The 58,167-nt window shown below is 42.6% G+C and overlaps 2 protein-coding genes across 4 annotated transcripts; one reads left to right on the forward strand and one right to left on the reverse strand.

Annotated features, from left to right (window-relative positions):
* Positions 1-702: 702 nt before the first annotated feature.
* On the forward strand, positions 703-21,878 carry Esco2 (establishment of sister chromatid cohesion N-acetyltransferase 2). The gene is made up of 11 exons (XM_037208445.1): positions 703-852; positions 2,118-2,195; positions 3,333-4,134; positions 5,508-5,598; positions 7,014-7,071; positions 8,523-8,649; positions 9,905-10,036; positions 13,613-13,702; positions 15,150-15,290; positions 17,778-17,938; positions 20,760-21,878. The coding sequence occupies exons 2-11, from the start codon at positions 2,131-2,133 to the stop codon at positions 20,890-20,892; spliced, it is 1,800 nt and encodes a 599-aa protein (XP_037064340.1). The 5' UTR covers positions 703-852; positions 2,118-2,130; the 3' UTR covers positions 20,893-21,878.
* A 1,865-nt stretch (positions 21,879-23,743) lies between these two features.
* Positions 23,744-37,635, reverse strand: Pbk (PDZ binding kinase). 3 transcript variants are annotated; one of them, XM_037208446.1, is made up of 8 exons: positions 37,345-37,635; positions 33,806-33,883; positions 30,841-30,934; positions 29,869-30,011; positions 28,955-29,124; positions 27,467-27,596; positions 25,096-25,273; positions 23,744-24,642 (listed from the first exon to the last, which is right to left on the reverse strand). In XM_037208446.1, the coding sequence occupies exons 2-8, from the start codon at positions 33,861-33,863 to the stop codon at positions 24,441-24,443; spliced, it is 975 nt and encodes a 324-aa protein (XP_037064341.1). In that variant the 5' UTR covers positions 33,864-33,883; positions 37,345-37,635; the 3' UTR covers positions 23,744-24,440. The 3 variants fall into 3 exon arrangements, with proteins under 3 accessions (XP_037064341.1, XP_028745855.1, XP_037064342.1); XM_028890022.2 differs by having other exon boundaries at positions 23,744-24,640; positions 25,091-25,273; XM_037208447.1 differs by lacking the exon at positions 33,806-33,883 and having other exon boundaries at positions 24,297-24,640; positions 25,091-25,273.
* Positions 37,636-58,167: the final 20,532 nt, after the last annotated feature.

Below are 58,167 nucleotides of genomic sequence, written 5' to 3' on the forward strand. Positions count from 1 at the left end.
AGCTGGAGATATTTTTTGGGCTCAGCTATTCAGAACACATACTACTACTCTTGAAGAGTACCTGAGTGCAATTCCCAATGCCCACATTGAATGGCCTACAACTGTCTAAAACTTGATCCAGGGAATCCAACTCCTCTGGCTTCTGCTGGTACCTGCACTTATATGCACATACCCACTCGCAGACATGAGAATAATTAAAAATAATAAAATCTTTTTAAAAACATGTCAAGTATCTAACACTTAAGAATTTAGTGATTGTTCATGCCATAATTTGAAGAATAAAATAATGAAATGGAAACCTAAAATACTATTAATTTTTTAAAAAGCAAAACCAATCATCAGACTTCAAATATGAAAAGTGAGAGCCTCCAGTATCTTGGAGATATATCACTTTATGTAAACTACTTAAACCAACCACCTCAGAATTTTACTTCCGACTCAGCTGAACCATAAACTACAATTCCCATAATGCACGTTCACCGGCCTGTAGTCTGGAGCGGGAGGTTGTTGCAGGATTTTTTTTTTTTTTTTTTTTTTTGAGGAGGCGTGGCTTCCTTGACCCGGGTCGGCTTTGCCTCAGCAGGGCGGGAGAATCTTGGAGGCCACCACCCCGGAGGCGGGGCAAGGACTGGCGAGCAACCAATCACGGCTCAGGCCCTCGGAAGCGCTGAGCAGCGACGAATCGGAATGCAGCGGCGTTGGTCTCAAGTGGCGCGCGTGAATTTGAACGCCCTGGCAGAGCGCCGGGCTCCTGCGAGGAGAGTGGTGGGGTCGCCGAGGTGCGGAGAGCTCTCAGCGTGGGGTCCCCGGCCGGAGTGGACGCCGAGCCAGCGAGAGACCTGAGGAACGCGGGTAACGTCACGGGGCAGGGGACTTGGCTGTGGGCGGACGCCGCCTGCTCCTCAACGCGGGGCCGGTGCCCCCGGTGCCGGCTTCTCACGCCACCCGGGTGGGTCGTCCCTGAACCCCGCAGACTTTTCCATTTGCCTTAGAGGTCGCGCTTGTGGGATTCTGTGGGACTGACATGCCGGATCCGAAGGGAGGAAAGAACGTTCTAGGGTTTTCTCCCAGTGGGCAGAGGCTTGTCCGCTGCATCTCCTCAGCAGCTGCCGGACGCGGTCCGCGTCCTTGATAAATAAGGAAGCTCCTGCGAGGGAGCCCGGCGGCGACCTGTGGGGGGCGATTGTCCTCCCCCCCATTCCCTTGCTCAGAGTTCCAGGAAGGGTCCGCAGAGGCTCTGCGGTCACTGAACGTGCAGGCTGGGGAGATGGTTCGCCCAGAATGTGTGTATGTCAAGTGGAGTGTGGAAGAGGCAGAGGGTGCGAGGAAAGCTGGGGACAAGAGCGTCCATCCGTGGGCATTCTGGAAGGAGGGCTCAAACTTGATGGGGTTGGTTTACTTCAAGGGAAGTGTGCCCCTAATGAGGGTCCACCTGGTCTTGTTAGTGGGCTCACCTTGCTGCTCTGATGCCGAGGTGCGTGCGGTATTTCCCCAGCCTACCCTCCTTCCCTTCCTTCTGTCACTGTTTTAAGTCTCAAAGTAATCGACTGCTTTACTTCTCTTTTTGCAACCCCTGTGACCGAGGCTGGCCTCAAACTCGGGATCCTTTTGCCTCAGCCTCCTATTAGCACCCTCACCCCTGACTAGTTTGCATAAATAAATAAATAAATAAATAAATAAATAAATAAATAAATAATCTGTTATTTGGAGACAGGCATGCTAGCTCAGTCTATAATCCCAGCCCTGGAAAGCTCAAAAAGTTCTCTAAGTTCATCTTTGGCTACAAAGTGAGCTTACATTTGAGGCCAGCCTTGGCTATGTGAGGCACTATTTCTTTCAGTATTTATTTGCAATCATTTATTTGGAATCCCAACTCCCCAACCTTCCCCTCAGACAAAGTTTCCCTGTGTAGCCCCTACTGTCCTGGAACTCCCACTGTAGACCAGGCTGGCCTTGAACTCAGAGATCCACCTGCCTCTGCCTCCCAAGTGCTGGGATTAAAGACGTGTTCCACCACTGCCCGGCTGGAATTAAGATTTTTGAAATACAATTTTGGCATAGTGCCTTTTCTATCTATTTGATGACTTTATTATTACCGACCTATTTATTGCTTTTAGGAATTCAGTTAAAATGATGGCAGCTTTTACTCCAAGGAAGAGGAAACGACATAATCTGAATGCTGATAATGGCGATAGGTAAATCTTAACCTATACATATGAACTCTTTTGTTTGTTTGTTTGTTTGATTGTTTTTCCCTGAGACAGGGTTTCCCTGTGTAGCCCCTGCTTTTTCCTAGAACTCCCTCTGTAGACCAGGCTGGCCTCAAAATCACAGAGATCCTCCTGCCTCTGCCTCTCGAGTGCTGGGATTAAAGAGGTAGGCCACCACCACCAGGCTACATATGAACTCATATGAACTGGAAAAATCCAGTCATGCCAGAGATACAAAAAGGCCTCAAAGAGACAGTTTATTACAGAAAATTTAACATATTTAAATACCATAGGGTATTTAAATAGCTAGTTGGGAGCAATACATGGAGAATAACTTGTAAGTTTTTAAAAAAATATTTAATTCATGGAGGTGCTTTGTCTGTATTTATGTCTGTGTACCCCATGGATAGTTCCCATAGATGGACTGAAGCTACAGATGGTTTGTGAAGCACTATGTGTGGGGACTCAGACCTGGGTCCTCCGGCAGAGCAGCCAGTGCCCCCAGCAGCTGAGCCATCCCTCTAGCCCTTTGGCCTTTTGTTTTTTATTTGAGACAGTCTTAACCATGTAGACCAGGCTAGCCTCAGACTCGTTAAGATCTGCCTGCCTTTGCCTCCTGAGTGCTGGGATTAAATAAATGTAAGTGCTGCTGTGCCCAGAGCCAGTGGAGGACAGAGAAATAGACTGTGAAATACAAATACATGTATGTATAGCAAAGCTTCTTTGTAAACACCGTTTGCTTTTAGGAATGTTATCTTTCTGTTTTGTTTTTGTTTTCTTTGAGAAAGGGTCTTTATATAGTCTTGGCTGTTCTGAAACTCCATATGTAGATCAGGCTGCTTTTAAACTCAGAGATCTGCCTGCCTCTATCTTTGAGTGCTGGGATCAAAGGTGTGTGCCACCAAGCCTGGCTTCTGAAAGTTATCTTTAGAAATATATTTAAATACTTGATTTAATAAAGACAGAATTTGAGGGTTCTGTTAAACTAATAGGTAATATGAATATGTCAAACAATGGAGAGGGATTTTCATGTGACTAGCCAGGAGAAGTTTATTAGTAGATCTAAATAAATTTTGAAGAAAAATGCTGAACTTACAGATGAACTTTTTTTTCTTTTCATAGCCTATTAACAGATATTTCATCAAACAAAGTAAGCTTTTCTGAATTTTCTGAAAGTCTGTATCCATCACCTAATAAAAAACAAACTTGTCAAAGCAGTGACCAAAAGGAAGAAAAGTCATGCTCCTACCAAGGCCATTTCACTTCAAGTCCTCTCAAAACACCAGAAGACAATAGGTTGTCTTTTGCAAACTACAGTTCACTATTTAAATCTGCAGTGTCTACTGTATCTTTCTACAATAAAAATAAGCAATACCTCAATCCACTTGAGAGGAAGTTGATAAGAGAATGTAGATCTATTTGTCTAGCAACTAAAGATGAAGATAAATCTTTTTCCAGTGTGACAGAAAAAATGCAGAGAAAACCCATCTGTACCAAGAAGAACAAAAAACCACAGAAGAGTTTAACTGCTAAATATCAACCAAATTATAAGCGCATCAAGTCTCTATCAAGAAACCCTAAAAACTCCAAGCCAAATCAAATGATCTATAAGCCAGTTGTGGATAAAGAGAATAGTTGTTATCCAGCAGAAAACCATCCAAATACTCCGCCTCGGGTTCTAAGCCAGAAAATAAAACCACAAGTTACACTCCAGGGTGGAGCAGCATTTTTTGTTAGAAAAAGAAACTCCATTAAAAGATCATCCTTGGAAGATAAGCCATTACCACACTTACAGAAAAATGGACCAGAGGTGACTGAAGATGCTGTCCCAGAGGCAAAGCAAGTGCCAAAGTCCTTGTTAGTGAAAGAGAAATTGAATATTGACCTACTGGATGCAAGAAGTAAAACTGAGAAACTAAGAAAGGTAAAGTTAAATGTATCATTTAAGAACAGCTGGCAATTTAATAAAACTTAGATATAAATTAGGTATATAATTATGTAGCTCACATGAGTAAATGAAATTTGATTTTCTTTACAGTTTGGAGGACCACCTGTATAAAATGAGAAAATAAAGACTGGTAGAAAAATGACACCTCTAGGCTTTAGGTAGTATTTTCTGAAATGTAAGCAGGACTTTCTCTACCTTGCTTTTTGTTGTTCTCTGCTACTATTAAAAAGTAGGAATTATGGGCAAAACTCCCTCTAATGATTCCAGAATGTGGTTGCTATTATTGTGTGTATACCTGCATGCACACACATTGGAAGTGAGAGGCCAATGACAAGTGTTTCTCAGGTGCCATCTACTTGGGAGATTTATTTATTTATTTATTTATTTATTTATATTTATTTATTTATTTATTTATTTATTTATTTATTTATTGAGACTGGATCTCTTCGTTGGCCCAGGATCCAATTATGTTGCCTGTCTGTGCTTCCCTGGCCTGGGGATTACAAGCACCACCAGATGCTGGAATCTAACTCAGGTCCTCATACTGCAAAGCAAGCAACCAACCTACCTGTCTCTCCAGCCTTGGTTATTGTTTTTTTTTTTTTTTTTCTTCGAGACAGGGTTTCTCTGTGTAGCTTTGCGCCTTTCCAGGAACTCGCTTTGGAGACCAGACTGACCTCGAACTCACAGAGATCCGCCTGCCTCTGCCTCCCGAGTGCTGGGATTAAAGGCGTGTGCCACCACCGCCCGGCTTGGTTATTGTTTTTTAAAGTCCGTAATGAGAATTATCCCTTTCTAGTTTGAGAAAGTTTATTTTTCCATTTTCACTAACTTTTAAAAGTTAATTTCATTATTGTGAAAAGAATGGTCTATAATTTTCATTCTGCCATCTATATCGGGAAGTATACTTTTTTAAAAAGATTTATTATTTTTAATATGTATGAGTGTTTTGCTTGTATGTAGGTATGTGCATGTGTGTATAGTGTCTTCAGGCCAAAGGAGGGAATTGAATTCCCTGGAACTGGAGCTACAGACTAGAACCACCATGTGAGTGCTGAGAAGGAAGCCTGGGTCCTCAGGAAGAGCAGCCAGAGCTCTTAACCACTGCACCATCTCTCCAGTCCTTCAAGCGTGCATTTTTATAAACATGGCAGTCTATGTCTATGCTCTGATGGTTAAAAAAAAGGTGATCCATATTCAATGAATGCAAAGGAAATTCTCCTTAAAAATAGATTGAAAATTGATGACTCATGTTCTGAAGTATTATGCATGATCAGTCTGTTGAGATCCGTTCACTCAAGGGAAGACAACTAAGAATTAGGACTTCCTAACCTGTTCATTATTTTCAGAATTCCTCAGGTGCTGAATTTTCTTCAGAAGAATGTAAACTTGATGAACATAGTTTTCCTTCAGAGAATGCACTTGGTGAGAACAAGACAAGTAAGTAAGAAAATCTGCATTATTCAGCCTAGCAACTTGTAACAAGCTTTACTGTGCATATCAATTTGAAATTTTATATATACTAATTTTTTCTGGGCCTTTAAAAAATGACTGTGCCTGTATTAATTTCTATTTATCTCTAGGAACTATTACCTCTGGTAAAGCAGAGCAGTAAGTTTTGAAAAGCAGGAAAGGAGATTTTTAGGTTAAAACATCAGACAGGAAAAAAAACAAATTTATCCTTAAGTAACTCTGGCTATTTCTAAGTTTCCCAAGCTCTCTATTTATTACTATTGTCCATGCAAGTATAGGTGCCCTTATGGCATGATGCATGTGTGTGGGTCAGAGGATAGCTTTCTGGAGTGGGTTCTCTGTTTCCACCTTGTTTAGTCAGGGGCTCTTGTTTCTGTTTTCATACCCGGCTAACTGGCCTGTAAGCTGCCTTGATGATTCTCCTCTGACTCCATCTCCCCGTAGGAGTACTGGGATTACAGGCACCAAACTCTGCATCTGTTTGCTTTTTATTCCGTGTGTTGAACTTGGGATCAGTCCTCCACCTCAGGCGACTTATCTACTGAGTTATCTTATCAGCCCTACCTAAGCTTCTAAGAAGTTAAATGTTTTCAGATTTATCTTTTTATTTATTCCCTCATTTAAATAAACAAATAAGCTCATGGATATGTGTCATTATGGATAAGTGAACGTTTATTTTACATTTCGGGTTTAAATCCAATATATTTTTATTACTCAAATTGTTCTGTTTTGACCATGAGGGTTGTTTTTCAGGTTAGTTCTCTTGGGCATGTCTCATCTTGTTTTTTTGAGTGCTGTCTTAGTTCCTGATTTCTACATGTTGCTATGGGCTCATTCTGTATTTTCCTTGCTCCAGCCCTAGAATCTACAATTTCTCCACAGAACTTTGACTCCTTTTATTGGAGGATGGTATGTAGAAATCAAGATATGGGCTCTGAGTGTGTTACTAGAGTGCTGTTGCTGAGAGGCCTTCTCTCCAGACAGGACTGGAGAACACACACATTTGTTTCTGTGGGTCTTCATCTTCATGTTTTAGCATGAGTTCCTATTGATGTCTCTAATCCAGTGACACAGGTTTAGCCTATACTTTCATGATTTACATTTTGATTGGTGACCCATTTTGAATGAGTGCCCAATTGTTCTAGCACCATCTGTGAAAGACTACCTTTGACTCTGCCAAAAAATCATTGATTTATTTGTGTAGGGCAATTTCTGATCTGCTTTGTTCCATTGATCTGCCTGTCTACTTTTGGCAATTTATACTATCTTGATTATGGTTGACTCTTGAATGTAATGTTTTGTTCTTACTAACTTTCAAAGGCTTATGAGTGAGCTTAGATTTTCTTTGGTAATGCAACTATTGCTGGTTTTCCCCCTAACAGTTTCTCCCGAGTCTGTCGTCTTTCCCATCTTCAGTGTTTCTACAGTGAGTACAAAAAGGTAGGAATTATTTTTTGCTCTCTCATCCTAATTTTATTAATTAGATAGGCTTCCTTTTCTCTTATAAAGCTACTTCATTTTTTTTTCTGTATCACTAAGGAGAAATAAGGATATTGAAATAGAAGATTAATTTTTTTTCATAGAGATGGAATAGATCTTCATGGACTTGAGTAATAACTGTCATTTATTATATAGTACCAGGCTTGTAGAATTAGTTTATTATTTCACTTACCGATCCTCAGGACAATCTAGAAGGTAAGTACTATTGGTATTGTTACGATTACATCTCAGCTGAGGAATCTAAGTAACTTAGCCACCACTGCACAGCTAGTGGGTGACAGTGCTAGGCCCAGGAATAGATTCACATTTGAATCAAAAGCTCATTGGGCTATATTGCTTTCCCTAGGTGACAATATGTTAATGATAACTAAATTTTAATGAACATTTATAATCATAGATACTTGTAGTTTGCATTTTACAGATGGGAAAAATTGTGACCAGAGAAGTAAATAATTAATAGTAGTTTAATGCTATTATAAGTCATGGCTGAAGCTAAATACTGTGATGGGGAGGTGGTATAGATAGTTAGAACATGACAAGTAGAAGATCCAAGGTTTTTTTTTTTTTATTTTTTTATATTTATTTTATTTTTTTTTTTTGGTTTTTCGAGACAGGGTTTCTCTGTGTAGCTTTGCGCCTTTCCTGGAACTCACTTGGTAGCCCAGGCTGGCCTCGAACTCACAGAGATCCGCCTGGCCGTGCCTCCTGAGTGCTGGGATTAAAGGTGTGCGCCACCACCGCCCAGCCCAAGTTTTATATTGTCTAAACATCATGCTAAAAAAACATTGTTTTTCCACCCATTTAGTGTTCAATGATTAGGTATTCAGCAAAGAAATTTTGGCCAAGTTCTCTCCTCTCTGTCTGTCTCTCACTCTCTTCCTCTCTCTCGGGGTTTCCCCTATTCCTTTGTGTGTGTGTGTGTGTGTGTGTATTGTACACATGTGCACACATGCCTGTGGAAGTCCAAGGTCAACCTTGGATGACATTCCTAAGGAACTGTCCACCTGATTTTCTGAGACAGGGTTTCTCACTGGCACTCAAGTGCCCACCAAGTAAAAAGTTGCCAGATCCTAATATGCTGGTGGCTCTATGGTTGCCTTGGGTCTGTGAGATTCAATGTGAACTACCTAGGAATTTCTTTATTTAAATGGGTAAATCTTTTCCTAAGATCTGACAGCAAAGAAAAGTCCATTTTTAGAGTGAAGTTAGCTTCCAAAGTAATTCTATATATGTGTACCTGGTACTACAGAGGAAAGTTTTTGGATGTAAGTCAGATCTGGATTTGAGTCTTGACACTGAATTTACTCATGTTTCTTTGAGGAATGATTATTTCTGGGTGGACCTCAGGTTTGCCACTGTTCAGTGATATTTACCAACTTTCTCTTTCAAAGGTCTCCACCTGAAGAGCAGTCTTCCCTGGGATCCACTGCTTGTGCTAACTTCTTGCAGCAGACAATTGTGCAGAAAAATCTGAATTCCAGAGATACAAATAAAGGAGGAAAAGACCAGCTCATCATTGTGAGTAAATTTAAAATAAACCCTTTCCACATGTAGAACATGCAGTCAGCCTTCTAGCATGGTTATCTTGGGTTGTAGATTTTCAGGTTTGTAATTGCCAGTTTTGTTGTGGTAGCATTCAAAGCTAGCCAGTACTTGGGAGCTGTGGTGCCAGAATTTGAGTAGGATGCTATGAATGGTTTGTTCCCCCGTAAGAAAATCATTCATCAACAAAAGATGCAATGGAAGTAGCAACCTTAAACCAGAACTAAGTTTAACAATTTAACATGGCCACGGACTGTATCCAGTTCTAGAATCTGTGAGCTGAAAATGGTAGTTAACATTTTTATATGTTTTTGTTTGTTTATGGTTCTAGGAATTAAGCCTGTTGGTTTCCTTCATGGATAGTCAAGGCTCTGCCACTAAGCTACACTGTACCCCCAAGGCTTTTTATTTGGGGACAGAATTTTATTAAGTTGTACAAGCCAGCCTTGAACTTAGAGTCGTCCTACCTCAGCCTCTGCGGTAGCTCTTATAAGTCTGTGCCTCCAAGCTCAGGCTTCCAGAAGTTTTAAAGCAAAGAGAATATATGACTGTATTAGTTACTTTTCTGTTGCTATGATAAAATATACCGTGGCTCGTAGAAGAGTGTTTTTGGCTTCTGGTTCCAAAGGGCAGTCCCAATGATGAGGAAGACAAAACTACAGGCAGCCAGGGTAGACAGCTGGCTGGCCCCATTTCAGCCTCACACAGGAAGCAGAGACAACAGCAAGAAATGGGACAAGCCTGCCCGCTAAATGACTGTACTTCCTCCAGCAAGGCTGTACCTCCTAAAGGTTCCAGAACCTTCCCAAACAGCTCCAACCAACCAGGAACCAAGTGTTCAAATAAGTCATATTCAAACACAACAGTGACAAACCACACATGGTCTGAAAAGCCTAAAGTATTTACTTCCACCTTTTCACAGAAAAAACTGCCAATCCCTATCTTAAATAATTCAGGATCTAGTATTTTCAGTGTCGTTAAAAACAATGCTTTATGAGAATGGAATTTGTAGAACTTTATCAATTCTTGATAATTGAGGCAAAGAGTTTTGACATCTAGGATAAAGAATTTAACACTCTAAATGACTTAAGATGAAGCAATGATTAATACAGAAGCCTCAGAAATGAGACTTTGCCTTTTTCTTGGTCTTTCGTGTCCTTCCTAAAGAAGGTCCATTGTTCATCCAATTCTTGGGGTTTATGCTTTTGTTTGTTTGCTTGCTTGCTCTTAGGATGCAGGTCAGAAACATTTTGGGACGACTATGTGTAAGTCTTGTGGTATGATCTACACTGCTTCCAACCCTGAAGACGAAATGCAGCACCTCCAGTATCACCACAGGTTTCTGGAGGGCATTAAATATGTGGTGAGTCAAGAAGTCTCTCAGTTTGTTCTAAATAAAACTATGGAAGGAGGCATTTTGTGCCCTAATTGTTGACGGAGCTATATATCCATAAATATTTCACTACTTGCAATAGAAGTTAGCTGGGTATGTTAGCTCCCACCTGGGATCCCAGAACTTCGGAAGAGGTTGAGACAGGAGGATCATTGTGAGTTTGAATTTAGTCTTTGGCACATAGTTAGTTTCAGGCCAGTCTGTCAGTTTGAGCTATAAGAATGAGATCCTGTCTTAAGAAAACAAACACATCAGGCTGGGGAAATAGCTTAGAGTAGTGGTTCTCAACCTATGGGCCGCAACCTTTTTAAGACCATCAGAAATATCAGATACTTATGTTCATAAAATTAGCAAGATTACAGTTCGAAGTAGCAACAAAAATAATTTTAAGGTTGGGGGTCACCACAGCATGAGGAACTACTAAGGGGTTGCAGCATCGAGAAGGTTGAGAACTGCTGGCTTAGAGGGTAAAAGTGGTTGATACACCAGATGGGGTAGCATAGGAGTCTAGAACCCCAGAGCTGTAAGGAGGAGTGTGGGAAAGGATTTCTGGGCTCTCTTAGGTGCCTGCATAGTTACAGTTTCAGTGAGGACCCTGTCTTACAGAAGTAAGAGAATGAAAGAGCAGGACACATAATGTCTTCTTCCGGTTGGCACCTACACAACCCTGAAAAATACAAATAGATGAGGTTGATGATATTAAAAAGTTATCTTTGCGCCGGGCGGTGGTGGCGCACGCCTTTAATCCCAGCACTCGGGAGGCAGAGACAGGCGGATCTCTGTGAGTTCGAGGCCAGCCTGGGCTACAGAGTGAGTTCCAGGAAAGGCACAAAGCTACACAGAGAAACCCTGTCTCAAAAAACCAAAAAAAAAAAAAAAGTTATCTTTCAGTGCTGGGCCTCAAACTCAGGTCCTTGCATATATGAGGCAAATATGACTGGAGCTATGCCTAATCTAAAGGTTAAGTTGTTACATATCGGGGACTAGGGGGGTCCAGCTCCTCGAGAGCCCCCTCCCAGGGCCTGGGAAGAATCTACAACCAGCTGATAATTAATTTTTGAAGAAAAGAAATGAGTCTATGTACACGAAATTTCTTAGTCCATACACTTTATTATTCTATCAGTTCTCTCTCGACAAGCTTATACTCTGCTCTCATTTTTAGCTCCTTTCTTGCCCAATTTCTCTTTACATTTATCTGTTGTCCCCTCCAGGTTCTATCTTAATTCCTTCATCTAGTTCTGCCCCTCCTAGGTTCTCATCCATCTACTTCTTTCCCATATCAGCTCCTCTCCCACCTCCTCCTTCCTCATCTTGTTCTTCCCCATCTGGCTCTTCCTCATCTTCCATCTCGTTCCTCTAATACTCTCTTCTAGCCCTCAGTCTTATTCCCCATCTCAGTTTGTCCCTCAAGTTCTTACCCATCTAGTTCTTCCATTCTCTTTTCTCCGTCTCCCTGTGCCCTGCAAGTCCTGGTATATATGCACTTACAAGGAGTAATCCCTTGGCAGTGCAAAGGGAGGTTCCAGGGTCAAATGGAGGGGTGGTAAGAATCACATAGAGAGGCAATAACCATTAATTATCATTTGCAACCCCAAAGGGAAGTGACCAATGGGGAAATGAATTACCTAAAGGCTAAACTCGGGTAACATCTAAGAAGAGGGATCTTATGTGCTCAACTTTAGTCTTAAACGTGATTAATAGAAAATGTTGAGAATCTATAAGTTACTAGGTCAATGGGAGAAAACAAAACTGCCTTCTTTTTTCATGTAGTTCCTATCTGTCCAAGCTATCTGCTGTTTTTCTGCAGGGTGGGGGAAAGTATGCTCGGTTGCTAGGCAACCTGTGCACAGCTAGATGCCTCTGGTGATAGTTAAAGGGAGATCTGGAACTAGAGATAAGATTTGGGATAGGAGGAAGTTAAGCTTAAGTCTGTTCTTAGAGAGTACAGAGGTATCTCTGATGAGGTACTTTCTTCCTTCTGGGGATGGACCTGGCCGGATGCTGCCAATGATAATTACAGGAAGGCTTGAACTAGGGTTCCAGCTATCATAGCTGTCAGCGTACCAGGTTATCTAAATATTCCTTTAGTAGAGGGGAAATGGTACCCAATAAATGATGGAAAAGCTACAGTAGCACACAAGAAACTCACAGCAGGAAACGGCTGATAATCCAAAGCCAAATATCACCATGGCTCCTTGAGCCTCAGCTTGACCTCTGGAAGGCCCTTGGTTACTTCCAGGTATTAGGTTTGTCATAATCAACTGAATTCCTACTTTGTGTGTTTTTGTGGCTTGTAGCAGTTACATAATGCTGTCTCAGATTTCGCAACCCCACTGTACTAGACTAAGTAAACCCTGCCCTCTGCAGGATGTCAGGATCAGAGTGGTAAAACCACGAACATGTGCTCTTTTCAAGTATGGGGCAAAAATGGAAGGACATTGCCAGTGCGTGCATGTCACATACGCACATGCGTAGAGAGGTTCGCTGACAGAAACTGGAAGTAGAGAAGTGACTTAGCACAGAACTAGGCTCGTGAGAACTGGATCCCTGTAAGGTTCTACACACTTGGAGGCATGTGGGCAGAAACACTGAAGGGAATGTGTGAACGAGAGCTTCCGCATTCCTTTGTGCAGAACTAATTACTTTTTTCCCTACTGTGACAAAATACTTGGCAGGAATTAATTTAAAGAGGGAAGGGTTTATTCTGGGTTATGGTTGAAGGGGACCATCCCACTATCCTGAAGACATAGCTTCTGGCATGGTTACAGAAGGAGGCGGCTAGCCAGTCACATTGTTATCCATGGTCAGGAAGCAGAGAGTGAACAGAAAATGGAACCCAACTATAAAACCTCCAGGCCTACTCTGCAGTAGCCCACTTCCTCCAGTGAGCTCCATTTCCTGAAGGCTTCTCAAACAGCGCTACCAGCAGGGGGCAAGTATGCAAACACCGCACAGGGTCAGACCTGTGCCGAGTTGCTGAAAGGAGAAAGCATTTGGGCCTCAGCATGACCTGGGTTTCTCTCTCTTTAGTCCATTGTGTCCTCTTTTTGTGATCTTCCACTTCTTGGAACTCAGCTTGTTTGCCGCCCACCTGCCTCCCTCGGGTAATTCAGCAGATCTTACTCGGGTCCAGTGTGGGCTACAGCTGCTGTGAGTTCAGAATTGCAATGGCTGTGTCATGCAATTGCAATTTGATGCAAAAAGATGGCACTTTACAGCCCTTCTCTTTGTCTTCTGGCTCTTTCTATTGTTTCTTCTGTGATGTTCTGAGTCTTAGAGGGAATGGCATACATGTCCTATTAGGGCTAAACATTTGTTCTCAGCACCCTGAATAGCCATGAATATTTTCCACCACTCACTACAGAGAGAATTGTCTCTGATGAAGGCTAAGTAGCCTTTGTCTGCATGGTGGGTGGTTAGGGCCAGAGCCTCCCTCTGTCTCGCCTCTCCTGTCACTCATTGTTTGACCACCAGTCCTCCCCAGACCGAAGTGTTTTATGTCTTTTGTTTGTAACTTAACAATTTCCCCCTCTCCCACTTTGGCAGGGCTGGAAAAGAGAACGGGTAGTAGCAGAGTTTTGGGATGGGAAGATTGTGCTGGTCCTGCCACAGGATCCAAGTTATGCCATCAAAAAGGTATGGGGTTGTTTTTCTCGTTCTCTCCTCAAGAAGCCCACTAGTAAAGTGTGAACTAGTGTGCCAACAACTTCCTTGTTGATAGACCTAAGCGTTTATAGTTCATAGTGGTTATAGTGCCCGGATTGGATGTGTTAGTTCTCCTGAGTTGAATGTCGCCAACAGGAATAATAAAACTAAAGCAAAACCACCTGGTGCCTCTGAACCCTCTCTCCTAGGATTGTCTGAGTGTCTTAAAAAGCGTTCTTTAAAGCAGGTTCTTAAGTCCATTTCCCTAGGTACCAGGTGCTGCGGGCCGCAGGAATATATCATAAGAACTCAGCTGGTTCAGCTCAAAGTCACTACCTGGAGGAATCAGGGAATTCCTCCAGAGGAAGCCAAATCCCAAGAAGTTTTTGGTGTTACTTGGCTTGTTATATATCAGCTGTATTCTGTTACGAAAATCATGTGTGCCTTCATAGTTTTCCCAATTGACTTTTCCCTAAGAAGGGCTAACAGTGTGGACACTTTCTAGACATACACATTCCAGGTATTTGGAGAACAGCCTCAGGAAAGGCTTTCTCTGGTATCAGATTATCTCCCTTAGCCACTTTCAAGGACTACAGGAAACACCACCCAGGTGGGCGCCCATTGTTAGTCCCAGGTGGACTGACAATAACAGCCCACATGCAAGTCTCCTGACTTATGATAAATTCCACAAGGAGACGCCGCCTAGGAGAGATGGATGTTAAGTAATAGCTTTACACAGTTTAGCTTGGACCCTCCCTTTTATATACCGGGACTTCCAGGGCACAAGAGAGAAGAGAAAAGAGAATGGAAGAACTAGATGGGTAAGAATTTGAGAGGAACAAACTGAGATGGGGAAGAACTAGATTGAAGGGCTAAAAGAGGACTAGAGGAACGAGATGGAAGATGAGGAAGAGCCAGATGGGGAAGAACAAGATGAGGAAGAACCAGATGAGTGAGAAGGAGATGGGAGAGGAGCTGATAGGGGAAAGAACTAGATAGATGAGAACCTAGAAGGGACAGAACTAGATGAAGTAATTAAGATAGAACCTAGAGGGGACAGTAGATAAATATAGAGAAATTAGACAAGAAAGGAGCTAGACATGAGAACAGAACTGAAGGTGTGTATAAAGGATGTTATGCCAGAGGAATTAAAGCAAGTGGACTATAGAACTGGTGAGCTGAGATTCTATTTCCTGAAAATAGTCCTCACCGTTAGTAGTTCTCTCTCCTGAGCCCCTGGGATGTATAATATTGAGGCTGGTTCCCCAAATATACAAGAACCAGGTGTGTACATCAATTCTGAAATAAGTTTGAGTGTATTTAAATTTGGGAAATAGAAATAAAAGAAGCTAAAAGATGGTGATCATGTTTTGTGAGTATACACAAATTTAGTTTTGTTGTAATTTTTAAAACAAATTTACCTTGTTTTTTAACTCAGGTAGAAGACGTCCAAGAACTTGTGGATCTGGAATTGGGCTTCCATCAGGTTGTTCCCATGTGTCCAAACAAAACCAAAACTTTCCTCTTTATTGATGAAAAAAGAGTAGTGGGATGTTTAATAGCAGAGCCCATCAAACAGGTATGCTGTATGTCTCAGGTTACTAAGCTATCTTTGACTGTAACTAAATCCACTTATTTACATTGTATTTAGTATTCTGTCTTAAGCAGAATAAGTCTGTTTTCATGTAGCTGTTTCCCTACCTGGGAGTATAAAAATGCAGTGATTTTTATATAAGAATCTGTAGACCTAAGTTATTACACAGCAGCTTCGTGGATGTATTTAACAAAATAGTCATTACTTATTCCTCACTTAGAATATACTTTTTTTAAGGCAGGAGGATCTCTGTAGCTATGGCTGGTCTAGAATGGAACACATAGAGAGCCTCCTGCCTCTGCCTCCCAAGTCTGGGATTAAAGGTGTGCACCACTATGCCCAACTAGAATCTATTTTAGACACTAATTAACAGTGATCTAAAAGAAACAGTTATCTTGTTATTATAAAGTAGAGAAAAGGAACTTGTTTGTATTATCAATAAGACCAAATATGCATTAATTGCCAGTTATACCTTAATAAAGTTGGTTCTGGGAAAGAAGGCAAAGAAACAACTTTTGCTTACAACAAAGAACCAAAGGAGAGGGGTCTGCAGGTCAGCAGTAGAGCATTCCAGTAGCATGCACAAGGCTCTAGGTCGATTTCAGTACCACTTTGTGTTTGTGCACGTGTGCATACCTGCTTGAAAATTACTGAAATTGCCAAGCGATGGTGGCACACGGCTTTGATCCCAGCACTCGGGAGGCAGAGGCAGGTGGATCTCTGTGAGTTCAAGGCCAGCCTGGTCTACAGAGCAAGATCCAGGACAGGCACCAAAACTACACAGAGAACCCCTGTCTTGAAAAAAAACAAAAGATAATTGTTAACATCTTCAGTGTTTTCCTCACAGGAAAGTAAGTGTGGTGATAAAAATGATAACTGCCTTGATATACTTAGTTAACTCATAATATCACCATAGATTAGAATACCAGGTTGAACTTTCTGAAAGAAATTCTCTGCAAGTTGATAAGGTGGACCTTGAAGTTGTGATCTTCTTCCTTAGCCTCCTGTGTTTCAGGCCTGTGCCACCGGGTCTGGCTTAACTGTATCTTAACTATACTGGACATACCCTATACATGCATGCATGTGTACATTAAAACATTCAAACATTCAGAGGCCTCCAGAATTTACTAAATGAAGCATTGACAAACATTCCCCAGTACCTCCCCTCACTGTCTTCTAGTTCTTGCTAATAGCCATTTTACTCTCTGCTTCTATGAGTCCAACTTTTAGATTCTCTATTTGTTAGGTTGTGTAAGATCTGCCATTTTGTGATTGCTAATTGTGCTTAGCATGTCCTATGGGTCCATCCATTTTCCCCAAATGGATGTTATAGTTGAATGGGATTTCCTTGACTGTTTTATTTCTTCATTGACAGACATTTAAGTTGATTCTATACCCGGGATTTTGTGTGTGATGCTGCAGTGAACCTGAGAGGCATCTTCAACCTCCTATTTTTTCTTTTGTAGACATACCCTGAAGTCGGATAGTTTTTGTTTCTACTACTGATTATTACACTCCTACCAGCTGCATATATGGGTTCCCTTTGTTCCCTTCTTGGCCAAGACTTTTTTATGTAACCATTCTAACAGATACGATGTGATACCTCCTTGTTCTAATTTGCATTTCTTTGATTATAGTAGTATTGAGCATTTCTTTAAACACCTGTGAACCATTTATAGGTCTTTTTCAAAAGGGGTAGTCAGGCCATTGTCCCACTTCTTAAATTTTATTTTATTTTGATAGTGTACATGAGGTATGGGTGTGTGGCACATAAGGAGTTGGTTCTCTCCTTCCACTGTGAGCTCTAGGAAATAAACCTCAGGTTGTCAATTTTGTACAGCAAATGCTTTTCCTATTGAGCCATCTTACCAGGCCCTTGTTTCCTTTTAAAATTTGAGTTATTTTCTTACTATTAACTTGAGTTCCTTGTATATTTTGGACTTAAACTCCTTACAATGTGTATGATTTGTAGATGTTTTCTCATAAGTTGTCTTTCACCATCTTGTGTCCTTTCCTATGCAGAAGCTTTGTAGTTTAATGTCAACCTGTGGTTCATAGTCTGACCTCTGCAGACATTAGGCACACAAGTGCACATGCATACAGGCAGAAAGAACACTCATACACAGAAGTATAAGAATTTAAGGAAGAACAGAGAATATTATTTTTTGGAGATTGATTAACTATAGATAGGTTTTAAAGTTTGCATTTTTTTTTTTTTTTTTTTTTTTGGTTTTTCGAGACAGGGTTTCTCTGTGTAGCTTTGCGCCTTTCCTGGAGCTCACTTGGTAGCCCAGGCTGGCCTCGAACTCACAGAGATCCGCCTGGCTCTGCCTCCCGAGTGCTGGGATTAAAGGCATGCGCCACCAACGCCCGGCTGCATTTTGATTTTTAAAGTTCAAAGTTTGATTTTTGTTTGCTTTTTAAAAGAAAAGTCTTAGTTTTAACTGTAGACATTACTGTGTGTCATTGCAGGCCTTTCGTGTCCTGTCGGAACCAAATGCCACTAAAGAATGTTCTAGAGCTTGGAGGTGTTCAGATGTACCAGAACCTGCAGTCTGTGGGATAAGTAGAATCTGGGTCTACAGACTGAAAAGAAGAAAACGCATTGCAAGACGACTGGTAGACACTGTCAGGTAAGGAGACAGAACAGCTCTAGACCTTGCACAATGACTTATTAGCTTTCCCAGAACCTTCCTTGGCTCATGAGCCAAACAAAAGAATTTTGCTAAAACATTTCTGTATAAATACTGTTAAAGTCAGACTAAGGCAAATGTCGACATTAGAAGGGAATAACTCAATATGTATTTAATGCCAAAGCTTAAGAGTAATTCTTTTTCCTTCCCTTCTTTCTTGCATTTTTTTTTTTCTTTTTCAGATGGGTTTTATGGTTGAGATAGAGTCTCATTGTTAGCCCTGGCTTGTCTTGAAGTAGTGATTCTTCTGCTTCAAGTATGGGATTATGAACATGCACCACCACGCACACCTCATTTTGTCTTTTATTTTTAAAATTTATTGTTTTTATGTTTGTGTGTGTGTGTGTGTGTGTGTGTGTGTGTGTGTGTGTGTGTGTGTGTGTAAGCCATGTGAGTAAGCCATGTGAGTGCAGTGTCTTTGGAGGCCAAAAGAGATCAGATCCTGGTCTATCAGAGCTGGATAGAGTTACAGATAGTTGTGAGCCACCCAATATGGGTACTGGAAACCAAACTCAGGTCCTCTGTTTTAGTTACTTGTCTATTACTGTGACAAAACAGTATAACTAAGGCAACTTAGAAAAGAAAGTATTTAATTTGGGGACTCATGGTTCCAGGGTGACCATCAGTAGGCAGGCAGGAAGGCATGGTCCTAGAGCAGAACCTGAGAGCTCACATCTCATCCACAAGCATGAGGCAGAGAAAGCTAACTAGGAATGGCGTGAGCTTTTGAAATATCAAAACCCATCCCCAATGACACACCTAATCCTACTTAAACAGTTCTACCAACTAGGAACCAAGTATTCAAATATATGAGCCTTTAGGGCCATTCTCTTTCATTTCTACAAGTATATATGTACTCCCAACACTCAGCCATCTCTTCAGCCCCCAGTTTATTTTCCTTTTTTTGTTTTTGTTCTTCAATATAGGGTTTCTCTGTATAGTCTTGGTGCCTGTCCTAGATCTTACTCTGTAGACCAAGCTGGCCTTGGACTCACAGAGACCCGCCTGGCTCTGCCTCCGAGCGCTGGGATTAATGGTGTGCGCTACCGCCACCCAGCCTAGTTTACTTTCCTTAACAATAAGAATATTTATGTTCTTATATAACCACAGAACAGTCAAATTCAAAAAACAGTACCAATATCTTTATCTAGTTGATAGTTCAGGTTTCATTATCATGACTTAATCTCAAATGCTTTTTACTGGTCTTTTTCCCCTATGCAAGGTCACGTTGTGTAGTGGTTGTGTTTCTATAGATCAGCGGTTCTCAACCTATAGATTAACCATTGGAAAACACTTATTTCCAAAGGTCTTAGGAACTGAGACACTGCTCCTCTATAAAATTACAGTTATGAAGTAGCAACAAAGGTAATTTTATGGTTGGGGGTCACCACAACATGAGGAAGTGTATTAAAGGGTTGTGGCATTGGGAAGGTTGAGAACCACTGCTTTAGATGGCTTGTTTGTTTGTTTGTTTGTTTGTTTGTTTTATCCTGTTTGACACTCCCTGTGTAGCTCAGGCTGTCCTTGAGCTAATGATGTTTCTGCCACAGCCTGCCAGGTGCTGGAATCACCAGTGTTTGGCACCATGTTCCGGTTTGGTTAGACTTTATCTCCATTAACCTGGGACATTTCTTAGCCCATCTGGTTTTTACCACATTGAAGAGTTTGAAGTGCTTTACCTTTTTGTGGCTGTGACAGGGTGCTTGACCTGATTTAAAGTAGGGATGATTAAGTTTGACTTAGTGTTTCAGAAGTGTCAGTCCATCATGGCAGGGAGGGCACTGATGAGCAGAACAACTTACCTCATGGCCCACAGCAGACAAAGGGAAATACAGGAAAAAGCAGGTGCAAGATGGAGCACCTAAGAACATGTCTGAGCAACCTCTTTCCTCTAACTAGGCATCACCTCCTAGAAGTGCCATAGCATGAACCTATTATTAAGGATAAATCGGTTAGGTCAGAACCTCATGATCAAATTGTATATGCAGATGCATTTAGACACATCTGGAGGTGTGCTCTACCAGATCATCTATGTCTTAATTCAATCAAATTGACAAAACCAGCTATCATAGAGTATAACTAGTTATTTTACAGAATCCCCTGGAGGGTTTTTTAACATTTATTTACTTATTTTGTATGTAGGGGAGGGCAGGGGAGATAACACATGTGTCATAGCATGTGTATAGAGGACAGCTTGCAGGATAGTTCTCTCCTACCACCATATGGATCCAGGAGTTTGAACTCAGGTCATCAGACTTGGCAGTAAGTTCCCTTAAGTCACTGAGCCGTTTCACCAACCTTGAACCCCTTTTAACTACTTCATTTCCAGTACTTTTAATTACAGTTGAAGAAGATCAAGGAAATTTTAGTTTTAGCCTTCTCAAACATCTGTATTTGGTTGGAGAAAAATAAGTTTTTATTTTTCTTTGGTGGTGGTATGTTTATCATTTGTTTTGTGTGTGGTGTGGACATGCCGTGGTATACTTTTGGAAGTCAGAAGTCATGTTGAGGAAATTAGTTTTCATTCTCTTTCCAGTCTGTGGACCTTTGAGTTTCTGATATGAGATGATGCCATGGGACATCCATCTCTAAATCCAAGGCATTCTGGTACCAAAAACAGTAGTAGTTTTGACCGATTACTTATATTGTTTAATGTATATAATTGTTTATGTTTAATCGAAATCTAAAATTTTAGTTGATAAATGGTTTTCTCTCTTTTTTTTTTTTTTTTTTTTTTTATTTTATTTTTTTTATTTTGTAGGAATTGCTTCATGTTTGGCTGTTTTCTCAGCACTAATGAAATTGCATTTTCTGACCCAACACCAGATGGTAAATTATTTGCAACCAAGTACTGCAACACCCCTAATTTCCTTGTATATAATTTTCATAGCTAAAGCCATTTGCAGCCACAAAACTGGTACTGTATGGAATTCAGCTAGATAACTCATTAGTATCAGAATGAAAATTATAAGACTTGTACACATGTGCATACCAATTTTATTTCTTATATGTTAGAGAGATAATTTGTTGGTTTGAGATTCAGAGAAAAAAATCATCTTTGGATACACTGAGTTCTTAATTTTGAAAACTTTTACAGCAAGTTGGCTCCTGCAGAAACTTGACTACTTTATAAAGGAACACGTGAACACACTTAGACCATGATTGTCTCATGCTTCATCAGTAGAAGCAAATCTCAACACAGACAATAAGATCATTTCAGAATTCCTTATGTAGCGTTCTCATTTTATAAGCATACTGTAGCAGCTAAGTTGAAAATACTTAGAAAGTATTTTGAATTTCCTATGTGGAATAAGATACCAGGAATCATTATCTCATATCCATTTATATGAAATAATTCTATAATTTTGTATTTTAATCCCTTAGGATATTAATAAAAGCACACATCATAAAATTTAACTAAGACTGTATTGGGCACTGTTGTCTTCTGAGGTTTTTATTGCGTGAAAATGCTGGTAGGTAATTGAAGTCATAAACCAAACAAGTGGACCTAGGAACACAATGACCTTATGGAATACTCTACACCCAAGGGCACTCAATTTTCTAGTATAATTTGAATACTCATTTGTAAAGCAAAAAATTACTCAGGTTGTTTTAATTCTTAAAGGTTGTTTAATTGATATCTGGCATGAGACAGAAGTTTTTGTTTCTAGGTTATATTGTTCATTGTAAAAATCGGTTCATCTTTAAGTCTTATTTGCTTGTAATACTTCCAAAAAGAATGTGTAAGTGTTAAAATTATCTGTAATTATGAAAACATTTTAATGCTATTTTCTCTTTAAATGTTTTATTATAAAGTTTATTAATATTATTTCATTGTTCAATGATTTGTGAGAAATCAATTATAATTTTTTATAATTATCATTAGTGTGTTTGCCTATGCATGTGTGCATTTCACGGTGCCTACATGGAGGCCAGAGAACAACTCTTGGGAGTCAGTTCTTTCTCTGCCATGGGTTCCAAAGATGTAAGTCAGGTGGTCAGGATTATGCAAGCACTTTTATTTACTGAGCCGTCTCACTAGCCCAGAATTCATAACATCCTGTTAATACTCTGATAAATTATTCTTTATCATAAATATCTTGAAAACAAAACTATAGAGATATTAGGGAAATAGTATGCTGAAAGAAAGTTTCCCGGCACACCTTTAATCCCAGCACTTGGGAGGCACAGGCAGGTAGATCTCTGTGAGTTCGAGGCCAGCCTGGTCTACAGAGTGAGTTCCAGGAAAGGCGCAAAGCTACACAGAGAAACCCTGTCTCGAAAAACCAAAAAAAAAAGGTATAGTATCCCTAATCCTACTTTGGGTGTAGATACGTTGCTTCCAATGAGTTCTACAGCTCAATTCACTTGGTGTCTTAGGATTTAAATGTACACTGGGTTGTATTGACACCGTTGCTCTATTTACAGTTTGGTTTCACACACACACAAGTCTCGGTATTTAATAACAGCAACGAGTACATGGAGCACTTAGATATTGTTTATAATAACCTTTCTCAAAAAAAAAAAATCTGGAGTTGCTGGGTCAGAGATTATACAGAATGAGCCTAGATCTTGCTATATCAAAAAGTTTAAAAAGGGCTGGGCAGTGGTGGCGCACGCCTTTAATCCCAGCACTCAGGAGGCAGAGCCAGGCGGATCTCTGTGAGTTCGAGGCCAGCCTGGTCTACAGAGCGAGATCCAGGAAAGGCGCAAAGCTACACAGAGAAACCCTGTCTCGAAAAACCAAAAAAAAAAGTTTAAAAAGGAAAGCCACATCTTCTGGTGCATGTCAAAGGAACACTGGAGCCCACTGAAAGAGCCCCCAGCAGAGACATTGTGACAAGCTGATCTGAATAGCAGCATCAAGTCGTGTAATATGAGTCCATACTGAGACGTGAATTATGAGAACATTCAATCCACATGTTCCAAGACAGACTGCACAGAAATGAGTACGGTACTAGCTGACACTGCCAATAGTGACAGCTCAGTTAACAGTCAATGTCACCATGATACTCGATGGTTTGCTGTATGAGAAGTGTATTTATTTACCTTTCTCAGGTCTTGTCCCATGTGAACATGAAATCAACATCAGACAACTCCCAGTTAAGGTCTATCAATCAAATTCCTAAACCACCACACTCTGAAATTTAGTGGTCAAGGGGTTGTGGCATCCCCAAGTATGGCATTTGAATGGGATCTTGGAACAGAAAAAGTAGTTACTAAACAAATCCAAATAAAATGTGGACTTGAATTGCATGCCAGTACTGGTTTATTGTGACAAGTATAGTTATATAAAATGATATGTGGGAAATGGAGTGTCTATAGGAACTGGGAATAAATCTCAAAGTGCAAATTTTATGTATTAGAGCCAATTCATGCTTTGTGGTCTGTGAGCAGGTCACTTGGGCAAACCTACTAAAAATGATATATCAGAAAAAGGGTTGGTAAGACTACTGAATCTGTGTGCACATTTACATAATTTTTCTATGAGTAAACTTTCAATTTGCTATCACTTTCCTACTGTTTAGATGGACAGCATGCTAATTAGTGATCTGTTGCTGAATATCTGTAGCCCAAGTCTGAGTATACCACCTGGTTTCACCAATTCAGTTAATTATGGTAATTCCAAAGAGCTGTGATTCAAACAACTGATCCAATTTAACCTCACTTTAAACATAAGGTTTCAAGAAAACCCACATTGACTCTACAAGTCCAATGGCAACACAATAAAAGATAATGCTGAGGTGGCTGGTACCAAAACTGTCCTTTATTATTTATTCTTACATCACAACTTTAAAAGACAGGATACAATCAGTAAAAACAAAATATATTAGCATAAAAATATATTCAATAAGTTAGACACTAAGATGTGAAGAGATGCAAGACAGCTGTAACCAGGGTCTGAAAACCCTAGGAGTGACTCTTCTGAACCATGTTCTTCTCAAGCTCCAGGGAACATTTAATAAGCACATGGGCCAACAGGCCAGCTAATGGTGGACACTTTATGAGCAGATGCAAATTAACTTTGTACTGTATAAAGTGACATTTTTAACCCATTAAAGAGAATATCTGAAAAGATCTTTAGTAAAGCAATGGTCCCTCATTCTAAGTCCTCTCCAGACAGGGTGACTAGTGTTTTAAATCAGTAGGGGCAGCATCTAGGTACATGAAGAGTTAGTATCCAGTACAGTAAGTGCGTGTAAGAAATAACATGTCAGAAAATTATGCAAATATTAACTATATACAGTGCTCCTAAAATAAGCCACTTATTTATAAGAAATAACATTTCAGAAAATTATGCAAATATTAACTATGTGCAGTGGTCCTAAAATAAGCCACTTCCAGAGTCTAGCCACTGCAGGTCATAGTAACTAAATAAATGCATCTGAGTTAACAGTTCACATACAAGCTGTGCTTCATGCTTAGACCACCACAAACAGCATCACTGGATATCTAGTTCCAAAGCTTCAACAATGTGTGCAGCAGAAGGACGATCTTTAGGATCCTCATTAGTACACACAGAGAAAAGTTCAATGACCTTCTGGTAGGACTCATCCAGTTCTTCCATGTTGATAGATGGCCTGGTCCCCAGAGCTGCATAGTATGCTTCATCATCGAAGTCACTCTCATCAAAGGTTGTATCTGCACATGAGGGAGGTAGAGATGGAAATAAGCAAAATCATGTAGGTTATGGAATAGCTCAACAGCTACCCCCTTGCAACAAAACAGTTATCCAGCAAGTGTTCCCCTATACCACAGGCAGTCTGTTCAGCTCTCCTGCCACAGAGATTAGCTATTTTCTCTCCAGCAAGAAGTTAAGGAAACTTCCAACTAGATACTCCACCTACCCATCCAGCAAATGTAAATTTATTAAAGAAAAATGAGAACCCATGGGTGAAGGAGTTACAAGGGAGGAATACCCCTATGTCCCTATTCTCAATCTATATCTCATTTGTATGAGAGTAAATCTAGCCAAATTAATCACAGTATTACTATCTTAACTTGCTGTTTGAATTTTAATGGAAAGACAACTTATGTACTAGTTACCAGAAAAAAACTCAGATTTACATTAAAACTTATTTGTATTTATACCTTCATCATCATCATCATCATCATCTGGAAGATTGATATGTGGAATACATAAAGTCATCATTTCCCACAGAGTAAGACCAAAAGCAAACATATCTGCCTTGTCAGTAATAATGCCATTTTCCTCCAATGCTTCTTTGGGTTTCCATGGCTCAGTGCCAATGTAACAGGCCTCAGGATCAGTCACTGAGACACAAAAAAATACAAGTAGAACAGTCATAAGAACAGGCATTAAAGATCATGGAGAAAGACAAAGCAACCAACAAAACAACACAAGCAAAACTCTTTTATATGGGGAGTTCAGAAGTTAACCACTGTATTCAACCTCACTATAGAGATCTGTCCCTTATCAAACTAGTAAGTATTAAAACCTCATCAGTTGATGGGAATGTAAGAAAACAGTTCTCATAGGTGACAGGAATTTAAAGTATAGATAGATGTCAAAATTCCAGACTCAAGCCAGACCACCTTGCTTAGCTTTAAAGACATGCAAGCTGTGTGACACAGCAGACAGCTCCATGTCTAGGTCTTGGGTTTTCTCTAAGCTCTGAAGTCACAGAGGAAAGCCACATGAAACCACAGGGCTTCCATGACTGCTAAGTCAGGAGAACCAGAGGGATAATCAACCGCACACTGGCCTTTAAAGCATCTGCCCAGGAGTAGCGCATGCCACTCACAGTCCCTTACAGTCTAAAGTCATTTTGTCAATTTCAATAGAAAAGCAAAAACAAAAACAAACAAAAAACAGCAAAAATTAATTTGGAAAGAATGGACTCCTTAGATCAATTTGCAAAGAATTAACATCTCAATAATATCAAGTCTTCTAATACACAGATCTTTCTCTATCTGGGTCCATCTCAGTGATTCTTTATGGCTTCCAGATTAGAGGCTTAGACTTAGTAGATTTATTCATTTTTTTTCTTCTTAGACTTTTAAATATCTTGGGGTTTTATCAGTTATAAATGGACTTTTTAACTTTCCATTTTCTTGTTATTTACTAGTATATAGGATACAATGGATAGCCGTTCATCCTAGTATCTCTTCTTAAATCAACCATGAGATTTTTTTGTAGGAATGCTTCTTTACTAGTTATCTTTGGATTTCCTAGTTCTTATATCAATTTTGATAACTGCATTTTTTTCAAGGAAATTGTCATTTTCATATAAGCAGTCATATTTGGTGAAATACAGCTGCCTGTAATAGTCCTTACACATGTGTAGAATGTGTAGCTGTGACCATCTTCATGTCTGACATTGGTGGTTACGTTCTCTCTTTTCGCAATCTTGGTGAGAACTTTTATTTTTCCATACATCCAGCTTTTGGCTTTATTAACATTTCCCAGAGACTTCAGTTCCTATCTGTCTTATTCCTCCCATGGACTGTGCTCTTCTATCCTGGCTGACAAGGAAGTGAGCCAACAGGGGTGAGTTTTGTCATTTTTAACATAATCACTAATAGCTACAAGTTTCCATGGGAAACTAGTGACTTTACAAGTTGTTTCACTTTATAAATCAGTTCAAAAGAGTTTCCAAAACTGTGGCCAGTGACTCCCCAATAGTTATGTAAATTTGCATTGCTAAACTCCCAAAACTCAAGGCTCTCCTAGATATTTTTGTTAGTAGTCTCTAATTTAATTCCTTTGTCCACTATTCTATGACATCGTCCTGAAGGCAAAATTTCCTTTACCTGTTTAAAACTCAATTTCTCTAAGATAAATCAAATTCACTGAACAGTGTTAAAGTATATTACACTAAAAATATAATTTTTCAGTAATTTCGTTACTATAATCTCCATTTTACAAATAAGGCTAGAATTGAAAACACTATGCTTATACCTAACTTCTAAATAATGGGAGAGAAAAACAAGCAGCTTGTTTAATCAAAGAAGCTTCTCTTCAAAATTCTGCTTTGAGGTTCTCAATGAATTGACAAGTAGAGAAAGAAACATTTGAAGAGAAAAGGGAAGACATAATAGTCAACCCTGATCAGCATGATTGGATTAGAATGCCCAGAAGCTGGGGAAGCTCTACTCTGGTGGGTGAGTCTTTCCAAAATTATTCGAAAATCCATGCTAGTAAGGGCCAGTGTGGGCACACACTTAAGACTGTGGGTGGACTGTGAGCCTGAGGCCATCCTAAACTGATCAACAAGTCAAACTAAGACAAAAAATACACAGACACACTACCAAAAGGTCATTAACTGTGCATGTAGCAAGGGAAGGAGCTGGGAGCTCAGAGGAAGCAAAACAAAAGCCACGCAAAAGACACTGTATTATACACTTACCATAAACAGTTCATTTGAAACCATGTGGTTTATTATGTTTTATAATGCTGGAATTAGGAGTTCAAAAACTGTAGAAGTTTACAACAACGGTACTTACCAGTCATATTTTCATCCAATGGCAGAGAGACTCCTACATCACAGATTTTAATTGTTTCAAAATCACCCTTAATTACAACATTTGATGACTTTATGTCTCCATGAAGCAGCTTCTTTTCTTGATGCAGATACTAAAATTGTAAAAACAATCAAATACATAAGCAGAAAAAAAAACTAATAAAAATTCTTTCAATAAAACAATGACTTGAACCAGGCTGTGGTGGCGCATGTCTAGGGAGGCAGAAGCAGGAGGATCTCTGAGTTTGAGGACAGCCTGGTCTACAGAGCAAGTTCCAGAGCAGCAGGAGCTACACAGAGAAAGCCTATCTCAAAAAACAAAACATATTTAAAAAAAACATCAATGACTTATAAACTGAACTTATTTATCTATTTCAAAGTACTTGAAGCTAGGAAGGGAACATGCCTGGTCATTTAAAATTTTTCTTAAAGATGTCTGAATTCTCAAAGCCCATATAGTTTTCTATCAGATTTCAAAACACTCCAATTTCACTTGAGGCCAATAGTTTTAAATTTTGAAATCTTCACCATAAAGCAAACATCTCAAATTGTGATGTAATGCAAGAAGAGCAGGTGACATGGGGCCACTATAATTCACGAGCAGAAGCAGAGATGTACTCCAAAGCTATATTATGTTTTATGCATCAACTCCTTTTGGGTTTGTATGTAATTACAGTCACATTTTGAACAATGCTGCAAAATAGCTGTTCATTTGTCAGCACCTGAGCATTATACTATGTGCCCAGCTTAGAAAGGAGAGGCCATGACCTGCTCTTCCACAGGAGCTTCCTATGCTTATTTCAAATGCAGCCCAGCATGTGGTCAATAGGCCTCAACATGGTTATATTATTAATTTCATTATACATACATACTTAGAGCCATCAGTCAGTAATTCAGATGTTTCTATCCTTTGTGTTTTTGTTTTTCGAGATGGGCTTTCTCTATGTAGCCCTGGCTATCCTGGACCTCACTCTACAGACCAGGCTGGTCTTGAACTCAGAGATCCACCTGCCTCTGCCTCTCTGGAATTAAAGGTGTGCACCATCAAGCCCAGCTCTATCCTATTTAAAGTTATCTTATCTATAAATGTACTAAATGGTACTAATTGTATTTACAATGCTTTTTTCTCAATCTGCTCCATAAACCAATTTCATAAACCTTAGCATGTAACCCTGACATCACTATCATCATTACACTGTGAGTCATCAGTAGTTTCCCAGAGTCACTATTACTAGTACTTAATTATTATATACATTTCTTTTCTTTCCTTGTGTTGTATCCATTGAAAAACACAGCACCATAGGTTAACCCACGTTTAATTTCTTTCTAGTTCACCAAAGCTATGTAAATAGAATGGCACAGTTACCTTTAGCCCTTAGGTTGTGTCTATCGAAACACAGCACCACAGGTGTAACCCATGTTTACTTTCTTCCTCGTCCACCAAAGCTAGGTAAGATAGAATGGCAGTTACCTTTAGCCCTCTCGCCATGTGCAGAGCAACTCTGAGAATCACAGCTGCTGGAAAAGGACTTCCGCTGTCTTTGTTGCGTTCTTCTATTAAGTCATTCAGAGACTTCTCACCTCCATACTCCATAGCGAGACACAGACTGCCGTCACTGGCTTCAGTAAAGGCACGATACCCTTAAGAAAGTGCAACAGTTTTCTATTAGACTCTGGAAACCAGGGCTTCTTCCGTAATGTAACTTGGACCAAAACTAATACAATGAGACAGCTGTCATTTTAAAAATTAACCCACAGGTATAATTTAAATGACCTCAAGTGTAGCACCACAGATCAAAACAGTTTTCCTATGCTTTCATCAATAGAATGATTCCCCCAGCTGCATTAGTACTAAACATGCAAAGGGAAAACAATGCAAGAACCCATCCATATACACGTAAGTAATCTAAATGAAGACCAGTCTAAGTCCTGAGATCCTCACAGCACCTGCACCAGACGACTGCACCTCAATCCCTGAGGGTTACACATCTAAAATATGTGGATTTTCAATGTTTTCTTTTTAGATTTCTCTTATGTGTATAAATATTTTGCCTGCATGTAGATATGTGCACCACATGTGTGCCTGGTACCAGTGCAAGTCAAGACACTGGATCCCCCGTGGATGGTTGTGAGCCACCACGTGGGTGCCAAGAACTGAATCTGGGTCCTCTGCAACTGTGCCAAGTCCTCTTAACTGCTGGTCTATCTCTCCATCTCCTTATGTGAATTTTTACTTTAGACAATTCACATTAACTTCATGTCCAATAACATCCAGGCCCAACTTGATTTTTATTAGCAAGACCATTTCAGAGTGTATCTATAGTGTTTCCAGATGCACAGAACATTGCTCCAACACACACTACCACCAAGTCAGCCTCTACTTACCTATGATGTTTGGATGATTGAGGTTTTTTAAAATCTTAGCTTCATCACTCAGTCTCTTCTGATACACAGTTCGATAATGATCATTACATAAAGGATTGATCTTTTTGACGGCCCAAGGAGAATGAGACAACCCTCGTGGAGATCTAAAATATACATGTGTAAATTTAAAGGTACAAAATGAGTAAAAACTAACAATATCCTCAAACTGACTCCATAGAAACATGTATTTAAAAATATATAAATTCTGTAGATCATTAACACGTTACATGTCTGTTCTGACCAAGTCAGTGTCTTGATGCACTGTTATCTAAGCTCTGGGAAGGAATTAAAGGAGAAAGATAAAGATGGAATGTTACAATTTATAAGAGTACAATTAAACTTGAAAACTGCTAACATGTCAGTCTACTATTTTATCAAACATTTTACCTATATGTAGCAGAGATGAGTTACAAGATTCTATAATTAATATTAAAGAAATTTAACTTAAACAGTCTATGTATAATGGTATTCCCTCTTTTACTCTTCTGTCCCACCACCCCCTAACTTCATGTGCTCTTTATTCCTTAAGCCCACTGAGTCCCCTTAGTGCCTGGGTACAAGAGCATCTCCTGGAGTGCAGGTAGCCTCTGACGGGCTGCATCCCTAAAGAGAACCGACTCTCCCCTCCCTATAGCCATTAACTGCCAATAGTTCCCCACCCCTGACACGCTCTTCTTCACCAACAGCATTTCATCTCCACACAGAATAATTCTCCAAGGATCTTTCTACCACTTCCCCTTCTTAGAGAAGCCAGAAAAGCATTAAGCTACTTCCCTTTTAATAATCCACCAGGAGGAATCCAGGAGTAAAGTACTTGGGGCAGAGCTCTGGCAGTTATCAAGATCCTGAGAACTGGAATGTAGCCTTCAGGTGTGATGAGGAACTTACCCAGTTCAGGCACATGGACCTAAGTTCCACAAATCCTGCACTCACCTTTTCATTAGGTAAACGTTGACCCCAGTGCCGAAGCCAAGCTTCTGCATAAATGGAGAGGCCGGAATATTTATACATGGAGTCGAACACAATACTAAAAATCAAAAACAAAAGCAAGAACTTAGCACTTGAAAACAGCAGTACAGAAGAATCCTCACAGTCTGGAAACACTGGGAAGATTAGTAATAGCATTTTTTACAGAGTACGTGAGTACCCTTTGATCACACTAACACTAATGTAAATGGCCTGTTTGTATGGCATACAAGGTAAAAACTTAAAAAATCGATGTAATTATTATTGTGTGTCTGTATACCCGGTATGTGTTTGCAGTTGTGTATGTGTAGACGTGAATGCCACGGCACATATGTGGAGGTCAGAGGACAGCTTTTGAACTGTTTGGGCAGATTACACTCGGTCAACCTAGTGAGCCATCTCCCTGGCCCTTCGTTACATTCTTAAAGGGCTATTTACAAATAAAGAATTGAGAGGCTGGTGAGATGGCTCAGCGGTCAAGAGCACTTGCTGCTCCTCCAGAGGACCAGAGTTTGATTTCCAGCACCCACATCAGGCAGCTTACAACCAGCTGTAACTCCAACTTCCAGAGAATCCAATGCCTTCTACTGGCCTCCGAGGGCACCCACATGCATGTGGCATGCACACATACACACATACAGTCATTGATAAAAACATATCTTAAAGAAAAAATAGAGAGATAAAAGAAGAAAAGCACACAAGCAAGCATAAGGAAGTCTCGTTGTGGCCCTCAAGGTCTACCAGGAATGTCACCGTGTGTCATTGAGACACGCTGTCACCTGCAAAGACCATGCCCAGAAACAGCACTCTGTTTACAAAAACCAAAACAGAAAATTGCAAGAAAATTTTGTAGTGTTTTAAGTACTTTTATGATTCTGTGCTGGGACACATTCATAGCATCCCGAGGTACATATGACCTGTGTGTCACAGGCTGGACATGCCTGGAACTATGTGTGTACAACCTGGCCTTTTATGTACAACCTGGCCTTTTACATAAAGTTTCCTGATCCCATGACATGTGCCCAAGGAGATCTCTCTCTCTCTTTCTCTCATACACACACACACACACACACACACACACACACACCATGGACACATATGTTTGAATACTAGAATTTGCTCGGGCCTCTGCAAAAACAAAACAAATCTAAACAATTCAGAGCATTCTGTAATTATTACAAAGATGAGGCAGGTCTGCTTCTGGTCAGGAATCACTGCTCTTGGAACTGCTCTCTCTGTGAACGGGAAAACCTGCCCAATACAGTTTCCAGATGTGTGACAAGAGGCAGAGCAGAGATGTGACCCCTGAGCAAAGACGAACTGACGAAGCAAGCCCCATCATTGCCCCATGGCACTGAAAGGCAGTCCCAGACTCAAGCACCGAGGAAAAACCCAAGAGTACTGTTAAACCAGACACAGAGAGCAGAGTCCAAGAAGGACTAGGTAGCTGGAAGCTTCAGAGCAGAACACAGGAGGGAGCTAAAAGAAAGAAAATGGACACCAGAAAAGATTTCCCGTAGAGTGCTTGGCTAGTACTTAACTTCACACATAATGGGTAGTATCCCCCCAACCAAGAAAGCAATGGAAGCCTAGGGGTAAGATCACTTTACCATCATCAGCCAAACCAGGAGGCACTATAGCAGACTGTTAAGTGAAGCCCTTGAAAGGGTAACAACTCAGCACTACTGCTAACTTTTAGCTTAAGCAAAGTCTGTAAGAAAGCTTACAGGCCAGTCTCAAAAGGAGCAGGCTCACCATCATCCAACCAAATAAGCTTTGGGGCTTCATAAAACCACACACCCTGTAGAGTAACAAAATCCAGCACTCGAAGACATAAAACACCTACCACCTAATCAAAAATTACCAGGTATGACAGAAGCAGAAACCAGGGTTCACGCCAGAAGAAAAAGAAACCAATCGAAACATACCACTAAAGGACAGGGATGGCAGAGTAACAAATCATAAAAACAGACACAATCTCAGAAAGATGCTCACTGATGTAAAGGATAGTCTGAGGACTAAACAGATGTTCTTACAGGTCCTTATGGGCTGGGTGTGGGAGCACAAGCTATAATCTCAGGATTCAGAGGCTAGAGAAAGGCTGGAGCCTGATAAATACATCTGTGAACAGCTACATCAATATACATCGGGAACAACACAAATATGCACACTAGTACCTCTATTCAAAAGCACACTAAGCCAGTGTAACAAGGTAATTTTTTTAAAAAGTTATAGAGCTTGGAGTGGGAAAAAAATTGTTAAAATGTTGGTTAATCTATACATGACCAACTACTTAAGATATCCTGGCCGGGCGGTGGTGGCGCACACCTTTAATCCCAGCACTTGGGAGGCAGAGGCAGGCGGATCTCTGTGAGTTCAAGGCCAGCCTGGTCTCCAAAGCGAGCTCCAGGAAAGGCGCAAAGCTACACAGAGAAACCCTGTCTCGATAAACAAACAAACAAACAAAAGATATCCTAAACAAGCCAGGCGGTGGTTTAATCCCAACACTCAAGAAGTAGAGGCAGGTTGATCTCTGAATTCAAGGCCAGCCTGGTCTACAGAGTGAGTTCCAGGACAGTCAGGGCGACACAGAAACCTTGTCTCAAAAACCAAACAAACAAAACAGACATCCTAAACAATCTTCAAGACACATCGACAGGCGAAAGTGTTTGCTATGCAAGCCTGATGCTGAATCTCCTCCTAGGAGAGAACCAACCCCTGTTAACATCTGGTTCCAGCCAGAAGACCATCACCAGGAAGAACCTAAAATCCCGAACGACCATGTCAGCCGACAGAAAGTCTGGCCTGCACTCCATTATGGTTAGCATGGTTGTAATAACCAATGCTACGACTGTTCACAGACAATGACTATGAGCAAACTCTAAAACTTCTCCAGTAGAAACAGCAACAAGTCTTACTTCTGCAAGCTTACCAGATTTCCTTTTTTCAGATAATTTGTTTGGTGTCTTGAAATTATTGACTCCTTCCATTGTAGCAAGCACTTTAGGTCCTATGATGAAAACAAGCTAAGTTATAATGCAGCTATAAAGAATAACACTGTGAGAAGAATCCCATAACATCATTTTATCATAGAAATACACAATCTGAGAACTGAAAAAGACCTTAGCAAATACTTTGTCCAGTTTTATTTACAATGGTAAAACTGAAAGACAGAGATATGATTACTTACTCGCGGTCATACTATCAGAGGTCAGGGGTTGTAGTTTTAACTATGAAATGTATACTTAGCAGCTAGAGATAGAGCTCAGAAGGTAAAGGCACTTGCTGCCAAGCCTGCCAACTTGAGTTCAATTCCTGGAACCCATAGAGTTGAGAGAACCAACTTCCACAAGTTGTCTTCTGACCTCCACACACACTGGCACACAACTGCCCACACACTTACACCATACACACACACACACACACAAATAAATGTAATTTAAAAAGAAAACTTAAAAATATAAACTTGAATAAAAAAAATACCTAGTTCAAAAAAGTAAGCAGGAGCTGGGAATGTAGCTCAGTGGTAGAATGTTAGCCTAGCATGCACATGGCCATGAGTTCGATCCCCAATGCCAAAACATAAAGGTAAACAGTGTGTCTCCCTCTCATACTTCCCAGGAGAAGTCACAAACAGGTCTCGTTTTCCTTTAAGACAAGCCTATATGCATGCCTGTAATTCCAGCACTTGGAGGCTAGGACCAACCTGGGCAACAGTGAGACCCTGCCTCAAACAACAAAAACGAAAACTGTATATAAGCAGCAATTCCCCTAACAGTCCAAACAGACAAGAGAAGTAGCCCTTAGATGCTGAATAAGGAGCACAGTGTGAGATCTGCATACAAAGTAACCAAGTATTGCTATGGACAATACAAGTGATCCAGGAAAACAGGCTAAATGAACAGAACCAGATACAGAAAGTCACACGTATGACTCCATTGATGGCACATGTCTAGGGCTATCCAGAAATGTCCAGAAAATGCCTTGATTTCCTGATGGCTTAACTGTGGCCAGGAAGAAAAAAGTTAAAATAAAAGGGGGTGGGAGGCTTTCTACATTGAACAAATGAAAAAAAAATGAGGGTATCGGAGATTGGGAGCTCATTTTTGGATGCTTTATTAGATCTTGGTGGAAAGGTCAAACAGGCAGCCAGATTAAATAGACGGCCAAATATAAATCTGGAACAAAGCTGAAGACATGATTTTGTGTGCCGGGCGGTGGTGGCGCACACCTTTAATCCCAGCACTCGGGAGGCAGAGCCAGGCGGATCTCTGTGAGTTCGAGACCAGCCTGGGCTACCAAGTGAGTTCCAGGAAAGGCGCAAAGCTACACAGAGAAACCCTGTCTCAAAAAACCAAAAGAAAAAAAAAAAAAAAAAAAAAAAGACATGATTTTGTGGGCTTCTCAATCGAGATGGGGTTAACTCTGAGATGCTAGGTGAGAACGGGTGCCACCCTCAGTACCCAGTTTGGGACATGGAGGGAACAAATCAGCCTGAAGAATGCAAGCCGTGTGCAAAATGCTTGGCAAAGAGTGGCGTGGAGAATGTCCATGTCCCTGCAGCTTGAGGACTGGAGACACAGACACAGCGATTTAAAAAGATTAAAACCCCTAGGTCTAAATGCTTCAACATTCCCTTATATTCCGGACACTCAAAACTGCCTTACCTTCCACTGAATGCTATTTGTATCAAAATATGCTATGCCCCACCCATTTCAGGTGTCTAGTGGTATTTTTCTTTCCTGGCTGAATTTGAGCCTTAGTCTATATACTACCTTAGGTCTGTATATACTTTCCATAGGCATTAACTGTTAAATAACTAACTTTAAACCACATCACCTTTAGGCTTAGGGTTCAAAGGCACATTTGATGGAGCTGGTGGCGCTACTGATGGGCTTGCTAAATCCTTGGTCATGTTTTCTTCTGTTGAGTCTGGGTCTCACCAGAGCTTAACTGGCCTTCAACTGTCTGTGTACACCCAGCTGATATCCACTGTTCCATCCCCCTGCTTCAGTTCCCAAGGACTAAGATTACAAGTGTACAGCCAGCTTGGTTAATCTGATCATTGCTTTTAAGGTTTTATTTTTCATTACATAGGTGTGGGTGGCAGGGAGTGGGTGGCATGCACGGCAATACAGGTGCCTGAGGTGAAGGATGGAATTACAGGCAACTGTGAGCCACTCCAGGCCCTGCAAGAGCAGAGCAGACGCCAACCACTGAATCAACTCTCCAGCGCCCCCTACCCACAACTTTATAATATTCTTTAACAGTGCTTGACTTTTCAAAAGTATCTTTTTATTAGCATATGTTAACTCTACATGATTATGGGTTTCACTATGAATTTTCATGTATATATACGTATGTAAATACATTTTTTAAAAAATATCAATATTCCCGTGTATGAAACTCTACCCACAGCCACATTCCTGTCTCTACTTCTTCAGTCTCTCCTCCCTAGTGCTGGAGCCACAGGCACTCTCTCCGTCCTGAGAATGGAACCCAGGGCTCCGTGCAAGCTAGGTGTGGGGGGCCCAAAACAGCTTGACAACACAGCTGCCATGACAGGCTTAGGGGCCCAGACACAACCGCTGCGACAGGCTTACTCACAGGTACCACCCACATCCAGGAAAAGCCGCCATAAACTAACACCACCCAGGATACACGCAGGGGTGGGCCTGCATCTAAGCGGGAAGTACCTGACATCCCAAACATTCCAACCATTAGGTAAGATCCACAGGTGTCCCTGAGCCTAGCACACACCTATTTCCCTTTTACAGATACCGCCTAGACAAATGTCAGCCAATCAGGGTTCTGAACCCTAGAAATGCCCTCACCCCAACCTCTGCTATGATTAAAAAACAAAAACAAAAACCTACCCAGCCCAGGTTCACTCCGTTGGACAGACAGAGAGACCAAGTTCCGAGCTTGAAATAAAGGCTCTTTACTTTTACATATGGGATTCGGTCTCCGTGGTGGTCTTTTGGGGTCCCCGAGATCTGGGCATAACACTAGGCCCGGACTGTACCCAATGAGTCACTGCCCCAGGCCACATCCCTAACCCTTTCTACTCTACTGTGGCCTCACCTTAAAAAGCAGAGGCATTAGCTGAGAGGTGCTTCCCCAACTCCTTCATGGAGAAGGGGGTGATTTCCTCCCTGAACCCCCAAACTCCCGGCGATCCAGGAGCTCAGGGTCAGATTCTTGGAGGTGCGCGATGGTTCCAAAGGGTTCCCCAATTCTCCTCTGTATGCTGTCTTCCCCTGGGTCCTCCCTCAATCCTCCCCAGGCCTCTGTGTATCCTCTGTCAGCTGCCCTTCCCGGTAGATCTCCTCGGCCGCTGTCCAATGGGTCCTGAGTCCCCTTAGCCACTGTCTCCCTCCCGTCCGCGATCCTCCCTCTTTCTGGTCCGCGATCTCCCACCCTTTACCCCTGTCCGCTGTCCTCCCTCGAGTCCGCCACGCTTTCCCTTACCGCAGTCACACCCTCGGGTAAAAAGGGGAAAGTGATGAGCTAGTAGCTCAAAGCTGTCTGGGCCCTAGTCCGGAAGGTGCAGGCACAGCTCCCGGCGACACTCGCAGTAACCGCCGCAGCGATCAGGCGATCGCGTTTTCAAAGGTCGCGCCGTGCCCGGCGGCACTAGGTCAGTACTGCCGAGCAGGCTCAGATCCCTCTGGACAGCTGCACCGGGAAGTGCAAGATCAGCTCCGGCCAACACTCGCTGTAACCGCCGTTGCGTTTGGGACGCGCGCACTTTCAAAGTCCCCGCCGCGGACTACGGGGCGGTGCTAGGGTCAGAACTCGCGCGTTCGCACAGTCCGTCTCGGCCTGCTTTGGTTTCCAGGTTTGAACTAAGCCACAGAGAAGGGACCTTCCAAAGGAATGGCTGGAAAAGTTATATATAACAAATATCAGTCCTTCGGAAGAACACATGCTGGCAAAAAAAGAAAGAAAAGAAAAAAGAAAAAGAAAAAGTGTGCCCGTTTTGAAGGCAAGTCTACCCAAACTACAAACACTGTTCAGAATAAGTAGGGTGTTTTATTGCAGATTTATGTGACCTTAAAACACTAACTAAGTGCCGGGCGTTGGTGGTGCACGCCTTTAATCCCAGCACTCGGGAGGCAGAGCCAGGCGGATCTCTGTGAGTTCAAGGCCAGCCTGGGCTACCAAGTGAGCTCCAGGAAAGGTGCAAAGCTACACAGAGAAACCCTGTCTCGAAAAACCAAAACAAAAAACAAAACAAAACAAAAAAAACCACTAACTAGAAATATGTAGTTAGGGTTTATAGTTTGGAGATAAGAATAAAATTTAAATACTTAGAAATTTTGCTAATTTAATTTTTTTTAACTATATATGGTGGGTGTGGGTTCGGGCGTGCGGATGTGTTTCCGCCATGCTCCTGTGGAGGTTAGAGGACAACTTTCAGAAACTGGTTCTCTCCGTCCACCTCAGATTCCTGCGATCTAACAGATAGATGGGCAGGCTCCAACAGCAAGCTCTTTCCTCCCGCCGAGCCATTTCACGGGCCCGATTTTGCTAATTCCTGTAATTACCACATTCTACTTAACGAATATTTTCGGAGCACCTACTGTGTCTGTACTTGACCGCTCACTGCATAACATAATCTCCGGTGTTCACTACAAGAGACACGGATTAAGTTTAGGAGAACAAGAAGACATTCCCATAACATCTATAGGACTCAAGGACCATGTGATGCCTTAAAAAAGAAAACATACGACATAACACAAGCAACACTGAGACGCCTCCCCAGCAGGAGCACTCGGTGCCGCCCTGTAACTTACTCTGCTATAGTCTGGAGGAATTCAACCCTCAGTCTGCGCCCACACAGATGGCACAACTTCTTTGCTAAGATAGTATCACACAGTGACATGAATCCTATATGTATTCACATGCTAATATACATTAACACACAGTCTTGTCTAGTGACATCAGTTTCGTTGGCACTGATATCTATTTTATTTCTAAGATGCAGTTTCTCAGCATGTTTTCACCTACATCTTTTTTTTTTTTTTTAAAGATAGTCTTACGACAGGTGGTGGCACACGCCTTTAATCCCAGCACTCGGGAGGCAGAGGCAGGCGGATCTCTGTGAGTTCGAGGCCAGCCTGGTCTACAGAGTGAGATCCAGGAAAGGCGCAAAGCTATACAGAGAAACCCTATCTTGAAAAACCAAAAAAAAAAAAAAAAAAGGGAGAGAGAGAGAGTCTTACTATGTATCCCTGCCTGACCTAGAACTTAATATGTAGACTAGGCTGGCCTCAGACTCATAGAGAGCATCCTGTCTCTGCCTCCCGAGTCCCGGGATTAAAGGCGTGTACCACCATTAACCAAGGTAATCTTTTAAAAGATTTATCTATTTTTATTTTGTGCATTCGAGTGTTTTGCCTGTGTATATGTCTATGCGCCATGAACATGCAGTGCCCATGGAGGCCAGAGAAGAAGGAGCTGGGTCCCCTGGCACTAGAGTTACAGACTATTGTGAGCCGCCATGTCAGTACTGGGAATCAAACTCAGATCCGCCAGAAGAGCAGCCAGAGCTCTTAGCGGCTGAGCCATCTCTCCAGGGCCATTTCTTTTTTAAGTGGGGGGAAGTTTTTTCTGGGTTTAGAACTATCTATCATCATTCAAACAAGATAACTTCATTGTTTATTCTTTGCCCTGTAGTATGTTAAGCAACTGTTGAAAATCAGTGCTGGGAAGAGGGTGTTGCTCGGTTGAAACCTCCAGTTTGTGCCTGCATGATTCAGAAAGCCCCATCTCTCTCTCTCTCTCTCTCTCTCTCTCTCTCTCTCTCTCTCTCTCTCTCTCTCTCTCTCTTCCCAAACCCAGTCCTCTCAGAGAATCTCCAACAAAGAAAAGGCACCAAAGAGCCCAGTTCCTCATTCCTGGTGACTGTTGTGACTTCCTCCCCTGTTGCTGCCAGCAGCCCAAGTCCCCACCTAAGCTTTTGACCATCCTTGGGCACAAATCCAGCTTGTGGCAGACACGTCATCACGCCTCGCCTACAACCTATATAACCTGCCTGCTTTAGTCCAGGCATGCAGCTTCTCCAGCCTTGATCTCTGAGACTGGAGAACCCACCCAGGAGTTGCTTTGCTCAAATAAAACTGTTGTTATACTTTTCAATTCGGCTTGCTCTCTGGCTTACTGCATTGCCAGAGAAACCTATTGGGAGGGAGGGGCAGAAAACCTATTAGGTGTCATGGAGACTCATAAACTTCTGTCCCACACAGACCTGCTTCCCAACAGAGTCTTCACCTTCATCTCCTCTAAAGGTCTTTAAGAAAAGAATGATAACAGTGATAGCAAGCACTTATTTAGTGTTTTGATGTGTCTGACATGGATTCATTTGCTTTACAGATATTAATGTATTTAATCCTCACACGTCTATCATATGGATTGCTATGATCGAACCTCATTTGTCCTTTTGTAACACACATACATATGTAATTTTAAATCTAGACTCCTCACATGAAGAAAGCATGCATTATTTGCCTTGCCGAGTCTGGTCTATGTCTTTAACATTTGACTTCCAGGTTGGTCTGTTTTCCTACAAATATCACAATAACCTTCATTTTTTCAAATGAGGAAACTGAGGAAGAAAAGAGTTGAACAATAAGGCCTAAGGTCAGAACTAATAATTTATGTGAACAGGATTCAAAAATATGCTGAACTTAGTATTCCTTTTAAACAAATGTACTCAGTCTCTTCCACCACACACACACACACACACACACACACACACACACACATACACACACACATACACACACACACACCCTTACCTCCATTCCCAGTTTCTTCCCATTTTGTATCACTGTCTTCCAAATATGGAAGCACAGTATCTTCTCTCACTGTCCCCATTTATTTATTTGCTATTTATTATTTATTTATTGAGATAGTTCTTGCTATGTAGTCATGGCTGGCCTGGAACTCATAATGTAGACTAGGCTAGTCTCAGACTCACAGAGATCCACCTAGCTCTGCCTTCTGAGTGTTGAGATTAAAGGCGTGTGCCATCAATGTCAGGCTATTTTTTTTATTTTTATTCGTTTGTGTGTGTGTGTGTGTGTGTGTGTGTGTGTGTGTGTGTTTTCAGGTACCCTCCCAGGCCAGAGGAGGGTGTCCGAGTCCCTGGAGCTACAGTTACAGGCAGCTGTGAGAGCTGCCTAGCCTGTGTGCTAGGTCCCAGGTCCTCTGCAAGAGCAGGAATCACTCTTTTTTTCTTTTTTTAAAATAATCATTTTTTATTTTGAGCATTGATTGGTGTTTTACCTGCCTGGATGTCTGCGTGAGGATGTTGGATCTCCTGGAACTGGAGTTACACACAGTTGTAAGTCACCATGTCGGTGCTGACATGGAATTGAACCTGGGTCCTCTGGAAGAAACAGCCAGTGTTCTTGACCTCTGTGCCATCTCTCCAGGCCCGCAAGCACTCTTCATTTAAGTCTCCAGCCATATTTTAACTTGTGTGTGTGTGTGTGTGTGTGTGTGTGTGTGTGTGTGTAAACATGGTATTGTACACCTCAGCATCATTAAATAACTACAGTGTTCTAGGCTTTTATTAAGTCTTAGGTTTTTACAAGCCCTCTATGTTCTATTCTTAGTAGATAATAAAATCCTGCCTAAAGCCAGACTCCAAAAAGCTTCTTAATTAACCACTGCTTGTGAAAAGAAGCTCTAGGGAGATGAAATTATTGACATGGGTATAACTTGAGGCTAATGAAAACATTAGCTCATGAAAACAAAGGCTCTTGCCTAACATTCACAGCTCTCCTGCTCTGTTCCCAGTCTCAGACCTGTTCAAGTACCTCCAGAGATTTCCCACAGAAACCTGTGATCGTCACAAGCTTAAGGCTATTGTCTGTGAGATGCATCCAGTCATCTCAAAACCTTGCCTGCTGATCAGTTGTCTTAGGAGACAGCTCCAACCTGGATCAGTTGTTTCTTTCAGTATATAAACCCAGAATCCCATTGATAAACAAAAGAACAAACTCTAATTTGACTCCAGCAGATTGGCGTCAAAGCAGCATCGGCTTCACCACTGTTTGCTCGTCTCCTCACTTGGTTTTTGAGACAGTGCTTCAGAGAGCCCAGGCTCCCCTTGCTTGAACTTGCTAAGTAGCCAAGGATGATCTTCTGCTCTTCCTGCCTCTCCCTCCCGAGTGCTGAGATCACTGGCTTGTACCACCAAGCCCAGTTTATGTTGTGCTGGGGATCGAACTCAGGGTTTTCATACATACAACTGAGCCACATCCTCACACCTTTTTTATAACAAGCATTTTAGCCTCTCTATTTTAGGGACTTTTGGTTTTCTAGGACTTACTTTCAAAGTTTTAATGTTTTGCTTTCTTTTTAGAGTACTAACCTTTCCCTCTCTACTGCCATTTCATTCTTAATTCTCTTTGAGTTGGTGTCCTTGCTGCTGATTGGCTAGAAGAATGGTGAAAATGTTTAGGAAAAAAGAAAAAAATATTTAATCTTACTGCTTATGTATTTCCAACCAGTCAGTTCAGCATGGTCTTGAACATGCTACAAGTTCACAAGTTCTGCTGTCCTGAGGTCTTTAGGTTCCAAGGCGAAGGCACCAGAGCCACCTGCTTATGTTCCTGTATGTTGGCCTTTGTCTTTCTATATCCATATATATGTATATATGTATGTATGTATGTATGTATGTGTGTCTGTATGTGTGTATGTATGTATATAGACATATATGTCTATATATATATATATTTTGAACTGGAGCTTCCCTTTTGTGAATAGTTTTATGTCAACTTGACACAAACTAAAGTCATTTGAGAGGACAGAACTTCAATTGAGAAAAATGCCTCCATAAGATCCAACTGAAGGCATTTTATTAATTAGTGATTAATGGAGGAGAGCCCATTGTGGGTGGTGCCATCCCTGGGCTGTGGTCCTGGGTTCTATAAGAAGGCAGGCTGAACAAGCCATGGGGAACAAGCCAGTAAGCAGCATCCCTCCATGACCTCTGTATCAGCTCCTGCCTCCAGGATCCCGCCCTACAGGAGCTCCTGTCCATCACTGCTTTTGATGGTGAATGTTACACGGGACTGAGAGAGAAATAAGCCCCTTCCTCCCCCAAGTTGCCTTTGGTCATGGTGTTTCGTCATAGCAACAGATACCCAAACTAGACACCTTTCTTCCCTCATCTATGTTCTGACATCTCTTCCTCCTGCATCACGGAAGTGTCTTCCTTCCTCTACCTGGACTTCCAGCCCAGAGAACTCTGCCAACCTCCCAGCTTTCCACCCGGCTACAGCCCCCTCCTCCCCTCTTGTAGCTTTCCCCTTCACAGTCTGGTTGATCCTTTTGTTTGTAAACTTCATCCTGTCACCGCCCCCCCCCCCGCCCCAAAATCCTCCAGGGACCTGGTAAACTCCAGGGTAAAATTCGCCCTCTTTGTGACCTGACCCTGAGTGTTTCCCCAGACTTTGCCTTGATGGGACTCTGGCTCTGGTTAAGACTGAGTCTGTGGCAGTGCCTAGAGGACTCCTGGTTTTTCTCACATCTCCAGCATAGACACACACTTTCTTCTGAGCCAGGAGTTTCCTTCCGGTCTAGATTAGTATCACCTCACCACTCTTCAGTCCAGGCACCACCCACTTCCGGGCATCCTCTTTTCTCCTCACATAGTCCACAGTCATGGCTGTTCCTCCTCCTCGGAGCTCCCAGAGAACCTTCCCGTTCTCCTAGTCCAGGACACTCCAACACAACGGAATTCTCTTTCCTTCTGTCTGCTTCCTACAGCATCAGCTCTAGATCCTTCTCCTGGGTGTGTGCTCAGAAATGAATGAGAGAAAAGGTGGACAGACTCTGTTACATGGAGAATCTATCTGTCCTTCAGTGACATGCCAGCTGGTCTGGGGATAGTCATTGAGGTGAAGTTTGAATGCCTTAGCAATAGTCCCTGAGCCTACGTTTGCCATCTACTGCAGCTGGGCTGTGTGCCCACATTCACCCCCACATCCCAGAAAAAAATTCACATTTCAATTCCCTAGAGCCTCCTGTGATGACATTGGAGATGAGGCCTCCCTTTGGAAACTAATTGAACTTGAATGAATTCATGAGGGCGGAGTCTAGTTTGACAGGACCCATGCTCTTGGAAGAAGAAATACCAGCCAAGTCTCTGATACCATTTGGGTGTCCGGTTCAACTCAATGATGCTATTAATCAAAGTTAACAAAGGTCCCAAGGCTAAGGGTACAGTTTGCCAGCACTGCCCTTCATGTTAGTTGACAATTGCCAGGACCGGGTCCCCAGGTCACCCATAACTTGTGTCCACCTTGGCTGCAAATCTGTGACCCCTTCCATGGGTTCTGTCATTTTCTAGATCTGTTCCTATAACTAAGGGAAGAGTTGACTTACTACTGTCAAGTATTACAAAGTACTTTTTTTGCCATATGAAAAAGTACAGAGATGGTCCAGAAAGATTCCTAAAGCAGGAACTGTTCCTGTGGAGTTAGGGTACACCACTCTCTTGACTCATGGACACATTCAACAATCTGGAAGTTTCTTAACCTGATATTTGAGGGATGTCTATGGAGGCTTCATTATCTAGATATGATCCATTATTAATTCAATTTTTGTTCTTTTCTGTCTCCAAAGATGGGAAGTGGACTGAAAGTTCTATGCTTCTAATCATGCCTTGGTCTTTCTGGTGCCTAGCTCCCATGAAGAAACTGTGAGAACAACTGATGTGCTCCTGACCCAGGAAGCTTCAAGGCATTAAGAGCATTGGAGAGCCCTGGGCATCTGGGAGAGATGCACAGCTGCAGCCCTGGAGAGAAAAGCAGGCAAGACCTGGGAAGGCCTCTGTAGCCACCTGCTTGGAAGGTGCAGCCCCTGATCAACCTAGAGGTGTTCATGCAGCTTTTTTATTTCTCTCACCCCCCAGTAAGAAGTGAAATTTGCTGGTTCTGGGAACATGGGGTTTGAAAAACAAGAAGCACTTTGGAAAATGTGCTATGATCTCAGATGCCTCTAATTGATGAGTTCCTGATTCCACTGTGGTCCAGCGGACTAGGAAGATGGGACGAGGAATTCAAACCCTCCCTGAGGGAAGACGCCCACTACATGCCTAACAAAGCTGCTTGTTCCATCTCCTGTGATTGTGTAAGACTCCAAGTTGGCCCCAGCAGCTGGCCACAGTCTCTGTGTCCTGACGTCATTTCTGCTCCACACTGCTCTTCACTCTAACTCAGCCAGGAAAAAAAAAAAGTATCAGTTCTCAACTTCCAAGGGTGAATGAATACAAGGAATAACAGGAAATGAGTTTCTGCGGTTTGCATTTTTAACTATTCATTGCCCACTTGGAATGTGTAGGGTGACAGGGGGCTTACAGGGAATAGAAATCCTTTTGCCTACTGCCTTCTGTTTGACATTGTCCTGGCACAGAGACAATATGGCCACTAAACATACTTGTGGTGGCTGATCTTGACCATCAACTTGATAGTACCTGGAATCAACTAGGAGACATGCCTCTGGACAGGCCTGTGAGACCATTTAGGACGGGAAAATCTTCCCTAAAGTAGGGTGACATCCTTCAGCAGTGACCCAGATAAAGTAACCCAGGACTCTGAGTGCCTGAGAGATCTGATCTGAAAGCCTCTTCCTTAGGGACTAGTTCTACCTAGCTGTGACACCTATGAACCACAAAAAATGGCTAGGGTGGCAAGATATCCCTAAGGGTGCATCGGTGGTACTCGTGTCTTGGTAGTAACTAATTGGGCTATCTAATTGGACTCATGGCCCGCTCAACATGAGGGGAAACATGCCTAGTACTGGAAACCTAGTCAGCTTCCGGGGGCCTAGTGAGGTCATGGATCTTAGAGGAAAACCTTATACCACCAATTTACTAAACCAATGTAATTCCTAAACTGTATTCCAAAACTTATCCTTATATCCCCAGGTAAGTATAGGTCTCATGCCTCATCAAAGAAACACACACACACACACACACACACACACACACACACACACACACACAATCAGTTCTGGTCCTCTAACAATCCTGACCAGCATGATACTATTTGAAGAGAAATAAACCAGATCTCTTAAAGGCAGGGAAAAAAATCATTGGGTCTTTTCTTGAGGAAGATGATAGAATCAAGGAGCTGTTCAAAGCAGAGCCATTAAAAATAGCCAAAGCCTGTGGTTGTTTTGACGCCTTGTCCAGGAAGCCACCTTCTCAGCACAATGTCCGTTTGCTGCTTTGGATAAGGAGTCCCCCAGCACCGTGATGGACCAAGCGAAGACTTAACCATCCTCAGCACACTTCTCGCTGAGACTCCAACCCTGATGTGGGGTATTAAAAGAATGTGTGGTGGTTTGAATGAGAAAGGCTCCCACAGACCCATGTGCTTGAATGTTCGTTTCCCAGCTGGTGGAACTGTTTGGGAAGGATTAGGAGGCGTGGCCTCGTTGGAGGTATGTCACTGGACTCGGGCCTTGAGGTTTCCAAAGCCCACACTGTTCCCGGTGTCTCTCCCTACCCCTGACTTTTGGATCAAGAAGAAAGCCCTCAGCATGCTCTGCCATTGCTCCAACATCCTGGTTTCTAACCTCTGAAACTGGAACCCCTGATAAAATGCTTTCTTTTATAAGGTTCCCTGGTCATGGTGTCTTATCACAGCAATAGTAACTAACAGAGTAGAAACTTCATTAGGCTGTGGTGTTTTGAGTGGAGCCTTTGGGAGATGACTAGGCTTAGATAAGGAGATGGGCATTCTGTCGTGAGGTGTCAACCAGAGAAGACCACTCAGACACAAGTCAAGCCAATAGAAAGTCTTTATTAGCTGGCCAGCAACCACCCTGGGTGTTTGGGACCCTCATGCCATCCTGAGCCATTCTCAGGGTGAACTTTTAAGCACAAAAACCATGTCCTGGGTTGTTGACACACCTCCGCTAGCAAGAACAATTAGTAAGAGGCAGAACTACAGAAGCCAAAAAGCAAGGGTAGTACATCGAGGGAACTTCCGAGAACTATGAACGTTGGATGAACGTTCTTTGCTCTCATTTTGCAGATGATGCCGCCTGCATGCTGGGTCCCAAGGCCTGAATGGTACATCCATCATGGTGTCAGTTGTGCTAAGGTCTGGGGGCCTGTTACAGTTCCATTATAAAAGTCCTAGAGGGGAAGGGACCAGAACACACACGTGAACTCCCCATCTCTCTGTGTGGTGCGCTGTGATGCCCCAAGACTGTCTGCAAGAAGACTGTATCAGCTACTTGGCTCATTACTGTGGCCAAATGACTGACGGAAAGCATCTTAAGGGAGGCAGGGTATATCTTGGCTTGGTTTAAGAAGGGCGCAGTCCGTCACGGGAAGGAAGGGCCGGTGGCAGGAGTGTGAGACAGTGGTCACATCGTGTCAGCGGTGGGACGCAGAGAACAGACAGGAAGTAGGACCAGGGTATACAGGCTCAAGGCCCGCCCCTAGTGAGCACTTCCTCCCACCAGGCTCTACCTCCTGAGGTTCTACAACCTTCCCAAATAGCGCCACAAGCTGGGGACCACGTGTTCAAACACTTGAGCACATGGGGGGGGGGGCATTTTACATTCAAATCACTATGAGAGTCATGACCAGATACAGCCCCTTGTTCTCGAACAGGACTGGATGGGAATGAACGTCTTTGCCGGATAACTTACCCAGTTTGTGGTACTGTGTTATTATCATTAGAAAGTGGGCTAGGAAGTAGGCATACGAGAAAGCAGAACTCCTCAAAGTCTACTAATGTACCTGTTAACAGTCTCAAATAAGCCGGGCAGTGGTGGTACACGCCTTTAATCCCAGCACTCGGGAGGTAGAGGCAGGCAAATCTCTGTGAGTTCGAGGCCAGCCTGGGCTACAGAGTGAGTTCCAGGAAAGGCTCCAAAGCGACACAGAGAAACCTTGTCTCAAGAAGAAAAAAAAAAAGTCTCACATAAATTCAGTAAGCCTGAGTCAGAGAACAGTCCTAATTGCACATACAGCTAATTAAGCGACTGCTACAGTGAATAGGAGTTTTTCACTAATTTGGATTGGAAATCTAAAATTAGGTGGGCTTAGTTGATGCTCCTCCCCGTGTGCATAGGAAGGGGGTGCAGTCTTTTAGAAACTATCTTTGTGTGCATGTGTGTGTGTGTGTGTGTGTGTGTGTGTGTGTGTGTGTGTGTAGATATGTGCACATGAGTACAGGTGCCTGCAGAGGTCAGAGGTGTCGGATCCCTCTGGAGCTGGAGTCCAGGCAGTTGTCAGCCCCCTGATGTGGGTGCTGCCAGAGCGGTAAGATCTCCTAACATCTGAGTGATCTCTCTATGCCCAGTAAACACTTCAAACAAATTCTATGAGGTGGAACACTAGCCCACTAGCCCGCGGGAAAGGACACTAGTCCTCTCGAGCATGCGGCTCTGGCAGGCCTTGCTCTCCCCCATTCCCTTGGCCTTGCTAGAAAACGTTAGATTCCATTCCTAAAGCGAGCCACCAAATCCATTCCCTTATTTGGCCACTTCCTCCTCCTGAGGCTGACCACCAAGGTCCAGCTATCAAAGTATTAAAATCCAGCAATCAAAGGCCCTGTTTGGCTGCCCTAATTAACACGCCCAGTTAAAAATAAAACACCTCAGAGCTGGAGAGATGGCTCAATGGTTAAGAGCACTGACTGTTCTTCCAGAGGTCCTGAGTTCAATTCCCAGCAACCACGTGGTGGCTCACAACCACCTGTAATGAGATCTGGTGCCCTCTTCTGGCCTGCAGGTGTATATGCAGACAGAACACTGTATACATAATAAATAAATCTTTAAAAAAAAAATCAAACACCTCATCCTAACACGGTGTTTCCCATATAACCTTTATAAACCACCATTTTCCACATCTATGGGCCACATCTGTCTCCTCTCTATCCAGAGGCAGTCCTTTGTCCCTCAGGGACACATACCCCTGGTCCCTTCCCCTGGTTCCCCCTTCTCCATCTTCCTCTGGCTCCTGTCTCTGTCCCTTATCTCTGCCCTCTGTCCCTCTGGGGCAAATAAGTCTCCTTTGTGTGGAGAACTGGGTCTGAGAACCTGATCTTGGGGGTTCTGAGTTTTCCTTTTAGTAGGGGGGACAGCTATTACCTTCAAGCAGTTTTAGATTCACAGAAAGATTTTTGCAGCAAGTACAGTTTCCTACCCCATACACACACAGCTCCAGACATTATAAAGTATTCTCTACCTGAGGGAAACAGTTGCCACAACTACACTGCCACATCAGATCCACTCGACCTCATCCGGGCCATGGGTCTGAACAAATGTATAATGATTTTGTCATGACACTCTCATTCAGAGAATTTCCATTGCCCCAAGTTGTCTTTGTTACAACTTTTCACCCCTCTCTCATCCTGAACTCTTGCCCACTATTAATGGTTTTACTGTCTCCGTACCTTTGTGTTCTCCAGAATGTCATGTACTGAACGCCGTGCAGCCTTTTCAGATGGCTTTGCTCATTCACTGATATGCGTTTGAGGTTCCTCGACGTCTCTCCAAGGCATGACAGCGCATGCATTTTCAGTGCTGAAAAACGGCCATTGTGTGATGTTTGTGTGTTCACCCAGACACCCAAGGGCATTTTGGCTGCTCGCATGTTCTGGTATTGTCAATACAGCTGCTATAAATACCCATGTGAGCTGATATAAATAGCCAAGTGCAGATGTCTGTGCAGATGTTAGTTTTCAACTCCTTTGAATAAATATCAGGATCTGAAAGTCACTGTCACCCAAGGGCACTTACTTTTCACATGTGTTATCTTCTAGGAGTTTCATCATTTTCCATTTTACAGTGAAGTGTGTGATCTATGTAGAGTTAATTTTTGCAGAGTGTGTGAGTCTGGAGTGGCTATGTTAATTTTTTCTCTCAGCATGTGGCTCTCCACTCGCTCCAGCACACGCTGTGGGAAAGGCCACCCTGTGTCCCCTGTACTGCTGTGTTCCTTTGATGTGGCTGTCTTTCCTGACCCATTGGTGTTCTTGCCTATTTTCCACCAGAAAGGAACACAGTGGAGAGCAGTGACCTGGTCATGCACCGCTGGCCTCCGTCCATGCACATGCTTGCAGACACGGGCACTTGAGCGCACACGTTTTCATCGCATCCCTTAGTGTTAGCTACATCTTTACTCCAAAGCAGCCACATGCTGTGGGATGTTCTGGATGCTGTGAATATGTGTTGCTCTGATTGGTTGATAAATAAAATGCTGATTGGCCAGTAGCCAGGCAGGAAGTACAGGCGGGATAAGCAGACAAGGAGAATTCTGGGAAGAGGAAGGCTGAGCCAGGAGATGCCAGCCTGCCGTCCAGGGAGCAGCATGTAAAGCCACGGAAAACATGGCAACATATAAATGAACAGAAATGGGCTGAGTTTAAGTGCAAGAGTTAGTCAGTAGGAAGCCTGAGCTAATGACCAAGTAGCTTTAATTAATATAAGCCTCTGTGTGTTTACTTGGGTCTGAGCAGCTGCGGACTGGGCGGGACACAAGAAAACTTTCAGCTACAGCCATATCCAAATCCCTTCAGGGGAATCTGTTGGTCTTTTAACGTCAGGCTTAGCTTTCACTCTTCTCATGTTTGCCAGGTCATGTGACACTTATACATCATCTCCATTTTCGGAAATGCTGTGTTTCTGCCCTACGCCCACTGGCTCATTCTTACAACAACATGCCTGTGAACGATTTGCATTATTCTTGTTCCACTAGGGTTTGGGGAGTCAGTAAAAGAAGATGCATATGTCCAGTCTACTTACAGCTTTGAGTTATTCTTGATAGTATTTAATTATATATAGTGTGTGTGTGGTTTATGTGTGTGTATACGTGTTCTCATATGTGTATATGCACATGTTTAGGGGAACTGCATGTGTGCAAGCATGCATGCATGTGTGTGTTTGTGGCCAAAATTTATGTTAGGGGGTCTTCCTCAGTGGCTCTTCACTTTATTTATGGAGGCAGGGTCTCTTGCTGAACCCAGAGATGACCAATTCTGGCTAGTCTAGCCTGCCAGCTTTTCCCTGGGAGCCCCTGTCTCCGTCTTCTGAGTGCTGGAATCACAGGCAGCTGCCACGTCTGCCCAGGGGATCTGAACTCTGGTGCTCATGCTTTCCCAGCAAGCGCTCTATCTACTGGGTCATCTCTCCAGCCCTCATCTTAGTCATCTTAATCCATGCATATGCATTATTACCCCTCAGGAAATATTGATGGGATAGAATAAAGTTCTCCTGAGCTTTCTTGAGATGAGTTTTCTTTCACACCTTTGCCTTGTGTGTCCTTGGTAATCTCATTACTCCAGTTTCAAAGACCCCAAGTCTGCATTCCCCTGAACACCTCTAGATTCAACACATCTGCATATGTGGACTTTCTGATGCTGTCAGAGTTAGACTCCTGCTGTATGTAGTTTGGTATGATTTAATCGTGTCCATCAAGGGTCGATGTGCTAGGAGTATTGCACATCCCCATCCCCAGCTGTTCAGAGCTAAGATAATGGCATCCCATCACATAAGGTATGCTGAACTGGGTGAGATATCCTCCATATTCTCAGACATCCAAATATTTAGTGCCCAGCTGGTGATACTGTTTGGGTAGGTTTAGGAGGTGTGTCCTTCTTGGAGGAAGTATGTCACTGGGGGTGGGCTGTGAGTTTTCAAAAGCCATGTGCTGTTTATAGTGTGCTGGCCACCGCCTGTAGCTAGAGATGTGAGCTCTCAGCTGTTCCTGCTGCCATGCTGAGGCTTGCTGAAATGCTTCCACACCTTGATGGTGATGGACTCTTACCCTCTGGAACCTTAAGCCCAAGATAAACCCTTCCTTCTATAAATGTCCTTTGTTACAATGTTTTGTTTCAGTAATAGAAAGGTAACAAATACAGAAGTTAACTAGGTCTTCAGCCCCATCCACAGAAAGGATTAATGCATGCCTGAAAGGGTATACGGCACTGGTGGCTGGCACTGGTTACCGCGTGGAAAGGTCGCAGTCATGACAGAACCCAGTGGTACCTTTTAGAGCTTTATTAGGAGAGAGAGAGAGAGAGAGAGAGAGAGAGAGAACCAGGCCTGACAGAGGGGAAACACAGATAGAGGGGTGCAGAGAGAGAGCGTGGGGGTGCATGTACGGCTTTTAGTCTGGGATGCAGTCACCCGCTGATGACGTAATAAGACACTGGACAAGACACCCCCCACCCCCGAGCTGCGCATATACAGAATCCTTACAATGCTTCCTGGAGCTAGATTAGTTGCTACAGGAATGGATTGTCATAAGGGAACTTTGCACCTCTCCAGAACGCTTCTCCGAATGTGCCGTTTGCCATTCTTGTCTGAGCTGCAACCACTGTGATGTGATCTTCTGTGTTCTCACATCAGAGCTAAGCAGGAGTCACTCCATGCTCTTGAACCTCCTGAACTGTGAGCCTAAGAAACCGAACTATCCAGACTCTGATTCGTTGTAACAACAAGAGAAAATGGATCAACGTAAGTCCTTTTGTTGTTATTAACCTTGATGTGGATTGACTGGTTACCAAAACTATACCCACAGTCCTGATTCCTAGGTACTGTTGGGTTTGGCCAGCTTTAAACCACAACAAAGTCCTCAAATCTGCAAAATTCCTGAGATAGCCAGACTCTAAGGCAGGCGAACCTTCTCAAACAGGAAGAGAACTTCATGAAAGGGCTTTTCTACTCTACAAAACATGGAATAGCATAACCTGGATTCTGGCTTGATCAGGTTCTAATCTTGTCCCCACATTCTAAATGTTACAGGACATCTTCCCAGAATTATGATCTGTTTCTAAGCATGTTATAGCCTACAGGAGGCTTTTAAGAAAAGGCTTGACACTGTTTCTTGCGGGAGAAATTTCGTTTTGCCCTGTTGATCCTTCTACCCCCAATAATTTGTGGGAAGAGTAGATGATTTGATTCCCCTTGCAAAGAGGAAAGACAAAAGAGAAATTAAAACTCCTTTAGAACTCTTTGGAGGAGCAACATGGAATTAGAGGCAGAAAACGAGGCACCAGTGGCAGGCTGTTTACCTCCAGTGAGCACCACGTGGGGGATGCCTTGACCACAGAAGTGGTCGCACTAGAAAGAGTGCCGACTCCCTTTGACTCTCTTTTTTCAAGTGCGATGTATTTTCCACAGAACTTGATTCTGCTCTTAGCTCGGCCTGCCTGTGGCCACTCGGTTACTGGAAACCTGCTGTACCAGTTCTCAGCTAAGTGGCTTTGGCAAGGCCTCCGCTGGCATTTAACCACCATAAGAAGCCTCCAGAGACTTTATTAGATGTAGGAAGGATTGCAGAGCTGTTAGCCTGAGCTGGATGAAGTCCAGTGCAGCTGCAGTGTTCTTCAAGTGTAAAACTTCCCAGAGAGATGTTAAGCTAGCTGAAAAGCATCCTGGGATTTAATCTCAAATCATATTACTAAAGATCATGAGTGTCCCATAATTCACAGCATTCTTGGAAACTATTATGTAAATCCTACTTTCCCATTCAATATATTATGATTTCAGACATGCCTAATCTGCATTCATGGCGAAATGTCAATGTACATACTCTTATCTCTCTTACTGGAGAAATCTCTCTTTCACAAAGTTTCTATGGCAGCTCTTTAAATGACAATGTAAACACACTAGGGTCTCTAGTTAAAGGAATATAGTGAATAGTTTTGTCCAGTGAATATCCATTTAGTGTTTTGATATTTTATGCATCACCAGAATTAAGTCTTGGCTTCTGAAATGTATAATTTGGCTCACTTAGCCAGGCTTATTTCACCTTCTAAAATGGATGTCATGGTTTGAATCTGGTGTCCCTGGCAGGTTCATGTTTTGATTGCTTGGTTCCGAGCCTTATGGCACTGTTTGGACATCTGTGGGTCACAGAGGAGGTACGGTCTGACTGACAGAAGCAGGTCGCTGTGGGCTTGCCTTTGAAGTTATACTTTCTTTTGATTCTGCCTTGTTTTTCTCTGCCTCTTCATCTATAGCCATGTTAACTCACAGCTGTCCTATGCTCACGCTGCCATGGATCACACCCCTGTTTTTCCTTTCCCTCTAGGAAGGACTCTCTGAAAACATGAGCCCAAATAAACCTGTCTTTTCTTGAGTTGTTTCTACCTGGCATTTTGTCACAGTGATGGGAAAAGAAATGAATGCAGAAAATAGTCCTGTCTTAGTCAGGGTTTCTATTGCTGTGAAGAGACTCCATGACTAGGGCAACTCTTATAAAGGAAAACATCTCACTGAGGTGGCTCGCTTAAAGTTTCAGAGATTCAGTCCATCATCCTCATGGTGGGACATGGTGGCATGCAGGCAGACATGGTGCTGGAGAGGTAGTTGAGAGTTCTCCATCTTGCAGGCAACAGGAAGTGGTCTGTCTCACTTGGGCATGGCTTGAGCATATATGAGACCTCAAAGCCCACCTCCACAGTGACACACTTCCACCAACAGGACCACACCTACTCCAACAAGTCCACACACGCTATTAGGAGTAATAGTACCATTCTCTCTGAGGGACATTTTCTTTCAAACCACCACAAAGAAACTGGCAGATCTCTGTGAGTTTGAGGACAGCCTGGTTTACATAGTGAGTTGTAGGTCTGTCAAGGAAAACTGTTTCAAAAAAATAAAAATGGAGGCTGGCTAATAATGCCAAGTTGGCATTATTCATGTGGCACTGCTTTGCAGGCAAGCAGAATGTAAGATTCATCAGGTCATGGAGGCTTACACCAAGGTTTAAGCAGCAAAGCCTGGTGAGTTTCAATTGTTTGCATCGAGTCCTTAAATAGGCAACAGATGAACTTTTTAGGGCAAATCTGAATTGTAACGGTGACCACAGGATGTTGGAGATGTGGGAATACAGGGTATCTGCGGAGGAAATCTGCAGGCACCAAGTGGATTTGGCTCAGGAAGGGGGCCAAGTGTGCTTTGAGTTGCAGGGCTGCTCCAGCCTGTTTGAGTCCAGATGATGCCACTACATGCCCAGATTCTGGGCTGCAGCTACAGAATCTAATGTTTTCCATGCTGTGCTTGCTTAAGTCTTGCCTTGGTCCAAAGTTGCCTTGCTATTCTCCTTTACTTTGCTTTTAGAGTCTGAATGTTTACTCTGGGCCATTGCATACTAAAATTATGTACCTTCCTTTTTTAATTACAGGGGCTTGCAGCTGAGAAACTGCCTTGAGACGTGGTAAACTCTTGGAACTTTGGACTTCTGAAGAGTGTTGGGACTGTTAACACTATGGGGATTTAAAAGTTATTATATTTTAATTGTATGTATATTATATTTTATATTTTAACTCTCTCTCCTCTCTCTCTCTCTTTCTCTCTCTCTCTCTCTCTCTGTGTGTGTGTGTGTGTGTGTGTGTGTGTGTGTATGTGTGTATGTGTACGTGTATGTGCAGGTGCACACAACAGCCAGAAGAAGGCAGCAGAGTAGCAGATTCCCTGGAGCTACAGTCACACACAGTTGTGATACACCTGACATGGTTTCTAGGAACTGAACTCCCATCCTCTATAAGAGCAGCAAGTGTTATGATATATACACATGGCGGGTCCCCAGCTGGCCAGGGTATCCCACTGGTGCAGGAAAATGTGCTGGCATGCTGGGCAGATGCAGTGGCGGGCAGCGGGTAAGACACACCATGCAGGCATGGCTGCGGTCATGGCAGGGGACATTCACTCACAACCCAGGCGCTGCATCCGCGTGGAAAGAGTTTATTATAATTTAGAGATAAAGAGACAGAAAGACAGAGAGGAAAGAGAGGAAGAAAAGAGAAGAGAGGAAAAGCAGAGCTCAGTGCACCTCATGGCAGGGAAGAAAGGGAGCAAAAGAGAGAGAGGAAGGGGAGGGGATTTTCCTTAAAATGAGGCTTTTATGTCAGGATGCAGTGCAGCCCCAAGGGGCGGCATTTCAAGGGGCGGGGTCAGAATATTAACAGTAAGTGCTCTAAACTCCTGAGCCATCATCTCTCCAGCCCCACCATGGGGACTTTTGAAGTTGGACTGTTGTAGAATATTATTTTAACCATGTAAGTGTAGATGTAGCCAACTGTCTTATTAAAATAAGAAACACAGAACCAATGTGAAAGAGAAAGCCAAGAGGTCAGAGCTCAGAGCTAAAATCTTACCTCCTGCAGTGCTCCTACCTCCCCGAAAGAGAGCTACTTCCTGTGTGTCTGTCTTTAAATAATCTTTCTGTTCTGCCTTCTCATTGGTTGTAAACCCAAACACATGACTGTCTTGTCACTGCCTGTAAGTACCGCCCTCCAGGTCTTAAAGGCGTATGTCTCCAATGCTGGCTGTATCCCTGAACACACAGAGATCTACCTAGCTCTTCTACCAAGTGCTGGGATTAAAGGCGTGTGCCACCACCACCATGCTCTTGCTATGGCTCTAATAGCTCTGACCCCTGAGCAACTTTATTTATTAACATACAATGAAAATCACATTTCAGTACAAATAAAATACCACCATATGTAAGGATATATTACATTTGTTTATGCTGAAGAATATTATTTTAACTGTGTAAAGGTATGCTACATTTATTTATGCTGCATTTGTTTAATTATGAAAAGATGTGTTGCTGTTTTACCTTGTCTGTCTAAGGCACCTGACTGATCCAATAAAAAGCTGAGTGGCCAATAGCTAGGCAGGAGAGGGATAGGCAGGGCTGGCAGACAGAGAGAATAAATAGGAGGAGAAATCTAGGTGAAAGAGACAGAGACAGAAAAGAATGAGGGAGAGAGACACTCTTGGGGCCAGAAGCCAGGCAGCTGCCAGCCAGGAGAAGTGGTGGAAGTAAGATATACAGACGGAAAGCAAGGTCAAAAGCCTGGAGGCAAAAGGTAGATGAAGAGAATCAGGTTAAATATGTTGTAAGAGCTAACAAGAAATGAGCATGAGGCCAAGCATTCATGACTAATATTAAGTCTCCGTGTCATGATTTGGGAGCTGATTGGTAGCTCAAAAGAGAAAGCCTGGGGCTGGAGAGATAGCTCAGAGGTTAAGAGCACTGACTGCTCTTCCAGAGGCCCTGGGTTCAATTCCCAGCAACCACATGGTGGCTCACAACCATCTGTAATGAGATCTGGCGACCTCTTCTGTATATATAATAAATAAATGAATCTTTAAAAAAAGAGAGAGAGAGAGAGAAAGAGAGAGAGAGAGAGAGAGAGAGAGAGAGAGAGAGAGAGAGAGAGAGAAAGCCTGTTACATTGGACAAAAATGCATTCTGCATCATGGGATGGACACAGATCTTTTGGGGCCAGGAGTCAAGTGTGTTAAGTATTTGTTTCCTACCTCAGGAAGCTATTGTGGAGACTGCAGAGCCTTCGTAGGATGGCATCTAGCTGGCCGAGATAGGTCACTACAGGCATGCCTTTGAAGGCTATACCTGCTTCAGGCTCCAGCCTGTTTTCTCGGCCTACTGGTCAGCAGCTGAGGGAACAAGTTACCACTGCACTGTCTACCACCAAGGCCTGAGGTGCTTTGCCATGATGTGTCGGAGCCTGCTGACAGTCAGCTGGGTAGAGGCGTGAGGATCGTAGAGGCAATGAAGAAGACAGAAAAGAGTCGAGAGGTCTGCCGGTCAATGCTGGACAGCCCCGAGTTTATTTCACAGCCAGCTAAAATACAGTTTTGAAGGACGGAGGTAGAACAATGCACAGCACAGGCATCAACCTCTATCTACCCTGCCTTGCGTCAAGGAGCAGGGTGTTTCATTTTCTATCTCGATGTTCTTCTGGCTGGCACCAGCAGCCTCCATCTAGCTAGATAGTGTGTTCCTTCCTGTGAGCTAATCAGAACTTTCTCACAGCCCTTCAAGGAGACTCTGCAGGCTAATCAGGACTTTCTCACAGCCCTAGGGCAAGCAAGCTGGAATTCTATTGACTCAGAATAGACTTCAGATTCAAACTGGGAAACTGAGTCAGTTATGGGCTCCCATAATGATGGACTATGACCTTCTGAACCCATGAGCCAATATGAATCTTTCTTTTCTTAAGTTGTCTCTGTCGTGTGTTTTCTCATAGTAAAAGTAAATAATGCAGCAAATGCAGTAACTAATGTCTACTCCCAAGAGGTGGCAGTGTTTTCAATACTGACCGTTCTTACTTCTAAAATCATATTTTAAAATATTTTATTTTCAAAATAAGAGAATCGGTTCCCCCCTCCTTTTAAAACAAGATCTCATGTAGCAGCCCAAACTGACTGTGTAGCAGATGACCTTGAACTTCTGACTCTCTAAGCACAGCACTGGGGTTACAAGGGTGTGTC

This window comes from Peromyscus leucopus, chromosome 9 (genome assembly GCF_004664715.2).
Source record: "Peromyscus leucopus breed LL Stock chromosome 9, UCI_PerLeu_2.1, whole genome shotgun sequence".
Classification (NCBI taxonomy): Eukaryota; Metazoa; Chordata; class Mammalia; order Rodentia; family Cricetidae; genus Peromyscus; species Peromyscus leucopus.

Bases quoted from the DNA above. Each gene is read 5' to 3' on its own strand.
- Esco2 (XM_037208445.1), top strand. From the start codon at position 2,131: ATGATGGCAGCTTTTACTCCAAGGAAGAGGAAACGACATAATCTGAAT. The intron at 2,196-3,332 runs GTAAATCTTAAC...TTCTTTTCATAG, and splicing joins AATGCTGATAATGGCGATAG to CCTATTAACAGATATTTCAT. The intron at 17,939-20,759 runs GTAAGGAGACAG...TTTATTTTGTAG, and splicing joins CGACTGGTAGACACTGTCAG to GAATTGCTTCATGTTTGGCT.
- Pbk (XM_028890022.2), bottom strand. From the start codon at position 33,863: ATGGAAGGAGTCAATAATTTCAAGACACCAAACAAATTATCTGAAAAA. The intron at 30,935-33,805 runs GTAAGCTTGCAG...TTTGATTTTTAG, and splicing joins ATCTGAAAAAAGGAAATCTG to TATTGTGTTCGACTCCATGT. The intron at 30,012-30,840 runs GTGAGTGCAGGA...TGTATATTTTAG, and splicing joins AACGTTTACCTAATGAAAAG to ATCTCCACGAGGGTTGTCTC.